The following is a 72,089-nucleotide window of genomic DNA, read 5'->3' as shown; positions in this document are numbered from 1 at the left end:
CGTACGATTGGATACAGGATTTTTCGATATAAGATGATTTTCCGGCTATCGGGTGATATTCCATTTACATAGGATATCTATATATATAGTTAAAAAGACTTCGTAGATTACGGAGAAATTTGCAGGATATGTCAGACAAAGTTTAAAGTAACAGATACGATAAGATATGATTTAGCAGATACGCTAAGATATGAATTTTGTCTATACACTACTCATGCAATTAATGTAGCAAGACGTGTCTAGACTAATAATGATAAGCAGGTAATTTCCTAAGGATGATAAGCAGATGATTTTCGACTAGAAATGATAAGCAAAACCTTTGACATGCAGACACGGTCGAAGTCCAGACTCACTAATGCATCCTAACGACTTATCAGTTAGACACACTAATGCAGACCTGGTTCGCTAAGACCACCGCTCTGATACCAACTGAAAGGACCCATTCATATACATTATAAACGATTCACAATAGTTGATTACATCGTGAGGTATTTGACCTCTATATGATACATTTTACAAACATTGCATTCGTTTTAAAAAGACAAACTTTCTTTACATCGAAAATTGACAGGCATGCATACCTTTTCAAAACATCTACTACCCAACTATAAATTGACTTAATAATAATCTTTGATGAACTCAATGACAATAAAATGCAACGTTCTTCAAAATATGCCATGAAAGACTCCAAGTAATATCTTTAAAATGAGCAAATGCACAGCGGAAGATTTCTTTAATACCTGAGAATAAACATGCTTTAAAGTTGTCAACCAAAAGGTTGGTGAGTTCATTAGTTTATCATAATCATTTATTTCCATTGTTTTAATAGACCACAAGAATTTCATTTCCAGTTATCATAAATATACTTCCAATGCATAGAGACAAAAATATCATTCATATGGTGAACACCTGGTAACTGACATTAACTAGATGCATATAAGAATATCATTCCGGGAAATTCTTCGGATATGATAAAAACAACATCGAAGTACTAAAGCATCCGGTACTTTGGATGGGGTTCGTTAGGCCCAATAGATCTATCTTTAGGATTCGCGTCAATTAGTAGATCGGTTTACTAATTCTTAGGTTACCAAGCAAAAGGGGCATATTCGGCTTCGATCATTCACCCATATAATGTAGTTTCAATTACTTGTGTCTATTTCGTAAAACATTTATAAAAATTGCGCATGTATTCTCAGCCCAAAAATATAAAGGGTAAAAAGGCAAATGAAACTCACCATACTGTATTTCGTAGTAAAAATACATATAACGTCATTGAACAAGTGCAAGGTTGGCCTCAGATTCACGAACCTATATTATTTATATATATTTATATGTTAGTCAATATCTGTACAGCAATTTAGGTCAGGTCATAGTGTACCACAATCCTAATGCTCGAGACTAGCATGCAAAAGTCAACAAAAGTCAATTTGACTCAAAATAATTTCCAAAAATCTATACATGATTAATATATAGTATAAATATCGTCGTTTTATATTTTTAAAATATTTTTAGAAGATTTATTAGAGTAAATAATATAATTCATGTATTAGTAAATAACATTTTATATTAAAATTTATATAATAAAATATACTTTTATATATATTAAGTAATAAAACTTATAGAGTTTATTTAATATCATAAAGATAATATGATAGGTATTATTAAAGTAATTTATTACACGTAGTAAAATATGTTTGCGTTACATATTTATTTGATAAAATAATATCTATAATAATAGAAAGTAAAAGTTGTATTATTTTGTCATAATAATTATTATTATAAAAATATCAATATTTATAATTACTAAGATGACATTATGATAAAACGATGATTCTAATTATGATAACTTTAATATTTACGATACTTTTTAATATTATCTTTAAAATAGCAATTTTATTTAAAATTATAATAATAATGATATTTTATAGTAACAATGATATTTCTATTAAAATGATAATTTTTGTTAAAAATGATAGTTTTAATACTAACGATACGTTTAATAATAATAGTAATAATAAAAATAATAAGAACAATAATTTTATCTAAATCAATATCTTATAATATTTTAATTTCATCATGATACTCTTACTCATTATTTCCTAATCGTTTCGTTTAATAGCTTTTAATCGTCTTTTATATTGTTTTCATAATAATAGTAATTAAAATAATTAGGTGTTACTAATATTAGTTTTAATTAAAATAATACTAATAATGATAATTATTATGAAATTACTAACGATAATACTAATAATTATTTTAATGATAATATAATAATAATGATAACAATAACAATAACCATTTTTAAATAATGATACATATGATAATAATGATAATGATAATAATAATAATAATAATAATAATAATAATAATAATAATAATAATAATAATAATAATAATAATAACAATAATAATAATAATAATAATAATAATAACCAGATAATAATAATAATAATAATAATAATACTAATTATAACTTTAACTATAATAACGATACTAATAATAATAAAAATAACAATTTTTAATGATAAATCCTTTTATTGATAAAGATAATAATAATAATAATAATAATAATAATAATAATAATAATAATAATAATAATAATAATAATAATAATAATAATAATAATAATAATAATAATAATAAGATAAAACTAGAATGATGATAATAACGACGATAATAATAATCATTTTTAATAACAATACAAAAATTCGATTGACCATAACTTCAAATCCGTTCATCGAAACCATTCGATATCTAAAGGGAAAGTTCTTAATTTTTCGCTAGCTTTCCAACGATATGCATATCTTATATCTTATCCCAACCGCACAAATAACTAATTCAGGATTCAACATAACCTAACTAAAGGCAATATCAAAAGTACAAACATGCATAATCCTATATGCTCGAGCACTAGCCATAGGTACACTGATGATATATAAAAATTAAGTTATGAGTGCTCACGTATCAATATTGATATTCAATATTGCAAGAAAAGTACATAGACGCAACGGAGATGATAAACACTAGTTTGACTCACGAGCAAAACTCCCGAACCATACACATAACCTCCATAGCTATACCCTATAATTTCCTTAGCTCTATCCCGCTCGAAAAACAATTTCGAAATCACTCGGACAGCACTCCGTCGTAATATTTTATGTATACTGATAATATCTTGAAATAATACGGAGTAAATATATATATGTAAATCGATTGAGAGAGTTTAGAGAAAAAAAATTTCAAGTTTCTATGAAATAATGAAACCTATTGAATTCTATTTATAATAGACTTTTGAATTATTAAAGTGAATTATTAAAGTATGAATTATTAAAGTGAATTATTAAAATATGAATTATTAAAGTGAATTATTAAAGTATGAATTATTAAAGTGAATTATTAAAGTATGAATTATTAAAGGGAATTGTTAAGTTAAAGTAAAGTAAAAATAAAGTAAAGGTAAAGTTTAAGTATAGTAAAAGTAGAAAACTATGTACGTATAATATGCGTATAAATATATATAATATTAATTTAAATATATATATATATATTTAATAAAATAAAATATAAATATCGTTATCTTTATCATACTGGTTAAGTAATGAGTTGTCAAAAGTGGTTCTAGATATTTATAAAAGTAATATACGTTTTAATAATAAAGTTCTTTTTAAACTGAAAACGTTTTTGTACGTTTGAAACTAAATCAAATAAATATGATAATTTTGTTTTCCAAAACTAAATATATTTAAGAATCATTTTGTTTAAAGGTTAAAATAATGGAAATCGTTATATCATAAAACGGTTTAGAAAAGTAGAATCATATATATTCATAATAGGTTTCAAGTTTTTAAATTACAGTCTATTAGTGAAGCATGCGATAAAGTTCAAAGGTTAAATAAACGTATGAAATCATCTTAATGAAAAATGTCGAGTTACTTAACTTGTCGATATCCAACATCTAAGTTATTTACACTTCACGTTCTTACTTATAAATCACTTTACCATTTTCCGAATGCTGTCAAAAAGAATAGATTTCTTAAATCAAAGTGGACCTCATAACATAGACCAGTAATCATATCACAATGTATCTGATAAATCAATCATTTAATATTATCTTCTAATTCCATCGATAAACATATTGGAAACAAATACATTCATGTAAAGTATTATACGTTTAATACTTTATTAATATTCTCAAGTTATAATATATATATACATATATATACATATTTATTTATATATAACGGTTCGTGAATCGTCGGAATTTGGTCGAGGTTATAATGAATGTATGAACACAATTTAAAACTCTTGAGATTTAACTTAACAAACTTTGCTTATCTTGTCGAAATAATATAAAGATAAAGTTTAAATTTGGTTGGAATTTTCCGGGTTGTCACAAACTTAATCGACACCCTCTTGCACGGATGCAATCTGGGAGCATTAAGTCACCCTTATAATCATATCTCATATTCAAATACAACCATAAGTACACCTTCATAGTTAAACTCAAAAACATAGAATAATTCATAAACATCTTTTTTTTTTTACATAGCATGTGATCATGGATTCCATGATCACCCTTGACTAGCCCATATTACCCCCATATAACTTACCTTGATTTAGAGCATTCCCTTGATTGGTTGAAGTTCCGTTGCTTTGACTAGCACCTATATAAGAGCTAATCTCATTATTTATATAATTGAGCTAACATAAAGCATTCAAACAAATTAACCTTATAAGCATGAACTTTCACTTTCATTCATTTAACACTTGAGGTTTAATCTTGCCTAACCCACTTTTATCACTTCACATGAACATTTACAATATTCAACATTCTTAAATTTCATTAAACTTAGTTTTACATTTCCATTTCAACAAATAGTGCCATACTTACAACTTTTTCAATATACAATTTCTCAAGTTCAATTAAGACGTATTCTCAAATCATCAACCTCCTTCTAAATTTAGAGGTGAACCTTAAACATTGACATTTCTTGAAAACACCTTTTTGACTTTTACTTCTTAGCAACAAACACTAACTAACAATTTCATTATCTCAAAATAATTCTTTTCACGCAATTTCATCAAAATTACATATTTACTTTCATTGAGGCATTTCATCAAACACCTTATGTGCACTAAATAATTTTAACCATTAACAACATTAGACTCGTCATCATTTCCATCACACTTGTTCTTTTAACAAATTCATACATAAACACACACCATAACATTATATACTTTCATTTTATGCTAGCATTTAAGCACAAACTTGATTTAAATCAAAACTCCATTTACTTATCTTTCAAAAATCAACTTTTATAAACCCACTAAACTCAAATCCAAATTTGACTAGGCCATAACACATTTAGACTTCATGAATGGTAGTAAGACATCATCTAAACACAAACATTCACTAATTTCAAACATATAATGCTTACCTCAAAGTTCTTCTTAAGACTTCTAATTGAAGTAGAAGAAAATGATGATAATACTAATTTTTATTGCTTCCACTAAGATTATCACACCTTTAATTTCTTAATTCTAAGCTTGTATGTAGGGAATCACTAGAATTGGAAGTTCTTGATTTTCAATTGCAAAACCCGTTCTTCTTTTTGCTCTCTTGAAATCTCAGACAACTCTAAAATGAGCTTCAAGCTCTCAATCACATACTTACACTATAACTATTAGCAATAGACAACTTAAGTCCCTCCCCACCATTTCATACTTTAGGTAGTCCTTCACACTAACTAACCACCTCATTTCATACTTTGCATGATTAGTCCCTTTCCAATATTTAACTAAAATTCTTGAATTGTCTATATTATTTTGCTAGTTAAATACTTAAACATAACGAATCATTAATAAATTCTCATAAAATATTATCTTAAAATTTTGGGATGTTAATCAACTATGAACTCAAACTGAAATCTTGTGGTCGAATGCTATACTGAACTATTGATTTATGAAAAACCTATGAACTCACTCAACCTCGTGTTGACTTTTTAAGCATGATTATTCTCAGGTACTTAAATATTGCTTCCGCTATGTATTTGCTAATTGAAAGCAACATTTCAACGAGTCATTCATGGATAATTTGAAAGACTTGCATTTGCTAATTCGATGATGATTGCTTGCTATGCTTGGAGTCTTCATTACATATCATATCAATTAAAGACATTTAATGCGTTGTTCATTAAATACAATGTAATCTATTTATCTTTCTCTGTAAAACTCAATAAATGTAATAAAACGCCTCATATAGAGTCGTTCTCATTATACGATTGCTTGAATTGATATATTAGTCACAAATACCTCAGGCCCTATTTGGGGGTGTGACAAAGGGGGACACTTTTTGCTTTTTGGTTAATGGTTGTCTAAAGTTGGTGCTTATGTTATGATCCCATGCAACATTAAAGATAATGCTTAACAAAAATGCTAGTATGTTCCCTCTAATAAATGGGCATTTGTCTTTCATTAATATGGGTCATTAACTTAATTAAATTTGGTTAATTAAATAGTTCACTAGCTAGTGTATGGTGGGCTAAAGTCCAACAAGGTATAAAGTTCAACAAGAATAACTAGTAAGCATAAGTAAATTACTAAGCGTAATTAAGCATCAAAAACACAAGTAATTGTTATTATAAAATAACAATTAGTATTACATAGTCTTAATATTCCGATTATGACCAAAGTTAAACGTGTACCAAGTACATAGCTCGTTTCAAATGTCAAGTGACACCAACGGTCGTAAAAACTTTCGGGGATCAAGTTAAGTGATTACACACTTAATAGCACGTTGTAAGATATTAATGAAAGTAATTAATCATTAAATAAGATCCCAGAGCATAAACTAGCTCAGTACGCACATATACGCAGTTTCGTGAAAGCACAAAGTTCAAAAGCAAGTCAAAAAAGCCGGGTCGTTACAACATGTCATTAATAAGAAGGGTATTTGTGTTGATCCGTCGAAGATTGAAGCAATAATGAGATGGGAACTGCCTATGAATCCCACTGAAGTTAGAAGTTTTCTAGGCTTAGCGGGGTATTATCGATGATTCATACAAGATTTTTCTAGAATTGCCACCCCACTCACAAAGTTAACCCGTAAGAATGTGCAATGGAAATGGGAAGAAAAGCAAGAACAAGCATTTCAACACCTCAAAGAGAAACTTGTTCAAGCTCCTATACAAGTTTTACCGGAAGGAAATGAGAACATGACGGTTTATTGTGATGCTTCTAAGAAAGGTTTGGGATGTGTGCTAATGCAAAAAGGGAAAGTTATAGCTTATGCTTCTCGACAATTGAAAATACATGAAAATCGTTATCCCACCCATGATCTAGAAGGCTTAGTGTATAAAGATAGAAGGAATACTGAATGTTTTATGAGAGTTGATAAGTTCAAGGATACACAGCTAAGCTATCTGATTTCACTTCTTAAGAAGTGTGAATCTGAACAGATTTTACCATTCAAAAGAAAATTGGTGGACTTTTTGTTTAAAAACTTGACTGAGATTGAAATCAATTCAAGTCTGAGGTTCATGATTGATGTTATCAAGGATGAGTATGTAAAACTTCAGAAGAAAAGAGCAACAACTAACTCTTCAAGTCAAAGGAAGGATGGAGGAAAGAAAAGAAAAACTGTATGGTTCTAAGTAATTGAATCTGTAAGTTTGTTTATGTATTCACAGATTAGTTAAACTTATATTTTTGTTTATGTGTTTTGACATCATCAGATAGGGGAAGATTGTTAGGAATTTTGTAAATCTGATGAGTCAAATAAGTCTTAGCTGAAAAGTATCTTGAGTCTGTATTATTTGAGTCTATATATTTAGAGTCTGTAATATTTGAAGTCTGGAAGATTGAAGAACATAGACTCTGCTCAACAAGAAATACAAATTCTATTTCTGCTGAATAGAGATAAAGATCAAATCAAATACGTGTGAAACAATTAAAGATAAGAATGAAGAGATTTCATCTAAATGAGTATCTCTGATTTCTAGGAGAAGATCTTTGAAGAGATACGATATTATCTTGTTTCCTTTTATTTAGCTACGTTTGTTTTAGAATAGAATTGATAAGATTTGAGAAGCGTGTTTCTCAAATCTATAAATAGGGAACATGTAATTCATTCCAATGCGCCAATTTCAATAACAATTATCTTCTCTATTATTTCATTCTTTGTGTCAATTTAATTGATAAAGTTCAATTGATTCCTTACTTTATAACTTATTTGTTATTCTGTTCAATTGATCTTATATAAACGTTCTAGGTTGTTGATTGTGGACCAACATGAGAAATATCATGTGAATTCGCTATTCATGGATCAATAATGCTGTTATCAACAGTTCTACTGACGATGTTGAGTGGTTACATGATATGATGATTGTACGTGTAAGTCTGGATTTTTCAACACCAACACACGGTCTTCATAAGGTGAAATTTGATTTAATATTGTACCAAGAAATTGATTATTATATATCTTCCATGTTCCATATGACATGGAAATCTAACTATATATGCAAGGATGGTGATATTAGATTTTTTAACATTATCTCAAGTTTAAACTATTTCAAACGGATGATTCGTTTCTGTTTTAGGAACTAATTAATGTTGGTGTATAACCACTGATTAGTATAAGTATGACAGTAGGCAATAAATAACATAGAGTTTCAAAAGAAAAAAATTTCACCCAAAACTGGGATACAATTTGTTGAAAGCTAATATTAAAAAAAAAAACACGTACTGCTACCATTTTGCTTGAATAGAAAACAAATAATTGAACTAAAATTATATAGCCGAAGGAGTTATGATCAAGATTTCCTTCATGTTTACTTACAGCCACTACATCTAAAGAAAAGGACTTCTCCAACCTGCAGCTTACTGGGTCAGCAGTCCAAATGGGTCATCAACTAGGTCACCATTGGGTCTGTTTTGTTGGACTTGATTAACCCAATTGCAGTTGACTGTCAACAAATAGTAATATTGTTTAGGATTTTGATATCTGTCATACATGATCAAAACCATTTATGTCTGTGTAAATAACATGGAATTTTTATGAATTTCGCCCACATTTTAGCGTGTTGGACCGCTATCAAAATTCTCCCACCTTTTTTATATGTTATCATATGAAATATCCCGTTCATATTGATTATAAACGTTCCATATTAATTGATTTCATTGCGAGGTTTTGACCTCTATATGAGACGTTTTTCAAAGACTGCATTCATTTTTAAAACAACCATAACCTTTATTTTATCAATAAAGGTTTTAAAAAATATTACGTAGATTATCAAATAATGATAATCTAAAATATACAGTTTACACACGACCATTACATAATAGTTTACAATAGAAATATATTACATCGACATATGTTTCTTGAATGCAGTATTTACACAATATCATACAAACAAGGACTCCAAATCTTGTCCTTATTTTAGTATGCAACAGCGGAAGCTCTTAGTATTCACCTGAGAATAAACATGCTTTAAACGTCAACAAAAATGTTGGTGAGTTATAGGTTTAACCTATATATATCAAATCGTAACAATAGACCACAAGATTTCATATTTCAATACACATCCCATACATAGAGATAAAAATCATTCATATGGTGAACACCTGGTAACCGACATTAACAAGATGCATATATAAGAATATCCCCATCATTCCGAGAAACCCTTCGGGTATGATATAAATTTCGAAGTACTAAAGCATCAGGTACTTTGGATGGGGTTTGTTAGGCCCAATAGATCTATCTTTAGGATTCGCTTAAATTAGGGTGTTTGTTCCCTAATTCTTAGTTTACCAGACTTAATAAAAAGGGGCATATTCGATTTCGATAATTCAACCATAGAATGTAGTTACACGTACTTGTGTCTATTTTGTAAATCATTTATAAAACCTGCATGTATTCTCATCCCAAAAATATTAGATTTTAAAAGTGGGACTATAACTCACTTTCACAGATATTTCCTTCCTTGGAAATAAGACTTGGCCACGGATCGATTCACGAACCTATACAAATATGTACATATATATCAAAGTATGATCAAAATATAATTACAACCATTTTTATTATGTTTTAAAGATTTGAGTGTATTAAGTCAGCTGTCCTCGTTAGTAACCTACAACTAGTTGTCCACAGTTAGATGTACAGAAATAAATCGATATATATTATCTTGAATCAATCCACGACCCAGTGTATACACGTCTTAGGCTAGATCACAACTCAAAGTATATATATTTTTGGAATCAACCTCAACCCTGTATAGCTAACTCCAACATTACTGCATATAGAGTGTCTATGGTTGTTCCAAATAATATATATACATGGGTCGATATGATATGTCAAAACATTTGCATACGTGTCTATGGTATCCAAGATTACATAATATATTAGAATACATGTATAATACAATATAAGTTAGCTAGGATATGATTTGTTAAACATTTCCCGTAGCTAAAAAGATCAAAAATATCCAATCTTGTTTTACCCATAACTTCTTTATTTTAAATCCGTTTTGAGTGAATCAAATTGCTATGGTTTCATATTTAATTCTAATTTAAGAATCCAAACAGAAAAAGTATAGGTTTATAGTCGGAACTTTAAGTTACATGTCAATTACTAAAGAGGTAGTCATTTCCGTCGAAAGAACGACATCTTGATGACCATTTTGAAAAACATACTTTCACTTTGAGTTTAACCAAGATTTTTGGATATAGTTTCATGTTCATATGAAAAATAATTTTCCTAGAAGAACAACTTTTAAATCAAAGTTTATCATAGTTTTTAATTATCCAAACCAAAACAGCCCCCGGTTTCACTATGATAGCGTATATCCGATTTTATGGTGTTCATTGTGTTTCCAGGTTTTAAATCATTAAGTTAGCATATCATATAGATATATAACATGTGTTTAGTTGATTTTAAAAGTCAAGTTAGAAGGATTAACTTTTGTTTGCGAACAAGTTTAGAATTAACTAAACTATGTTCTAGTGATTACAAGTTTAAACCTTCGAATAAGATAGCTTTATATGTATGAATCGAATGATGTTATGAACATCATTACTACCTCAAGTTTTCTGGATAAAACTACTGGAAATGAGAAAAATGGATCTAGCTTCAAAGGATCCTTGGATGGCTTGAAAGTTCTTGAAACAGAATCATGACACGAAAACAGTTCAAGTAAGATTTTCGCTCGAAATAAGATTGGTATAGTTGTAGAAATTGAATAAAAGTTTGAATATGAATATTACCTTGAATTAGAAAGATAACCTACTGTAAATAACAAAGGTTCCTTGATCTTAGATGATTACTTGGAATGGATTAGAAAGCTTGGAAGTAGACTTGCAAACTTGGAAGTATTCTTGATTTTTATGAAACTATACTTATGGAATTTATGAAGAACACTTAGAACATGAAGATGGAACTTGAGAGAGATCAATTAAATGAATAAAATTGAAGAATTAAAGTGTTTGTAGGTGTTTTTGGTCGTTGGTATATGGATTAGATATAAAGGATATGTAATTTTGTTTTCATGTAAATAAGTCATGAATGATTACTAATATTTTTGTAATTTTATGAGATATTTCATGCTAGTTGCCAAATGATGGTTCTCACATGTGTTAGGTGAGTCACATGAGCTGCTAAGAGCTGATCATTGGAGTGTATATACCAATAGTACATACATCTAAAAGCTGTGTATTGTACGAGTACGAATACGGGTGCATACGAGTAGAATTGTTGATGAAACTGAACGAGGATGTAATTGTAAACATTTTTGTTAAGTATAAGTACTTTGGTATGTGTCTTGAAGTCTTTCAAAAGTGTAAGAATACATATCAAAACACAACATGTATATACATTCTAATGGAGTCGTTAAGTCTTCGTTAGTCGTTACATGTAAGTGATTTTTTGAAACCTTTAAGTTAACGATCTCAATTAATGTTGTTAACCCAATGTTTATTATATCAAATGAGATGTTAAATTATTATATTATCATGATATTATGATGTATGAATATCTCTTAATATGATATATACATTAAAATATCGTTATAACGATAATCGTTACATATAAGTCTCGTTTCGTAATTCTTGAGTTAGTAGTCTTGTTTTTACATAATTAGTTCATTGTTAACACACTTAATGATATATTTAAATATCATTTTATCATGTTAAATATAGTGTATCAATATCTTAATATGATACATATGTATTTAGTAGACGTTATCATAACGATAATCGTTATATATCATTTCGAGTTTCTTAACTTAGTAATCTCATTTCTTATGTATATCACACATTGTTAATATACTTAGTAAGATACTTACTCATCATAATCTTATGTCAACCATATATATATGTCTATACATACCACAACATGTAGTTTTTACAATTTTGTAACGTTCGTGAATCGCCGGTCAACTTGGGTGATCAATTGTCTATATGAAACTTATTTCATTTAATCAAGTCTTAACAAGTTTGATTGCTTAACACGTTGGAAACATTTAGTCATGTAAATATCAATCTCAATTAATATATATAAACATGGAAAAGTTCGGGTCACTACAGTACCTACCCGTTAAATAAATTTCGTCCCGAAATTTTAAGCTGTTGAAGGTGTTGACGAATCTTCTGGAAATAGATGCGGGTATTTCTTCTTTATTTGATCTTCATGCTCCCAGGTGAACTCGGGTCCTCTACGAGCATTCCATTGAACCTTAACAATCGGTATCTTGTTTTGCTTAAGTCTCTTAACCTCATGATCCATTATTTCGACGGGTTCTTCAATGAATTGAAGTTTTTCATTGATTTGGATTTCGTCCAACGGAATAGTGAGATCTTCTTTAGCAAAACATTTCTTCAAATTCGAGACGTGGAAAGTGTTATGTACAGTCACGAGTTGTTGAGGTAGCTCTAGTTGGTAAGCTACTGGTCCGACACGATCTATAATCTTGAATGGTCCAATGTACCTTGGATTTAGTTTCCCCCGTTTACCAAATCAAACAACGCATTTCCAAGGTGAAACCTTAAGCATGACCATTTCTCCAATTTCAAACTCTATATCTTTTCTTTTACTGTCCGCGTAGCTCTTTTGTCGACTCTGGGCGGCTTTCAATCGTTGTTGAATTTGGATGATTTTCTTGGTAGTTTCTTGTATTATCTCTGAACCCGTAATCTGTCTATCCCCCACTTCATTCCAACAAATCGGAGACCTGCACTTTCTATCATAAAGTGCCTCAAACGGCGCCATCTCAATACTAGAATGATAACTGTTGTTGTAGGAAAATTCTGCTAACGGTAGGTGTCGATCCCAACTGTTTCCGAAATCAATAACACATGCTCGTAGCATGTCTTCAAGCGTTTGTATCGTCCTTTCGCTCTGCCCATTAGTTTGTGGATGATAGGCAGTACTCATGTCTAGACGAGTCCCCAATACTTGTTGCAACGTCTGCCAGAACCTTGAAACAAATCTACCATCCCTATCAGAGATAATAGATACGGGTATTCCATGTTTGGAGACAACCTCCTTCAAATACAATCGCACTAACTTCTCCATTTTGTCATCTTCTCTCATTGGCAGGAAGTGTGCTGACTTGGTGAGACGATCAACTATTACCCAAATAGTATCATAACCACTTGCAGTCCTTGGCAATTTAGTAATGAAATCCATGGTAATGTTTTCCCATTTCCATTCCGGGATTTCAGGTTGTTGTAGTAGACCTGATGGTTTCTGATGTTCAGCTTTGACCTTAGAACACATCAAACATTCTCCTACATATTTAGTAATATCGGCTTTCATACCCGGCCACCAAAAGTGTTTCTTGAGATCTTTATACATCTTCCCCGCTCCGGGATGTATTGAATATCTGGTTTTATGTGCTTCTTTAAGTACCATTTCTCTCACATCTCCAAACCTTGGTACCCAAATTCTATCAGCCCTATATCGGGTTCCGTCTTCCCGAATATTAAGATGTTTCTCTGATCCTTTGGGTATATCATTCTTCAACTTTCCTTCTTTTACAACCCCCTGTTGCACCTCCTTTATTTGAGTAGTAAGGTTAGTACGAATAATTATATTCATAGCTTTTACCCGTATAGGTTCTCTGTCCTTTCTACTCAAAGTTTCGGCTACCACATTCGCCTTCCCCAGATGGTATCGAATCTCAAAATCATAATCATTCAACAGTTCAATCCATCTGCGTTGTCTCATATTCAGTTGCTTCTGATTAAATATATGTTGAAGACTTTTGTAGTCGGTATATATAATACTTTTGACTCCATATAAATAATGCCTCCAAGTCTTTAATTCAAAAACAACAGCACCCAATTCCAAATCGTGAGTTGTATAATTTTGCTCGTGAATCTTCAATTGTCTAGACGCATAAGCAATCACCTTCATTCGTTGCATTAATACGCAACCGAGACCTTGCTTTGATGCGTCACAATAAATCACAAAATCATCATTCCCTTCAGGCAATGACAATATAGGTGCCGTAGTTAACTTTTTCTTCAATAACTGAAACGCCTTCTCTTATTCATCCTTCCATTCAAATTTCTTCCCTTTATGCGTTAATGCAGTCAAGGGTTTTGCTATTTTGGAGAAATCTTGGATGAATCTTCTGTAGTAACCAGCCAATCCTAAAAATTGACGTATATGCTTCGGAGTTTTTGGGGTTTCCCACTTTTCAACGCTTTCGATCTTTGCCGGGTCCACCTGGATACCTTCTTTGTTCACTATGTGACCGAGGAATTGAACTTCTTCTAACCAAAATGCACACTTTGAAAACTTAGCGTACAGTTTTTCTTTCCACAATACTTCTAGCACTTCTCTCAAATGTTCTTCGTGCTCTTGATCATTCTTTGAGTAAATAAGTATGTCATCGATGAAAACAATGACAAACTTGTCAAGATATGGCCCACACACTAGGTTCTTAAGGTCGATGAACACAGCTGGTGCGTTAGTCAATCCAAACGGCATAGCCATAAACTCGTAATGACCATAACGCATCCTAAAAGCAGTTTTTGGAATATCATCCTCCTTTACTCGCATTTGATGATATCCAGAACGTAAATCGATTTTCGAAAAAACCGACGAGCCTTGTAGTTGATTAAATAAGTCATCAATTCTCGGTAGTGGATAACGGTTTTTGATGGTAAGTTTATTCAACTCTCTGTAGTCAATACACAACCTAAATGTACCATCCTTCTTCTTGACAAACAAAACAGGAGCTCCCCATGGTGATGTGCTTGGTCGAATGAAACCACGTTCTAATAGTTCTTGCAGTTGGCTTTGCAGTTCTTTCATCTCGCTGGGTGCGAGACTGTAAGGAGCACGAGCTATTGGTGCAGCTCCTGGTACAAGATCTATTTGAAATTCAACGGATCGATGTGGGGGTAATCCCGGTAATTCTTTCGGAAATACATCGGGAAATTCTTTTGCGACGGGAACATCATTGATGCTCTTTTCTTCAGTTTGTACTTTCTCGACGTGTGGTAGAACAGCATAGCAATCTTTTCTTATTAGTTTTTGTGCCTTCAAATTACTAATAAGATGTAGCTTCGTGTTGCCCTTTTCTCCGTACACCATTAAGGGTTCTTCTTCTTCTCGTACAATGCGAATTGCAGTTTTGTAACATACGATCTCTGCTTTCATCTCCTTCAGCCAGTCCATGCCAACTATTACATCAAAACTCCCTAACTCTACTGGTATCAAATCAATCTTAAATATTTCGCTACCCATTTTAATTTCTTGATTTCGGCATATATAATCTGCTGAAATTAATTTACTGTTTGCTAATTCGAGTAAAAATTTACTATCCAACGGCGTCAATGGACAACTTAATTTAGCACAAAAATCTCTACTCATATAGCTTCTATCCGCACCCGAATCAAATAAAACGTAAGCAGATTTATTGTCAATAAGAAACGTACCCGTAACAAGCTTCAGGTCTTCCTGTGCCTCTGCCGCATTAATATTGAAAACTCTTCTGCATCCTTGTCCATTCATGTTCTCCTGGTTCGGGAAATTTCTAATAATGTGGCCCGGTTTTCCACATTTATAACAAACTACATTGGCATAACTTGCTCTGACACTACTTGCTCTGCCATTACTCGTTCCGACACCATTTGTTCCTTTCGTTCTGTTAACCCCTGGTCCGTAGACCTCACACTTCGCCGCGCTATGACCATTTCTTTTACACTTGTTGCAAAATTTGGTGCAGAACCCCGAGTGATACTTTTCACACCTTTGGCATAGCTGCTTATGATTGTTGTTATTGTTGCAGTTGTTATTGTTGTTGGGATGATTGTTGTAGTTGTTGTTGTTGTTGTTGTGCCGTTTGTTGTAGTTGCGATTGATGTTGCAATTGTTGGGATAGTTGTTGTTGTTTTGGTGACTCTTATCACCATTTTCCTCCCACTTTCTTTTGACTAACTTCACGTTGGCCTCTTCGGCCGCCTGTTCTTTAATTCTTCCCTCAATCTAGTTCACTAGTTTATGAGTCATTCTACATGCCTTTTGTATGGAGGCAGGCTCGTGTGAACTTATATCTTCTTGGATTCTCTCCGGTAACCCTTTCACAAACGCGTTGATCTTCTCTTCCTCATCTTCGAACGCTCTCGGACACAATAGGCACAATTCTGTGAATCGTCTTTCGTACCAAGTAATATCGAATCCCTGTGTTCGTAACCCTCTAAGTTCTGACTTGAGCTTATTGACCTCGGTTCTGGGACGGTACTTCTCGTTCATCAAGTGCTTGAATGCTGACCACAGTAGCGCGTAAGCAGCATCTTGTCTCACTTGCTCTAGATAGGTATTCCCCCATGTTAACGCAATACATGTGAAGGTATGCGTAGCGTACTTCACTTTGTCTCCTTCAGCACACTTACTTATGGCAAACACCGATTCAACTTTCTCAGTCCACCGTTTTAATCCGATTGGTCCTTCGGTCCCATCAAATTATGAAGGTTTGCAGGCAGTGAATTCCTTGTAGGAGCATCCTACACGATTTCTTGCGTCGTTAGCTGTATTGCTAGATTCAGAGTTATTGTTGGTATGTAGCGCGGCATGTACTGCGGCTATGTTTGAAGCAAGAAAGGCACGAAATTCCTCTTCGCTCATATTCTAGGTGTGTCGAGTAGTTGGTGCCATTTCCTTCAAAATAGTCAAATGAAACAATTTAATCATACAGAATATTAAGAGTAGTCAATAGTATCTCGTAGCATAATATGAACTCATTTATAAAAGCTTTTTCTTCATATTAGCGTTTTATAAGTTTAAATTCGGGTACTACCTACCCATTAAGTTCATACTTAGTAGCTAATATACAATTCAACTACTACAATTAAATATGAAAAACTGATTATAATAATATATCACATACAAATATTCTTCAAACTTACAACTTCGCTATATTACATGAAATATAGTACACCATGATACAGGACAGTTTTGAAGATAAATCTAGTTAATACGCAAGTTGTTCAGCAAAGGAAATAAAGACACGTAATTCATAAGTCCAGAAACAAGTCATGCATTCTGGTTTTACTAAGACGACTTCCCATCCTTGGTCTTGTGGAAAATAACCGTTATGACCATTAGCTAGGCAGCATGTTGTAATGTCGTCAAAAGGACGAGGGTTTCGTAATGTCCAACAGCCCCGTAATAATCTAAAAACCTTGTTTCTCACCCCAACTACTGAATCCGTCACTTGTGGGAAAGTTTTATTTAAAAGCTGCAATTTGATGTTCTTTTTCTCACCTTAGTAAGAAGCGAACATCACTAACCCGTAAGCATAACATGCTTCTTTATGTTGCATGTTAGAAGCTTTTTCTAATTCACGAAATCTTATGTTGGGATATGTTGAGTCAAAATAGGTTCTTAACCCGTAGCGTAAAATTGCATTTGGGTTCAACGCATTTAACGCTTTAAAGAAAACACGGCGTAACTTAAAGTCTCCCCAATGTGATATACCCCACCTATCAAAGGAAAGCCTTTTATAAACTAAGGCATTTCTGGAAAGTCTTTCAAATGTTTGACCAGTTAATTTCGCCATAACTAAATGTGCTGATGAATTCTGACCGACTCTAGACAAGATTTCCTCAATCATATCCTCTGGTAGGTCTTCTAAAATATTCGGTTGTCTACCCTTAACGTTCATTTTGTTTTTATACTGTAAAATAGACAAGGATTAGATTCGTAATAACAAACAATACAAGCAATGTTTACATAGAACATAAAAGTACAAGCACACTATAATACATTTATTACACAACATGCTCACACCCCTCTAATCTGAATCACTGGTTTCTTCTTCTTCGGACTTGGTTCTTTTTCCTAATCTTCTAGGGATATATGATGTTCCTCTAATACGAGTCATATTTTTCCACATTGGTTTAGAAAAACCTGGTGGTTTAGAGGTTCCCGGGTTATTGTCACGATATTGAAAATACGGGTGTTGACGGTACATATAAAGTTCATCGGGGTCGGAATCAGATTTCTCTATTTTGATGCCTTTTCCCTTATTATTTTCTTTTGCCTCATTAAATTGGGTCGGGGTAATTTCTATAACATCGTCGGAATCCTCATCAGGATCCGATTCATCGAAAAATTGGTAATTTTCCCAATATTTTGCTTCCTTAGCGGAAACACCATTGACCATTATTAACTTTGGTCCATTGGTTGAGGATTTTCTTTTATTTGACCGGTTTTATGTGGTTCCTACTATTCCCCCCTCCGGAACCTCTTCTTCTTCTTCCGGTTCCTCTTCTTCTGGTTCCTCTTCTTCCGGTTCCTCTTCTTCCAGTTCCGTTTTCTCTTCTTCCGGTTCTTCGGGAACTTGTGAATCTTGCCAATATATATTCGACTCTTCGTTATTAGTAGGTGAGTCAATGGGATTTGTGCTAGAGGTAGATATCTATCACACAATATCAAACATGTTAAGAGATTAATATATCACATAATATTTACATGTTAATAATATATAGTTTCCAACAAAAATGTTAAGCAATTATTTTTAAAGAAAACACGGTCGAAGTCCAGACTCACTAATGCATCCTAACAAACTCGATAAGACACACTAATGCAAATTTTCTGGTTCTCTAAGACCAACGCTCGGATACCAACTGAAATGTCCCGTTCATATTGATTATAAACGTTCCATGTTAATTGATTTCGTTGCGAGGTTTTGACCTCTATATGAGACGTTTTTCAAAGACTGCATTCATTTTTAAAACAACCATAACCTTTATTTTATCAATAAAGGTTTTAAAAAACATTACGTAGATTATCAAATAATGATAATCTAAAATATACAGTTTACACACGACCATTACATAATGGTTTACAATAGAAATATATTACATCGACATATGTTTCTTGAATGCAGTTTTTACACAATATCATACAAACATGGACTCCAAATCTTGTCCTTATTTAAGTATGCAACAGCGGAAGCTCTTAGTATTCACCTGAGAATAAACATACTTTAAACGTCAACAAAAATGTTGGTGAGTTATAGGTTTAACCTATATATATCAAATCATAACAATAGACCACAAGATTTCATATTTCAATACACATCCCATACATAGAGATAAAAATCATTCATATGGTGAACACCTGGTAACCGACATTAACAAGATGCATATATAAGAATATCCCCATCATTCCGGGACACCCTTCGGGTATGATATAAATTTCGAAGTACTAAAGCATTCGGTACTTTGGATGGGGTTTGTTAGGCCCAATAGATCTATCTTTAGGATTCGCGTCAATTAGGGTGTCTGTTCCCTAATTCTTAGATTACCAGACTTAATAAAAAGGGCCATATTCGATTTTGATAATTCAACCATAGAATGTAGTTTCACGTACTTGTGTCTATTTTGTAAATCATTTTTAAAACCTGCATGTATTCACATCCCAAAAATATTAGATTTTAAAAGTGGGACTATAACTCACTTTCACAGATATTTCCTTCCTCGGAAATAAGACTTGGCCACGGATCGATTCACGAACCTATACAAATATGTACATATATATCAAAGTATGATCAAAATATAATTACAACCATTTTTATTATGTTTTAAAGATTTGAGTGTATTAAGTCAGCTGTCCTCGTTAGTAACCTACAACTAGTTATCCACAGTTAGATGTACAGAAATAAATCGATATATATATTATCTTGAATCAATCCACGACCCCGTGTATACATGTCTCAGGCTAGATCACAACTCAAAGTATATATATTTTTGGAATCAACCTCAACCCTGTATAGCTAACTCCAACCTTACTGCATATAGAGTGTCTATGGTTGTTCCAAATAATATATATACATGGGTCGATATGATATGTCAAAACATTTGCATACGTGTCTATGGTATCCCAAGATTACATAATATATTATAATACATGCATAATACAATATAAGTTAGCTAGGATATGATTTGTATAGATTTGTTAAACATTTCCCGTAGCTAAAAAGATCAAAAATATTCAATCTTGTTTTACCCATAACTTCTTCATTTTAAAACCGTTTTGAGTGAATCAAATTGCTATGGTTTCATATTGAACTCTAATTTAAGAATCCAAATAGAAAAATTATAGGTTTAAAGTCGGAAATTTAATTTACATGTCAATTACTAAAGAGGTAGTCATTTCCGTCGAAAGAACGACATCTTGATGACTATTTTGAAAAACATACTTTCACTTTGAGTTTAATCAAGATTTTTGGATATAGTTTCATGTTCATATGAAAAATCATTTTCCCAGAAGAAAAACTTTTAAATCAAAGTTTATCATAGTTTTTAATTATCCAAACCAAAACAGCCCCCGGTTTCACTACGACGGCGTATATCCGATTTTATGGTGTTCATCGTGTTTCCAGGTTTTAAATCATTAAGTTAGCATATCATATAGATATAGAACATGTGTTTAGTTGATTTTAAAAGTCAAGTTAGAAGGATTAACTTTTGTTTGCGAACAAGTTTAGAATTAACTAAACTATGTTCTAGTGATTACAAGTTTAAACCTTCGAATAAGATAGCTTTATATGTATGAATCGAATGATGTTATGAACATCATTACTACCTCAAGTTTTCTGGATAAAACTACTGAAAATGAGAAAAATGTATCTAGCTTCAAAGGATCCTTGGATGGCTTGAAAGTTCTTGAAACAGAATCATGACACGAAAACAGTTCAAGTAAGATTTTCACTCGAAATAAAATTGTTATAGTTGTAGAAATTGAATAAAAGTTTGAATATTAATATTACCTTGAATTAGAAAGATAAACTACTATAAATAACAAAGGTTCCTTGATCTTAGATGATTACTTGGAATGGATTAGAAAGCTTGGAAGTAGACTTGCAAACTTGGAAGTATTCTTGATTTTTATGAAACTATACTTATGGAATTTATGAAGAACACTTAGAACTTGAAGATGGAACTTGAGAGAGATCAATTAGATGAAGAAAATTGAAGAATAAAATTATTTATAGGTGTTTTTGGTCGTTGGTATATGGATTAGATATAAAGAATATGTAATTTTGTTTTCATGTAAATAAGTCATGAATGATTACTAATATTTTTGTAATTTTATGAGATATTTCATGCTAGTTGCTAAATGATGGTCCCCACATGTGTTAGGTGACTCACATGGGCTGCTAAGAGCTGATCATTGGAGTGTATATATCAATAGTACATACATCTAAAAGTTGTGTATTGTACGAGTACGAATACGGGTGCATACGAGTAGAATTGTCGATGAAACTGAACGAGGATGTAATTGTAAGCATTTTTGTTAAGTATAAGTACTTTGATATGTGTCTTGAAGTCTTTCAAAAGTTTAAGAATACATATCAAAACACAACATGTATATACATTCTAATGGAGTCGTTTAGTCTTCGTTAGTCGTTACATGTAAGTGTTGTTTTGAAACCTTTAAGTTAACGATCTCAATTAATGTTGTTAACCCAATGTTTATTATATCAAATGAGATGTTAAATTATTATATTATCATGATATTATGATGTATGAATATCTCTTAATATGATATATACATTAAAATATCGTTACAACGATAATCGTTACATATAAGTCTCGTTTCGTAATTCTTGAGTTAGTAGTCTTGTTTTTACATATGTAGTTCATTGTTAACACACTTAATGATATATTTAAATATCATTTTATCATGTTAAATATAGTGTATCAATATCTTAATATGATACATATGTATTTAGTAGTTGTTATCATAACGATAATCGTTATATATATCATTTCGAGTTTCTTAACTTAGTAATCTCATTTCTTATGTATATCACACATTGTTAATATACTTAGTGAGATACTTACTCATCATAATCTTATGTCAACCATATATATATATATATATATATATATATATATATATATATATATATATATATATATATATATATATATATATATATATATATATACCACAACATGTAGTTTTTACAATTTTGTAACGTTCGTGAATCGCCGATCAACTTGGGTGATCAATTGTCTATATGAAACTTATTTCATTTAATCAAGTCTTAACAAGTTTGAGTGCTTAACACGTTGGAAACATTTAGTCATGTAAATATCAATCTCAATTAATATATATAAACATGGAAAAGTTCGGGTCACTACATCATATATATTAGCGATGTCTTAAAGAAAATATTGTATTGATTGATGATTCATTTCAACATGTTATCTTAGGTAATACTGTTAGGAAAAGATTTCCTATTGTTAGGAAAATATTTCCTATTTATTAGAATTGATTGGATAAAATCGATAGTTTGTATAAATCCCTTAATTAGTGGGATTTGCATTTATCTAGGGGATTTAGTTTCCTAATTCTTATCCCCAAGACTCTATAAATAAAGAGGTCTTGGGGTGAGGTTAGTTGTCTTTGCCTGCAGCAAGAACCGATCTCATAACTTTGAGATCGTCTATCCTCTGTTTTTCATTGTTTATATTATTCATTTATTCAATAAAATGTTAAACTTTGAGAAACTTCTTTCGTTCTTCGTTTTCGCACTAAGCTAATGTTTAATTCTTTTGCTTGATCGACATTATGGGGTCTATCAATTGGTATCAGAGCAGGATCAACATATCTTGTTGATGATCCGGTCATTTTCGAGCAAAAGATGTCTTATTGAAGATACAAAAGAAAAATCGTTTTCAGATTCGTCATGCTATGCGCATTCTATGTAAAACGATTGTTTTAGATTCGTTGGCCGTTGGATCGTCATGATTTTTGGATATGAGGTTAACGACATATAGATCTATCTCGTGTAAAAATTTTAGCTTGATCTGATAATTATGTTAAAAGATATGTATTTTTAGTTCTGATGTAATTCTGAGTCTGAAAACTCAGATTCAAGACTCTGATTGAGATATGAGTGTGAATTTCGGACTTAACAGTTTGACTCAAATGCAGACTCAGGATCAGACTCAAGCACAGATTATAAAGATCAGATTCAGACTTCAGTTTCGCGTGAACTTATACTTAGTAGAAGTCAGACTTACACGAGGTCAGACTCAAAATACTTCAGACTCTAGAACTCCAGACTCAAATCAGGTCAGACCCATTTGAGTTCATCTCTTTTGAACTCAAATTTTGAAGTGGTTATTCCTCAATAAGAAGACCGGATGTTAGCTCAACATAATCGACATTTATGAAGATGAAGATTCAGCGAATATGTTCAACATTTATACGCAAGTGGTTAAGCGGTGGCGAACGTGGTTTTTCATGCATATTTTCAAATGCAGTTTTGTCATGATTATGTTCATGTTAGTTGATGATTTGTCTTCGGGATACATAAGTGATGTTGAGGCTATGTGTACAACAATGACAAATAAAGAGGAGGAGAATCAAGATTAAAGAAAGATCAGTTTATCAAGAGTTATGAAGATCATACAAGATGGTTAAAGCTTTGAAGACAAAGATTAGATTTATTTTTAGTCTATATTTACATCTTGTAACCGATTGTTTTATCCTAATCAATTAGGGGGATATTGTTAGGAAAAGATTTCCTATTGTTAGGAAAATATTTCCTATTTATTAGAATTGATTGGATAAAATCGGTAGTTTGTATAAATCCCTTAATTAGTGGGATTTGCATTTATCTAGGGGATTTAGTTTCCTAATTCTTATCCCCAAGACTCTATAAATAAAGAGGTCTTGGGGTGAGGTTAGTTGTCTTTGCCTGCACCAAGAACCGATCTCATAACTTTGAGATCGTCTATCATCTGTTTTTCATTGTTTATGTTATTCATTTATTCAATAAAATGTTAAACTTTGAGAAACTTCTTTTGTTCTTCGTTTCCGCACTAAGCTAATGTTTAATTCTTTTGCTTGATCGACGTTATGGGGTCTATCAAATACTGTAGAATTTAGTGTTTTAAACATAACTTTGTATAATCAGTTGGTCATATATACCTGTAAAAACTGACAACCTTTTGTGAAGGCCTAACTTAAAGAATAATGACATGAATCAAGTTGCAAATTTTTAAAGCTTAACTACAGCTTGACAGTTTTGAGAATACGCTAAAGTGAAGGATAAACACCTTAGAAATTTGCAAAACCCATATATATACAGTTATTTGATTTGGTTTACATTCAAAGCAAAAGCACCTGTGAAGATTTTTAGACAATAGATGTATGTTTACATTGTAAATTATGACATATGTAACCACAACTTTTTTCTTCTTTCTTGTTTGTTTGGAGGACAATATTATCATCAAATTTGTTTAAGCACTATATCCTAGTTTCAGCACACTCCACTGCCCAACATCATGCTCACTACAAGCATCTACCGAGGCAGCTTCCATTGCAGCAACAGTGACCTTATTGTTACATATGTTGGCAAATGCTCGCATATGTTTCATTCCGTATTCTGTTAATCCACCACAATGTGTCTCATAAACTCGAACCTAGCACCATCAATTAAATCAACATTATATAATCCATCATCAACTTATTTGGACAAAAAAAAAAATACTCGGTTGAGTTTTAGCAAAGGAAAGGGGTAGATGTAATTTTAATTACCAACGATTTAAGGCATTCCCAGTCATCTACGAGTGGCTTCCCTTGAGTTCGAAGAGAGGTGAGGATCACACGACCATTTTCTGACCCAAATAGTTGTGCCCCAATCGCATCAATGCTACTATCCAGATGTGATCTGTGATTCTTTATGTCCTTAATTTGCTTCAAAATATCAGCTTTTTCTTTTGATCCTTCAATCATTCTCTCGTACTACATAGTATAATATATTATATTATGTTAGTAAATTAATGTTAACTTTAAAATTTCACAGGTTTAGATGAAAAAAATAACAGAACATACAATGGTAGAACAACAAATTAAACAACATATGACCTTTCGTTGGAAAAGCACGAGATCCGCATCTCTTTGATTAATGACACCCATAGGGCTATCAGCAATGAATGTGCCATCGGAGACATTTGATGCCCCGAAACCTTGATAAAGTGAAATGCTCTCAATACTAATGTCCTTACTACCATACTCCATTACATGAGATCCTTCAGAGCTGTTGTTATTGTAAGTCCTCACCTTCACCTAAAAATAGTTTATTATAATCAGTTGATTCCTAGAAAATTGAAGTTACTTAACACTAAACTTTTTAATAATTCATCAATCAGATACTTGTACACGAAATTGAACACCAACCGTCTTATATTGTTGCCTCAGTGTTTCTCCGTCAGTGTCTTGTTTGTCACTGAGAACAGAGTATAATTAACAACTAAGTATTCATTAGTTGAATAACGAATGGAATTTAATTAATTAACACGTATGAACACGCTAGAGGCAAATAACTAAAGACGTATATATGTACGTACGTAACGTTTCTTACCTATCTTCCATCCAAGAGATACTGTACAAATCACCCAAGCAAGTGTCGTACTCAGGTGGCGGAGGAGGTTCCATACCAGGACAATAAGTTCCCCAACTATTTTCTTTTGCGTTGGAGGCAGTTGTCACATAAATATTCATGTTTTCCTTCAACAATCCTTCAAAGATACTCCCACTCTCACAAGATTCAACATATATAACCTATATAGCAAGTATCATCAATTCAATTCAATTTAATTGTTAGTTATTATTATTCTAATTACAATTACAAAGTTCAATTTATAGTATGAAATGAATTGGGGTGATTAAGATGTCACCATTTCTTTGTAAGTCCCAGCAGCATGCTTCTTTACCAAAACCTCAATGAAGTCCTTCGCATAAATATTTGGCATGTTTGGCATGCCTGTAAAGAATTCTGAGTGAATATACTCTAGTGTATTAATTTGGTTATAATGAAATAGTTATTTATATATATATATATATATATATATATATATATATATATATATATATATATATATATATATAGTGGTAGGATCAAGAGGGAAGTAACCAATCGGGGAGAAGCGGGGGAAGCAAAAACTTTTTTTTTCGTTTTTTGAACAAACTTTGTTCACGAACATTATAGATGGGATGAAAATATGAACATTTAATAAAGACACTTTGTGATAAATAATTTTATTTTGGCGAAAAAACGCTCGAAGAAGTAATATATAACAATTATCATGTTTTTCGAGCGTATGTTGAGATTTTAGCTATTAGGGTTTAGATATTAGGGTTTATATATTAGGGTTCATAGGGTTTAGATATTAGGGTTTAGAAATTTAGGGTTTAGGGTTTAGATTTAGGGTTTAGATTTAGGATTTAGATTGAGTTTTTAACACGAACGGTTTAGAGTTTAGGGTTTAGGGTTTGGTGTTTTGGGTTTATGAAATCCGGCTAAATTTTACTTCACAAAACATGAAGGAAAAAAAAACGTTCATATTCTTCACGAACAATATTATCTTGAATGTCATTTTTGTCGATCGTTTTCCCGCCTAAATAATAACATTCATCACGAAGTGTCTTTTCTAAATGTTCATATTTTCGTGTGATCTTGATGCCGGAAAAAAAAATTCCAAAAAAACGAAAAAAAAAAAAAAAATTTTGCTTCTCCCGCTTCCCTCCGATTAGTTACTTCCCCATTGATTCTGCACACATATATATATATATATATATATATATATATATATATATATATATATATATATATATATATATATATATATATATATATATATATATATATATAGAGATAGAGAGAGAGAGAGAGAGAGAATGAGATTCACCAAGTGTTCCTGGGCCTCCATGATCCGAATAAAAAATGAATATCCTATCATTGGGTTTACTGTCAACGACCTTCCCGCTTCCTCCTTTCACCGATTTTTTGTCACCAAGAAGTACAGCATACAGATTAGCCGACGTCACACTATCCCTGTTGTAATCCTTTTTCAATCAAAAGAAATCATAATAAAAAACGCAGGCCGGGTTAAATGACCTAGTTATCTAGTTATAAGCTTCAAGTCACCTGATCAGCGTGGGCCTCAATCTAATAAGTAAGGGCCGATGGGCTGGGGAACGCATGTGTAAAATTGAAAGATTAGAAAAACTATGTTCTCTATTTTTTTCATTGAAAAAGAATGGTATAAAAAAAAAGAGAAGAGTGAAAATTAAAAGATGAAAATGAATATAATATAATTTACCTTCATGTATTCTCGAGTTGAAATGAAAGTAAAGAAAATAAATAGGAGGATGAAGCAACAAATAGATAGCAAAAGAAGGCGCTGATAATGTTTTTTATGTGTGAACTTAATACATAATAATATAGTAGAGATATATTGATCATTAAATAAATAAATAAATAAATATATATATATATATATATATATATATATATATATATATATATATATATATATATATATATATATATATATATATATATATATATATATATATATATATATATATATATATTGCTTTGTTTCTTAATCCTCTCAAATATTAACGCAAAAGATATACAATAAGAATTATTTTTTAATTCGCTCATTTTCATTCCTCTCTTAGCCTTAAAAAATTAGATAATGACTTTTTTTTTATATAATTTTTGCCCGTTACATTCGTTTCCTTTCTATTATGAAAAACTCGAGAATGAAGCTACATAGTTGTGAGACCTCTCTCGACTAGCGATGTAAATTAATCATATGTAAGAGGTAAATAAACTATATCTACATTCATATTCATATACCTTTTCAAATCTAATATCAATATTCAATAAGTCTAGAATCTTTAGTCTGTCACTAAATAAAAATCGATTTATCAGTTAACTCTTACATTTTTTTTTTATTTTCATAATGAATCTATAGTTAATTAATATTAAATCTCTAAAATGATGATGTCATAAATAAACAATTTCTAAGCATAAAAATAATTCAAAATAAAAAAGAAAAATTTTAAAACATCTTTGATGATGTCATTATTTTATATTAAATTTAATTAAAAAAATAATACGAAATCTTTTAAAAGGAAATACTAATGTTCAACAAAACATCAACGTAATTACAAATTTTAAAGCATATAACCTTTATATAATAATTGTATTTTAATTTTCTAAGAAAATTTTCAAAAGGCATTTATTATTACTAATAATTATTATTAAAAATATAAATATTCAAATATGGATTCTTTTTACGAGATTGATTACGTTATATATGTATGCGAAAATACATGTCTCTATATATTTGTAAAAACAACGACAAGTTTCTTAGTCGAACGGGTCACTAAAATAAATGACTTTAGCATTTACATTCAGTTAATACCTAAAACATATCATTAAATTGTTTCTTTTAAACAAACTCGTGATTTCACAGGTTATTTCACTAGTATACTGTAAATATCACCGATCAATAACAAGTTCCTTTTTCCAAATAAATTAATAATTTATTATTTCATAACGAAGTACTTGGAGTGCATCTTAGTACGTGAATGGAATATAGTTTTTTTTTTTTAAAGGCAATGGAATATAGTTAATGTTGCTAAAAGCCGATTATGTGAAAATATATATATATATATATATATATATATATATATATATATATATATATATATATATATATATATATATATATATATATATAAAGACCGGGTTAAATTAACTGCTCAATTTTTACTTTTAAAAATCTTTACTTTTGAAATTTGACATTAAATATTTCTTTGTGTTATATAAAGTTGATTGATAAAGTATACTAATGAAAATGTTAATCAATCATTTTTTATATAAATCTCATTGAGTGTTACTTTTATATAATACAAACAAAATAATTTGATGTTAAAATTATAGAAAAAAAATGTTAAAATTTAAATTGTGACTGTTATTTCGGAAAGAAGACGGTATAAAGGTTAAAAAAAAAAATTTAATCTTCCATACCACATCGATTGGGATTGTATATTCGTCTCCATTCTATACAACCAAGTATACATCACTTACTAATTGTTATATTACTTTTTTAAATTATATATATATATATATATATATATATATATATATATATTTATATATATATATAGTAGATGGATCAATTGAGAATTTTTTTGTGTGAGAACCTTGAGAACTCGAAATTCGAGCAAAAAATTTTGGCGGGGGAACAAAAAAAGAGCTAGTCGAGCAATTTTTTTACATGCATTTTTCGTTTGGTTCTACAATTTTGAATTCGAACAATTTTGGAATAATTCGTGCCAAAAAAAAAGGAACGGCGAGCAAAAATTTGAAAGTTGGGCAAAAAAGTTGACAGGCGAGAAAAAATTGATGAATTCGAACATGTTCTACATTTTTTGTGTTCTATAATTTCAGCATCTAAAATTTTTGCTCGGATTGCTCCATTTCTGTTCGCCCGCCATTTTTTTGCTCGAATTCCTTGTTTTTTGTTCGAATTCCTTGTTTTTTCTTGAATTCCTTGTTTTTTGCTTGTCCGCCACTTTTTTGCTCGAATTTCAGTGTATTTGGAGTTCCTAGAGTTCTCACACTAAAAAATTTCTCACTGGATCCTCCCTCTCCTATATATATATATATATATATATATATATATATATATATATATATATATATATATATATATATAATCAAGAGGGAAACACTTTTTAGGGGGAATGTGGGGGAAGTAATTTTTTTCATTTTTCGAATTTTTTTTTTCTAGCATTAAGATCACATGAAAATATGAACATTTAAAAAATATACTTTGTGATGAATGTTATTATTTCGGTGGTAAAATGCTCGAAGAAAAAATTGAAACCATTCAATGCATTGTATGTTTTGATTCTGAGTTTTTTTTTAAGGGGTTAGAAATTAGGGTTTAAAATTAGGGGGTTAAAAATTAGGGTTTAAATATTGGGGTTTAGAAATTAGGGTTTACGGTTTAGAAATTAGGGTTTAGATTGAATATTTTAACACGAAAGATTTAGAGTTTAGGGTGGGGTTTAGGGTTTAATGTTTTGGGTTTAGTCTAAACCTAAACTCTAAATCGGGCTAAATTTTGAAAAAAAAACACTTCACATAAGATGAAAACAAAACGATGAAAATAAACTCAGAATCAGAACATTCAATGCATTGAATGTTTTCATTTTTTCTAGGAGCGTTCTACCGCCAAAATAATAATATTCGTCAAAAAAGTCTCTTTTTTAAATGTTCATATTTATATATTAGAGGGATCAAATGAGAACTTTTTTTGTGTGATAACCTTGAGAACTCGAAATTCGAGCAAAAATTTTTGCCGGGGGAACAAAAAAAGAACTAGTCGAGCAATTTTTTTACATGCATTTTTCGCTTGGTTCTACATTTTTGGTTCTACAATTTTGAATTCGAACAATTTTGGAGTAATTCGAGAAAAAAAAGGAACGGCGAGCAAAAATTTGAAAGTCGAGCAAAAAAGTTGACGGGCGAGCAAAAATGATGAATTCGAACATGTTCTACATTTTTGTGTTCTACATTTTTGTGTTCTACATTTTCAGCATCTAAAATTTTGCTCGAATTGCTCCATTTCTGTTCGCCCGCCATTTTTTTGCTCGAATTCCTTGTTTTTTGTTCGAATTCCTTGTTTTTTTCTCGAATTCCTTGTTTTTTGCTCGTCCGTCACTTTTTTTGCTCGAATTTCAGTGTATTTGGAGTTCCTAGAGTTCTCACACTAAAAAATTTCTCACTAGATCCTCTCCCTATATATATATATATATATATATATATATATATATATATATATATATATATATATATATATATATATATATATATATATAATCAAGATGGAAACACTAGGGGGGGAGTAATTTTTTTCATTTTTTCGAAATTGTTTTTTCTAGCAATAAGATCACATTAAAATATGAACATTTAAAAAATATACTTTGTGATGAATGTTATTATTTTGGTTGTAAAACGCTCGAAGAAAAAAAAATGAAAACATTCAATGCATTGTATGTTTTGATTCTGAATTTTTTTTAAGGGGGTTAGAAATTAGGGTTTAGAAATTAGGGGGTTAAAAATTAGGGTTTAGCTATTGAGGTTTAGAAATTAGGGTTTAGATTGAATATTTTAACACGAAAGATTTAGAGTTTAGGGTGGAGTTTAGGGTTTAGTGTTTTGGGTTTAGTCCCTAAACCCAAAACATTAAACCCTAAACCTAAACTCTAAATAGGGCTAAATTTCGAAAAAAAAACACTTCACACAAGATGAAAACAAAACGACGCAAATAAACTCAGAATCAAAACATTCAATGCATTGAATGTTTTCATTTTTTTCTAGGAGCATTTTACCGCCAAAATAATAATATTCATCACAAAGTGTCTTTTTTAAATGTTTATATTTTTACCTAATTTTGATGTCTGAAAAAAAAGTTCGAAAAAAACTAAAATTTAAAAAAAAAAATTACTTCCTCCCAAAAAAGTGCTTCTCTCTTGATTATGACCATATATATATATATATATATATATATATATATATATATATATATATATATATATATATATATATATATACACGATCTAAAGAGAATTTTTGATAGGACATAACCCATAAAACTAAAAGGAAATGCAAAAACATGGTGAAACAACGATCAGGTATGTTCGACGCTCAAGCACTTTCAGATCATACTTCCTTCATGAAATTTGTTTATGATGCTAATACACAGCTTCCTATAACATTTTATGAACCTGAAAACGCATTAATCTCTCCAATTAAAAGTTGTTGATGTGGCATTTTTCAACTAAAGGCGGTTGCGATTTCTTTACTGCTGCGTTTTTTCAACTAAACGGAAAATGTAAAACCTTCAATTCGTTAGTTGTAATTGTTCTCTTTAAAGCCATGTGGCACTAATCTCTTTTACTTTCTAGCTAAAGGTTAATTAAGGGTTGAAAGCAAGTGGGTTTTGAGATAATTGAATATTATTTTGAACTAGAGCTATGTACTATGGTTAAATTGTTGAATGAGAATCCAATGTGGTTGTCGTCTGTAACGTCCTCCCAATAGGGTCTGGAAGAAACGTTACTAATATCAAATAAACCAACATATTATAATACGAGAACAATACTAAATGAGAAAATTTAACTTTATTGAGTACGCAGCGGAAAATGAAATGTCGTTACAATAATGGAAATAACGATAAAGTAATTGTTCATTGATAGTGCTCCAAATGAACATATATTTAGTAGCAATATCGTTCCAATATGTAAAGTTTTTAAATGTAATTTCCTTATTTTTAGTTGTAATAGTTAAATAAATAAGTGCGAAGACGAAAGACGCAAATCGCTCGAAAATGAAGATTTAAAGACAAAAACGAAGATTTGAAAGACCAAAACGTCCAAAAAGCTCAAATGTACAAGATACAATTCAAAAGGTTCAATTTATTGATGAAGAACGTCTAAAAATGACAAGAGTACAAGTTACAAAACGCAAAGTACAAGATATAAAATTGTACGAAAGGACGTTCGAAAATCCGGAACCGAGGCATGAACCAACTTTCAGCGCTCGACGCAACGGTGTAAAAATTACGAGTCAACTATGCACAAGAATAAAATATAATATTTAAATAATTCATAATAAGAATAATATTAAATAATAAAAAGTTGTTAATTGAGCATAGTTCAGGGGTCGTAAATGAAAATTTCAAATTCTAATTTCGCTATAAAACGATGATTTACGATGAATTGAGAAATGAGATTTTTTTTTCCCGATCTTTTTTTTTCTTCTACCTTTTTCGGTTCGATCTTTTTTTCTTCGATCAATTATCAATATCAATTATCAATATCTATATTCTATATCTCTATCATAATGTTAATGTAATAAGATATAACAATAATCTTAATTTTAAGTTTAAATTATGATAATAATAAGATTTATGATAGAGATCATTTGAGTGTGTAAGTCGAAATTCTGTCCGTGTAACGCTACGCTATTTTTAATCATTGTAAGTTATGTTCAACCTTTTTACATTAATGTCTCGTAGCTAAGTCGTTATTATGCTTATTTAAAATGAAGTAATCATGATGTTGGGCTAATTACTAAAATTGGGTAATTGGGCTTTGTACCATAATTGGGGTTTGAACAAAAGAACGACACTTGTGGAAATTGAACTATGGGCTATTAATAGATGGGGGGTATTGTCTAATTGAGTGACAACTCATTGGAGTCTGTCGAACCTATCTTCAAATTAATTAACCTAATAATTAATAATGATTATGGTTGTCCTATTTAGTGATGTTCATATGGAATCTGTTATAATCATTTAATTAATCAATTGGGTTGGGTAATTGATTATTCATTCTGATCAAGTGGATGAATTAATATTCATAAACTAATTAAAACAGGGGTGGATTACATACAGTGATAACTGGTGTAATTGTTGACAGAAGTGATAACTGCGTCACAGTTTAAATCCTTAATCAGTTGGAATATTTGACTTCGGGTATAAGGGTAATTTGACGAGGATACTCGCACTTTATATTTATGACCGATGGACTATTATGGACAAAAACCAGATAGACGTATCAAATAAACCAGGACAAAGGACAATTAACCCATGGTAATAAATTAAAATCAACACGTCAAACATCATGATTACGGAAGTTTAAATAAGCATAATTCTTTTATTATATTTCTCATCGTATCTTTATTTACTGTCATTTTATTACTCGCAATTTTATTTACTGTCATTTTATTTATTGTCATTATTTTACGCACTTTAATTATCGTCATTTATCTTTACGCTTAAAATATAGAATCGACAAACCGGTCATTAAACGGTAAAACCCCCCTTTTATAATAATATTACTACTTATTTATATATATATTTTTACAAATAAACTTAATAATATAGCGTTAACTTCACCAGCTCCCTGTGGAACGAACCGGACTTACTAAAAACTACACTACTCTACGATTAGGTACACTGCCTATAGTGTTGTAGCAAGGTTTAGGTATATCCCATCCGTAAATTAATAAAACTTGTGTCATATTTTGTAGTATTTTGTATTAAAAATAATACTATTTCGTACCCCCCACGCTACCACATCAAGTTTTTGGCGCCGCTGCCGGGGAGCGCTAAAACGCTATATTTTTAATTATAATAATATTGAAATAAAATATAATAATATAATAATATTGAAATAGAATATAATAATATAATAATATTGAAATAGAATATAATAATATAAAAATATTTAAGAATAAAAGTTTACGTAAAATTAAAAAAAAAAAAGTCGTATTTATTAAATACTTCAGGGGTATATTATGTAACTTATAATTAATAATTGCTATCATGTCGCTTTCATGTGAATAGTAAATTAATTAATTTATTTTCATTTACTATTCATGAATAGTAAATGAATTAAAAAAAAAAATCGTTTAAAAAAAAAAAAAAAAATAAAAAAAATAAAAAATAAAAAATTGTTTTAAAAAAAAAAAAAAAAAAAAAAATTTGTGTAAAAAAAAAAAAAATCGTTTTTTTTAAAAAGAAAAAAAAAATCGTTTTAAAAAAAAAAAAAAAAAAAAAAAAAAAAAATAAAAAAAAATAAAATCGTTTTTTTAAAAAAAAAAAAAAAAAAAAAATTATTAAAAAAAAAAAATATATATATTTTTAAAATTTTGTCTATAAAAAAAAATTTTTTTTTTAGTTTTATTACCTTTAGATTTTTAGACTATAGTCGCAACTTTTAGTATTAAGTTTAGTTTTGCCATAGTTATTTTTACTTCTAGAATTTTTAGGCTTTGCCGTAAAATCCCTTAAGTGCTTATTCCTTAGACTAAGTTTTAGGTGCTTTAGAATTTTACGACGCCGTATTTCGCACTACTTTCTTATTTTTATTTTTCGACGCCTATTTTTCGACTTTTTATTTTTCGACACTTTTCGACGCGCAATCTTTTTCTCTCTTATTTCTCGCCATTCTAGTTTTTAGGACTTAGAATTTTATTCTACTTCTTCTCTAAATTTCTTAAAATTACGAAAATTTATTTTAAGTGGTTAAATTGATAGACATCAAAATTTTCTGGTTCGTAGTAATAGTTGGATTTGTACGTGGACCGGGTTATTGGAGCCAAACAGTCCTCAATTATATTGAGACCAAACGAATCCTGCCCCTCTGCTGCATCTTTTGGCTATTCGAAACGTGGGCAAAATCAGAAAAGTCTATTAATTGGATAACTTATTATAATTTTTCTTTCCTTTTTAAAACTAATAGGATATTCAGTGAATGCACCGAGCAAGACGTTCACCACCTTTTGTACGTTCACCACCTGTAACTCGATCAAGACATCGTTTAACGAATATCGCCGCCGTTGATTTTTCTTTAGAATCGTCATCAAGTCGACCAAATCCTCAAACTCAAATTTCCGATAATCCAGTTTTTGAAACAAACCTCACAATTGAGAATCCGGAGAATATTCAGGAACGGTTTGTAGATCCCGAACCATTAAACTTTCCTCCGGAACCACCAATCATTCAAACAGAGATTGTTGAGGAAAGAAACCATTAAATCAGAATCCTCTAGTGATTCGGATACAACAAATCCAATCATGGAAAATCTGGAACCTCTAAGTATGGAAGATCGAATGAGAGCCACACGCACGGGCCAAGGTCACGCCATTATTAAGCCAGAAGTTAATGCTCCAGATTATGAAATTAAAGGACAAATCCTACACATGGTAACTAATCAGTGCCAATATAGTGGTACGCCGAATGAAGATCCTAACGAACACCTTCGTACGTTTAAAAGAATTTGTACACTATTCAAAATCCGAGAAGTGGAAGACGAACAAATCTATCTCATGTTATTTCCCTGGACTTTAAAGGGAGAAGCCAAAGATTGGTTAGAATCGTTACCTGAAGGGGCGATTGACACATGGGATGTTTTAGTTGAAAAATTTCTTAAACGATTCTTTCCGGCATCCAAAGCCGTGAGACTTCAAGGAGAAATTGTTACGTTCGCGCAAAATCCAAATGAAACATTATATGAGGCGTGGACAAGATTCGGAAGGATGTTGAGAGGATGTCCTCAACACGGATTAGATACTTTTCAAATAGTACAAATCTTCTATAAAGGAGTAGACATCGCCACACGAAAAGACATCGACATAACCGCTGGTGGATCCATTATGAAGAAAACCGCAACTGAAGCTTACAAAATTATTGATAACACAGCCTCCCACTCACATGAGTGGCACCAAGAAAAAGATATCTTTCGATCATCTAAAGCGGCTAGAGCCGATTCTAGCCATGACTTTGATTCCGTTTCCGCAAAAATAGATGCTTTCGAAAGACGAATGGAAAAGATGAATAAAGATATTCACGCAATACGAATCAGTTGTGAGCAATGCGGTGGACCACACTTAATGAAAGACTGTCACATTGAACAAACGATGGAACAACGTGAGAATGTTGTCTACATGAACCAAAGGCTGGAAAATAGTTATCAGAATAATTATCAACCGCCAAGGCCAAACTTCAATCGAAATCAAAACATTCTTTACAATCCAAAAGGACCCGAAAGTAACTGGTATAACCAACAAGGTCCGAATAACCAACCAACTCAAAACAACACTTTCAATCAACAAAGACCTAGCTTGTATAAACCACCACAACAACCCGAAGAGAAAAAGCCAAATCTAGAAGAAATGATGGCAAAGCTGATTGAATCTCAAACACAATTCATTACATCTCAAACCCAAACGAACGAGAGGTTTGATCAGTCATTAAGAACTCAACAAGCTTCCATTTTGAATCTAGAAAAACACGTAGGTACTCTTGCTAGCATGATGAGTGAGAGGGAACAAGGAAAGCTACCGAGTAATACTGAAGTAAATCCTCGGAATGAGAATGTTAATATGGTTTCAACGAATTCTGAAAAACCAGCACCAGAAGATGGGAAGGTTTTAGATGAGAGTAACAATGAAGAAGTTACACCACCACCACCCGAGTATGTAAAGCCAGTGGTGGCACCATACAAACCACCCATCCCGTTTCCAAGAAAAGGAGTTGAGTATGAGCAAGTGATAGGTAATAAAGATTGTGATACCTCTGGAAAGAAGAAGAAGAAAAAGAATAAGAAAGTGCAAGAAACAAAAGCCGTAAATATAAACCCGGTAAAGACAGTTCCACCAAAACCTCCACCTAGGGTAGGTGATCCGGGTGAATTTATTGTTCCTTGTCTACTTAGTGATTGTGTCATGTATGATGCACTAGCAGATTTAGGTGCGAGTGTAAGTGTTATGCCTCTTTCCTTATATAAGAGATTAGGTGTAGGTAAGTTAAGTCCAACGGATATGAGTGTTCGACTCTTTGATCAAACCATTAAGCACCCAGTTGGAATTGCTGACAACCTACCCGTTCAAGTAGGCAATTTAACCTTTCTAGTCGAATTTATTGTCATTGACATAGAAGAGGACCCAAACATTCCTCTAATTTTAGGTCGGCCATTCTTAGCGTCCACCGGGGCGTTATTTGATGTAGGAAATGGAAGAATGACACTTAAAAGTGGTAACAAATCTATCACCTTTATGATTCGAAAGTCTAAATCTCCACCAACTAAAACCGTTGAACCAGTAAAAACGATTGGTAATAACCATGTTGTTTTACCAACTCCAACGGTAGTGCTTAGCAATAATAAAACGCCTAAGTGTGGGGAAAATGAAGTAAAATCTAATGATGACTTGATAATAAAGAACCCCGTTGTTGATACGAAATTAAATGACCCCGTTATTAACAGTTCAATGAAGAAACTTTTTAAACGGGCTATCGATGCTAGAAGTAAGGGGAACTTTAAGTTATGTAACCGGTTAGTATCCAATCTGTCGCCTAAAGAAAAGGCGAAACTAGTTGAATTTTGGGATATTACGGAAGAAGCCGGGCACTGGCTTAAAGAAAAAGTCACAGATAGGCAAGTTGATTATGGACCAAAAGAAATTGACGATGAAGTTAATCACAATTTCGACACCACAGCTACCTAAGTGTGGGGAGATTCAAATGTTCTAAGAAAATGTTATCTAGAGTTAGTTGTTCTGTTCTCGTGTAGTTCCGAGAATGGAATCCGATTGGTCTTTTCCGCTAGCAGACACTAAAGAACTAGTTTTCTCCCCCCATTCTGAATTTTTGTTTTTTTTTAGGTTTTATATGAAATTAATATGCTTTTAAGTTTTGTGTGATATTTAAAAACAAAATTTACTTTATTTCATTAAGTTGAAAAAAAAAAAAAATGATTTCTAAAATTCGTCGTGAGTTGAAGACTAGGTCATAGAGCCGAAATTGCTTTACCCGAGGGCGGGACGACAAATTTTGTTATCATTATTTTTAATTTTATTGATCTAAAGGATGAAAAAAATATTATATATTATAAATTTTTGAACGTGGGGTTATGTACCAAACTTCAAAAATATGTATATATATGTTTGTATTTTATGTTATGTACACAACAGGGTAAAACAGCGCACTTTCAAAGACTGTCATGAAGTTCAGCAAAAGCTACTGATTTTGACAAGACGCAAAAAATCAAATGTGAAATAACAATATGTTTGCAAACTCGGTATTTTTAATCACTTTTCTACGCTAATCACCCTCATGAATTTATAATTATAGTCTGATTTCATGCAAATGAGGGCATTGCATGATCTCAAGTGTGGGGAAGGGTTATAAATTCTCTCAGGTTTATACTTGGTTTATTTGCCAAATTTTGTGAAAATTTGAAAAATTTTCAACTAAATGAACTCAAAATCATGTTTATACATATTTATGAACGATGAAAACTAGGTGTTAATACCGAAATTATCGTTACCTCGAAAAGGACATAAATTGAGAAACGACTTAAAACGCTTGAATTCATTTAAAATGAAATAAAAGAAAATAAAAAGGCAAAGAAAGAAACTAAGTGTGGGAAGAATGTACCAAGTTATTCAATTTAAAACATATATCACATATTTTTGTACAAACAATTGAAAATACTTTTGTTTTGAACGATAATCAACTGTTTTATCCGATGAAAGAAAAGAAGAGATGGATCTACACGATGAATCAATTCCATCATTTGAAGGAAGTAAAGTCTTCCGAAAAAGACACGCGCTTCTTGATTTAGGTCATGAAGTTGTCGTCCAGACCAGCTGTAGGTTGACGAAAAACCTAGAAAAGTCATCACTAAAATCAGCAGGAAATCCACGGACCTCAGCATCAAACAGGGTCGCCAAGTGGTCAGACTTATCCTAACCATGAGAGGGTCTGTCTTGTAAAATGGGGAGGGCACCGTGCAAATTAGCTTGATAAGACTAATGAATCAGATCCCCAGAAAGGATAATCTCCTTAAAGATTAAAAATCAGCTTTTAAGACTGATATTACTCAATCCTAGAGATTGACCTTAAAGATTGAGAATTCAAACTCATGGAATTCAATGATATCTAAACTCGAGCTTGAACGAGAAAATATTTTGATCAAAAATACAAACCGATTTGTTTTCTGAAAACCCATTTTCAATGCGTTCATTACCATTGAACGTAAAATCCTGAGAATTCATCAGAATTCATTAGGTCACCTGAACCAAATCGGGTGTCAACCGTAAGAACGGTGGTTGCATAGCATGGTCAGAGACAGGACCTTGTGCCAGACCGAAAAATCATAGGATGATCTTTACTATCGCTCCTACCAAGGATAGTTCTAGCATCCGACACGTTAAAAGACCATAATCATCTGCATGTCACGGGACATTGCCTTAACAGTTTCTTGTTCATCGCTTTCCTTTACAACCGGACGGTAGTTTACCGAAAGGTAATATACGGAACAAGTAAACTGGATGTGTGCTTTCCGATACCGGGATAGCAGTGGATTACACGAACCTAAATGTTTTTAGCCAAAATATTGATCCACAAATATATTTTGCAACACCAATGGTGGATCAAATCAGAAAACTTATCTAGGGTAAAAGCTAGATTGAATTTTCAAAAGATCAAATGTTTTCATAAAGATCCTATTTTCTAAAGGATCTAAATTTTTATAGTCATGTGGGACTGTAAACCGCCTTTCAAATGTGCACTTTACTTTGGAAACCGAAAGTAAATCGGCTATTTGATTGCAAGTGTCGTTGACCTAAACCCAAGGCAACTGTGGATGACACACCCACCTTTAACCATCATTACTGTCATTGTTTATACCGCTATATCAAAATCACTGATGTACAAAATGTGATGAATAAAAAAGTGATTCATGTATGTTTTTATTTCAAGTTCTGTATTGCTTGAGGACAAGCAACGCTCAAGTGTGGGGATATTTGATAGTGCTCCAAATGAACATATATTTAGTAGCAATATCGTTCCAATATGTAAAGTTTTTAAATGTAATTTCCTTATTTTTAGTTGTAATAGTTAAATAAATAAGTGCGAAGACGAAAGACGCAAATCGCTCGAAAATGAAGATTTAAAGACAAAAACGAAGATTTGAAAGACCAAAACGTCCAAAAAGCTCAAATGTACAAGATACAATTCAAAAGGTTCAATTTATTGATGAAGAACGTCTAAAAATGACAAGAGTACAAGTTACAAAACGCAAAGTACAAGATATAAAATTGTACGAAAGGACGTTCGAAAATCCGGAACCGAGGCATGAACCAACTTTCAGCGCTCGACGCAACGGTGTAAAAATTACGAGTCAACTATGCACAAGAATAAAATATAATATTTAAATAATTCATAATAAGAATAATATTAAATAATAAAAAGTTGTTAATTGAGCATAGTTCAGGGGTCGTAAATGAAAATTTCAAATTCTAATTTCGCTATAAAACGATGATTTACGATGAATTGAGAAATGAGATTTTTTTTTCCCGATCTTTTTTTTTCTTCTACCTTTTTCGGTTCGATCTTTTTTTCTTCGATCAATTATCAATATCAATTATCAATATCTATATTCTATATCTCTATCATAATGTTAATGTAATAAGATATAACAATAATCTTAATTTTAAGTTTAAATTATGATAATAATAAGATTTATGATAGAGATCATTTGAGTGTGTAAGTCGAAATTCTGTCCGTGTAACGCTACGCTATTTTTAATCATTGTAAGTTATGTTCAACCTTTTTACATTAATGTCTCGTAGCTAAGTCGTTATTATGCTTATTTAAAATGAAGTAATCATGATGTTGGGCTAATTACTAAAATTGGGTAATTGGGCTTTGTACCATAATTGGGGTTTGAACAAAAGAACGACACTTGTGGAAATTGAACTATGGGCTATTAATAGATGGGGGGTATTGTCTAATTGAGTGACAACTCATTGGAGTCTGTCGAACCTATCTTCAAATTAATTAACCTAATAATTAATAATGATTATGGTTGTCCTATTTAGTGATGTTCATATGGAATCTGTTATAATCATTTAATTAATCAATTGGGTTGGGTAATTGATTATTCATTCTGATCAAGTGGATGAATTAATATTCATAAACTAATTAAAACAGGGGTGGATTACATACAGTGATAACTGGTGTAATTGTTGACAGAAGTGATAACTGCGTCACAGTTTAAATCCTTAATCAGTTGGAATATTTGACTTCGGGTATAAGGGTAATTTGACGAGGATACTCGCACTTTATATTTATGACCGATGGACTATTATGGACAAAAACCAGATAGACGTATCAAATAAACCAGGACAAAGGACAATTAACCCATGGTAATAAATTAAAATCAACACGTCAAACATCATGATTACGGAAGTTTAAATAAGCATAATTCTTTTATTATATTTCTCATCGTATCTTTATTTACTGTCATTTTATTACTCGCAATTTTATTTACTGTCATTTTATTTATTGTCATTATTTTACGCACTTTAATTATCGTCATTTATCTTTACGCTTAAAATATAGAATCGACAAACCGGTCATTAAACGGTAAAACCCCCCTTTTATAATAATATTACTACTTATTTATATATATATTTTTACAAATAAACTTAATAATATAGCGTTAACTTCACCAGCTCCCTGTGGAACGAACCGGACTTACTAAAAACTACACTACTCTACGATTAGGTACACTGCCTATAGTGTTGTAGCAAGGTTTAGGTATATCCCATCCGTAAATTAATAAAACTTGTGTCATATTTTGTAGTATTTTGTATTAAAAATAATACTATTTCGTACCCCCCACGCTACCACATCATTCATATGCAGAGGTAATAAATGCGATATCTCTTGATCCTAAGTCCAAGTAGCATCACATAAATAGTAGATAAGAAAGCTTGAATCAAACAGCACCTGAGACAAACATGCTAAAGTGTCAACCAAAAAGGTTGAGTGAAATTCATAGGTTTAACAAAAGTAGTTATCATTGTTTTAGACCACAAGATTTAGTTTGTAACGTTGATCTCCCGCAGGATCAAAAAGTTATGCCAGTGCGTGATATTTAGACTAAACGTTCGTTTTGTTGCCCCGATGATAAGTTGGCATTACCTTATCACCATGTTTAAATCATTAAGTAATACAAAGACATCGCGGTCAAATGTATCGGGGACGTTACTCCCGATAGGCCTACCCCCAATAAATAAGCATGCCGCAGCACTTAAAAATATCACTGTAAGGACTTAGTCAGACATAGCCGGGTATAGCATAGTTTTAGCAGTTGGTACTTGTGTCTAAATTGTAAATAGTAAAAGCAGCATGTGTCTCACCCCAAATAAATTAAATAAGTTTGCTAGCAATAAAGAGTGGGGCTATGAATTCACCTTAGTAAGTAGAGAGAGAGTTATTCCTCGGAATAAAGAGTTGAACGAGTGAGCAGGAAAGTCAACCTATTGACATTTAAGAGTAGTTAAGTGTTTTGCCCATGTTTAAGTTTAAGTATGTGTTTAAGTATAGTTTGTTTTACTAAGTTTCTATTCCTAGTAAGTTACTATTTTTATAAAGTTTCTATTTTTAGAAAGTTTCTTATTTTACTAAGTTTCTATGACTAGAGAGTTTCTACTTTTATCAGTGTTTTCCATTTTAGGATACTTGCCCTATTAGATAAGCTTCCAATCACCCCTTTCCCTTCGAATGGCTAATTTAGATCTAGGGGCTTGAGCCATAGGACCCTTTAAATCGGAAATCCAAACTCTCTGCCTAGAATCTCATAGAAACCATTCGTCAAGAAAGTTCGAAGATCTATACATCTCTAATACATATCCCAAAATGTTTTTGTGCTACAATATAAGTAGTAGGTTATAGGTGCTAGTAATAGCAATAGTGTATACATGTTAAGTACTAGTATAAGTAGTATTAGGGTTTCATTAATTAGGGTTAGTTAATTAAAGTAGTAATTAATAACTAGGGTTTAGTAATTAATGTCCTAGGGTTTCATAAATGTTTAGAGTTTAATTAATTAGGGTTTAAGAATTATAGTTTAGGTGTAATTAGGGTTTAAGGTTTTAATATGTATATGTATATATAATTCGTATATATATGTATATATATATATATATATATAATATATTTTTTTACATGTATATATGTATATATAAATCTAGGTGTGTTTATGTATATACTTATGAATAACAAGTTTATAATATGAATATGAATTAACAAAGATCAAAGTTTATGTAAATAGTTTAGGGTTTATGTTATACCTTTGAAGATTCAAGATAATTAACAAAGAAAAGATGAACACGATGAAGATGGAAGATCAAAGCCTTGAAAATCTTGAAGAACTCCTTGAAGATTCTTGAAGAACACGAAGAACAAGCTTGAAGATTCGAATACCACAAGAGAGGGAAAGGGAGAGATTGTTTTTGAGAGAGGATTTTGGTGTGATTTGTGAATGAGAAACTAGGAGTCTAAGAGTGTTTATATAGTGCAAGTATTAGAGTGTTAGTCAACATAAGGATGTTCTAATTAATGATTTTATTTTGTTTTATAATTTTTAGTCAACAATAGGTGGTACTAGTTTATAATTAGTCAACATAAGGATGTACTAGTTTATACTTTATTTTTAGTCAACATAAGGATGTAATATTTTTTTAGTCTCATTATTATTACTATTATTATTATTATTATTTTTACATTTACTACATGATAAGTATTATTTTCTTTTTACTAATTCATGACTTGTATATATTTAGTTCCCAATTATTTTATTATTTATATAAATGTCACTTTTTATTTATTACTTATAGGTTATTAGTTATAATATTACATAAATGCATAAATTTTAATTAGCAGTGAGTGTCGACTAACAGTTTATTATTTTCATCTTTTATTAACTTGTCAATTTTTGTACAAAGTTAATTAATATGTTTTCTAACTCTTAACACTTAACAATTGTTGATTAAAGTTTAATCATTAAGTTTTAATTATATTGTTTGGGCTTTTAATATTGGAAAAATATAGAATGGAAAAATGAGGGTCGTTATAGTACCTCCCCGTTATTGAAAACTTCGTCCCGAAGTTTTTAGGTAGTTTCCTCGTTTGCATCAGCAGTTGAGAAGAGATGGGGATATTTCCGTTTCATATGGTCTTTGCGTTCCCAGGTATATTCGAGGCCCCTACACGAATTCCAACGGACTTTAACGATAGGTATATTGCTTTTACGCGTTTGTTTGACCTCTCCTTCCATGATTTCTATAGGTTATTCAACGAAGTGCATTTTATCATTAATGCGAAGATCATTCAAAATGATGATGTTATACAAGTCATTTCAGTAAATTGGATACATGAAATGTGTTATGAATAGTATTGAGCTCATTTAAAACCTTGAGCATTTTATGCCACAATATTAGGGCAGACAAACAAAGAGGAGTTCGTGAAAATCACAGTCATGAAATTTGATAGAGATCTTCATTGTTTACAACAAGAATATTTTAATGATGAATATAAGTTGAAAAATAAAGTTTTATCACTATTGAATAATATGGATAAAACGATTCGTTTATAGGAAGAGTATAAATGAAGCTATCATAAAAGAGTGAAATGAGAAAATTAAATGTTCGCCTTAACTTTTGACGTAGTCACGATTGATTTCCGGAATTCAAGGAATTAAAGGAAATCTTCGTAATCTATAAGATTTGATTCTCCGGTATTTACGAAATTTTGAGATTTGTTTGATTAAATGCGGTGATTTGCCTCGATTGATGTGTTTGGAATTTTGCTATAAATTAGCTTCTTTCGTTTCATTATCTTCACCACTTCTATACTTTCTTTCTCAATTCAAACTTCCAAAAGATTAAGAAAATGCTTAATCCAGTTCTGATCCTGGTTATTATATTGACCATCTATGCAGTCATTCTTCTTTTTCTTTTACCGCCAGAGGAATCTGTTTACTTCTACTATGCTCTTGGGGTTATAGTGTTTTTAATTATCCCGTGTCTTTATATTGCTATACCCATTGATATACACGGTTTGTAATTTCGGAGTCGTTATCGGGCTTTATATTTTCCCTTATATGTCGGAACTTTATGCTTTTGTTTCTTCTTCCCGACTTCAAGTCAAGCGAGTAATGGTCCAGAATTCATAGGTATGAAGTTTCGAATGATCATAATATATAAAGTAGAAAGGAAAGGTAATAGCACGATTTGATTTGTCATATTACCAGAATATCCGGAAAAGACCGAATCATCAATAAAAATATTTTCTTGATATGTTTAGAGGTTAAATAGAATGTAAGAGTCGTGTAACATGGAAAATGATGATTATAAAATCTATGAATCATCATCTTCCATTAAAAACTTAGCATGACTTACTGTAATATAATCACGTTGGCCTGACGTCATTATATTATACTAACTCATGCTTCAATTCCCAACACTTCTTCAAAGCATTTATAATTTAAACTCGAATTTTACAGAATATAGAAACTAAAACAGTTTCCTTTATAAAGATATCGCAAAGAGATACTTAATTGCGGACATGAATCGTTATGAAGATATCTTCCGAAATATAGAGGATATTTATGATGATATTTTGGAATTTCTAAGTTCGAAAGTTGATGAAGAAAAATTTTCCGCAAGCTTTTAACATGACTTCGGAGCAAGATATTCTCTAAAGATTTCACCGGATCCAAAATTACCTGGAGTCTTTGAATATAGGGTTTGGCCCTTGTGTTTGTCCTTGGTCTCCTCCATGGTTAGCTCAATCCGTTTTTCAGTTTCAAATTTTCTTTTGAGCTTTTCCAACGTACCATTCTTTATTATCAAACTGTTGGCCCTTAAGACCATCTACAATTTTTCTGTTTCCTATGCATTTAATGCAGCCATATTTGAATCATCGGTTATCAATCCGAAATGGTTTCAAGAAATTTCATTTTTAGATGATTAAACGCTGATTGCGATCGTCAAGATTCAAAGGATGTTTTCAAGAATTTTGAATTTGAAGTTTTTAAGCGTAAGATGCATCCATCAACGGATCTAACGGTTGACGAAGAAATGTTGTGATTTTCAAAAGTAAGGAATGGTAAGTTCGGTGGTTTGATTTGATAATTCATCATAGAATACGAATGAATATAATTCATGAATGTAGTGATTTTTAGGAAGATAACACTTGCTAAAGCTTAACTTAAGTTCCGATATGTCAAAATCAGAGTATGTAACTGAATTTGTATGAAAATGGTTTTTCTTTGGTGAACATATACATATATCATGTAAGTAGTATAGTTAACAACTGCTGAATCAGAATGGAAGAATGTACAATGTAACATATTTATATGAGATATGAATATCTCTCGGGTTTTACCTACCCGTTAAAATATTTTTTTACAATTAACAGTTTGTACAAAAGAGAAGATATACGTTCATATATGTATTCTTCAGATGTAATCATGGTTTTAATGAGCTAATATAATATTAAACTCATTTGATTTGCTGTTGAAACGAGAATAAATAATCTCCAAAACCTTAGAGATTTCATAATTGTCGTGAAATATTTCGCTAATGAAGTTATGAATTAATACTTCATCGTTCATTGTTATTGATATACTTCGGTATATGATGTTGGTGCTCTTGGAATTCTTGTGAAATTCATAAGGCACTAATGATATTTTCTAGAAAGTTTCGAGTACATCGAAAATTAAAGTATACAATCAATCATGTATTTGAGTAATACACTTGGTTTATTACGAAATGGAGTTTATTGTATTGAAGCAATGATTAACGATTGTTAAGTTATTAACAAAAGATGTACATCATAGCATATTGTGATATGAATTAACCATGTAGTACATACTAGTTAAGATTCACACGTAATAGCTTAGTACGAAAAGATTTATTATTGTTCCAATCCATATATATAAAGTATACATATGTAATTCTTCAGGAAGAATGAGTCAATACATCTTAACTCATTATTACTAATATTCCTTGGTATCTATGGGGCGTATGATGTTGATGTTTGAGGTACTGAGTGTGATGTTGAGGCGTGGAATGCGGATGTTGTCGTTGGTGAAGCTGATGATGTTGGTGGTGATGTTGGTGGTGATGCCGATGGTACTGGTGGTACTGGTTATGCTGCTGGTGCTGCTGCTGGTGTTCGTAGGTTTCACACCATATTCTCCAGAGCCACTACTCGAGCGCGAAGCTCGTTGACTTCTTCTATTATTCCGGGATGATTGGTGGTTCGGACAAGTGGATGAATAAGATCTAAAATTTTAGATATTATATATTCGTGACTGGATATCCTGGAAATGAGGGTGAAAATAGTGTTCCGAACGGGTTCGCCAGTAAGTGCTTCAGGTTCTTCACCAAGAGGTGAATTCGGTTGGTGGAAGGGATCACCTTCTTCTTTTCTCCATTGATTAAGTTTACTACGAACCCATCCCCAATTCATCCAAAATAGATGATGGCTGATTGGTTGGTTCATTCCGGTTACGCTGCCATTGGAGCTCGAAGAGTTCGAGGAATCCATATTATGTGTTTGGAATTAGGGTTTTTGATATGAGATTAGTGTTGAATACTGGATGATATATTCGTCTCCTCGAATACGTGTATATAGCAAAAAGATTTCCGTAATTTACGGAGGGAATTTAGGAAAAGTGTTAGACAAAATCTATTGGGATAGATACGATAAGATATAATAAGATATGATGTGTCTATACTTTAATAATGGCAGTATGACGTGTCGAGATCATAAAGTGATAAGTATGTAATCTAATAATCTTTTGATTAAAGACTTTCAATTCGTATACTGTGATAACCCAATGACATTTTTCGATTCACAAACCGATGCATAAAGGCATAAGGCATATAGGTACGTGATATAACAGGGAGTTATATACGTTTGTGTGTGAGTAGTAACAATTATAAGAGTTTCAAAATCATGGATAATATTTCATGTAATACATATGTAATACACATAACCATGATAGATGACTTATGAATGTCAAGAATTTCTGAAATCATTGTGTCGCATTTAGATGTGGTGGTGTAATTGGATAGTACTCAGGAAAGTGAGCAGAGTTCTTAGATTAGCTCGGCATTCTAAGATAAGTAAAGTTTCTAAAGTATAGTGTAACATTTAACAGTTAAAGGCAACAATTAAAGGCACTATGGTCAAGAAAAGTTGTAGTCCTACATTAGGAAAGAGACTTTGATTAGAATCTTTAAGTCAAGTTTGGTAAAGCATGATTGTTAAGATTATAAGGCAATCCTAAGTGCTTTAAGTGTAAGGCAGGAAAGGTTATAGTTTCCTAGATTGCTAAGGCACCCTAGCTAGCAAGTAAGGCACACATAAAAATGCAATCCTGGTTCTCTATAACAGCCTGGTTATGCTCTGATACCAATCTGTAACGTCCTCCCAATAGGGTCTGGAAGAAACGTTACTAATATCAAATAAACCAACATATTATAATACGAGAACAATACTAAATGAGAAAATTTAACTTTATTGAGTACGCAGCGGAAAATGAAATGTCGTTACAATAATGGAAATAACGATAAAGTAATTGTTCATATGCAGAGGTAATAAATGCGATATCTCTTGATCCTAAGTCCAAGTAGCATCACATAAGTAGTAGATAAGAAAGCTTGAATCAAACAGCACCTGAGACAAAACATGCTAAAGTGTCAACCAAAAAGGTTGAGTGAAATTCATAGGTTTAACAAAAGTAGTTATCATTGTTTTAGACCACAAGATTTAGTTTGTAACGTTGATCTCCCGCAGGATCAAAAAGTTATGCCAGTGCGTGATATTTAGACTAAACGTTCGTTTTGTTGCCCCGATGATAAGTTGGCAGTACCTTATCACCATGTTTAAATCATTATTAAGTAATACAAAGACATCGCGGCCAAATGTATCGGGGACGTTACTCCCGATAGGCCTACCCCCAATAAATAAGCATGCCGCAGCACTTAAAAATATCACTGTAGGGACTTAGTCGGACATAGCCGGGTATAGCATAGTTTTAGCAGTTGGTACTTGTGTCTAAATTGTAAATAGTAAAAGCAGCATGTGTCTCACCCCCAATAAATTAAATAAGTTTGCTAGCAATAAAGAGTGGGGCTATGAATTCACCTTAGTAAGTAGAGAGAGAGTTATTCCTCGGAATAAAGAGTTGAACGAGTGAGCAGGAAAGTCAACCTATTGACATTTAAGAGTAGTTAAGTGTTTTGCCCATGTTTAAGTTTAAGTATGTGTTTAAGTATAGTTTGTTTTACTAAGTTTCTATTCCTAGTAAGTTACTATTTTTATAAAGTTTCTATTTTTAGAAAGTTTCTTATTTTACTAAGTTTCTATGACTAGAGAGTTTCTACTTTTATCAGTGTTTTCCATTTTAGGATACTTGCCGTATTAGATAAGCTTCCAATCACCCCTTTCCCTTCGAATGGCTAATTTAGATCTAGGGGCTTAAGCCATAGGACCCTTTAAATCGGAAATCCAAACTCTCTGCCTAGAATCTCATAGAAACCATTTGTCAAGAAAGTTCGAAGATCTATACATCTCTAATACATATCCCAAAATGTTTTTGTGCTACAATATAAGTAGTAGGTTATAGGTGCTAGTAATAGTAATAGTGTATACATGTTAAGTACTAGTATAAGTAGTATTAGGGTTTCATTAATTAGGGTTAGTTAATTAAAGTAGTAATTAATAACTAGGGTTTAGTAATTAATGTCCTAGGGTTTCATAAATGTTTAGAGTTTAATTAATTAGGGTTTAAGAATTATAGTTTAGGTGTAATTAGGGTTTAAGGTTTTAATATGTATATGTATATATAATTCGTATATATATGTGTATATATATATATAAAATATATTTTTTTACATGTATATATGTATATATAAATCTAGGTGTGTTTATGTATGTACTTATGAATAACAAGTTTATAATATGAATATGAATTAACAAAGATCAAAGTTTATGTAAATAGTTTAGGGTTTATGTTATACCTTTGAAGATTCAAGATAATTAACAAAGAAAAGATGAACACGATGAAGATGGAAGATCAAAGCCTTGAAAATCTTGAAGAACTCCTTGAAGATTCTTGAAGAACACGAAGAACAAGCTTGAAGATTCGAATACCACAAGAGAGGGAAAGGGAGAGATTGTTTTTGAGAGAGGATTTTGGTGTGATTTGTGAATGAGAAACTAGGAGTCTAAGAGTGTTTATATAGTGCAAGTATTAGAGTGTTAGTCAACATAAGGATGTTCTAATTAATGATTTTATTTTGTTTTATAATTTTTAGTCAACAATAGGTAGTACTAGTTTATAATTAGTCAACATAAGGATGTACTAGTTTATACTTTATTTTTAGTCAACATAAGGATGTAATATTTTTTTAGTCTCATTATTATTACTATTATTATTATTATTATTTTTACATTTACTACATGATAAGTATTATTTTTTTTTTTACTAATTCATGACTTGTATATATTTAGTTCCCAATTGTTTTATTATTTATATAAATGTCACTTTTTATTTATTACTTATAGGTTATTAGTTATAATATTACATAAATGCATAAATTTTAATTAGCAGTGAGTGTCGACTAACAGTTTATTATTTTCATCTTTTATTAACTTGTCAATTTTTGTACAAATTTAATTAATATGTTTTCTAACTCTTAACACTTAACAATTGTTGATTAAAGTTTAATCATTAAGTTTTAATTATATTGTTTGGGCTTTTAATATTGGAAAAATATAGAATGGAAAAATGAGGGTCGTTATATCGTCGAATGTTCCTATGATGTTATTGAAGTAAATCCGATCTGATTGAAGATGTTTCGGACTTGAATTTGAGATAAGCATCTACCATATGCATCCAAAATATAAGTCTGTATACAACATGAGTTCAGCTTGTGGTAGACTGAGCTCAGTCTGTACACAGACTGAGGTCACGGCTGCTAGCGCTCTCGAGTTCTATAAGTTATCTCCTATCATGAGTTCTCTATAGATCCTCAGATCCAGAGAGAACTTTTGATAGGAGAGAACTCATAGAACCAAAGAAAAAAACAAAAGCGCGACGAAGTGACGGTCATGTATGTTCGATGCTCATGCACTTTCAGATGATACTTCTTTCATGAAGTTTGTTCATGATGCTAATACACAACTTTTTATAACAATTTATGAACCTAATAAAGTATTAATCTCTCAAATTGATGGTTTTTGATGTTGCTTTTTCAACTAAATGATGCTGCGATTTCTCTTTCAACTAAAGGGCACATCTAAAACCTTCATTTCGTTAATTGTAACTTCTCTCTCTAAAACCCATGTGTGGCAAATCTGAATTACTTTGTAGCTAAAGGTTAATTTAGGGTTGAAAGCAAGTGAGTTTTGAGATAATTGAATCTTATTTTGAACCAAAACTATGTACTATGTTGAAATTGTTGAATGTCAATCCGATTTGATTGTTGTCGATTGTTCCCGTGATGTTATTGAAGTAAATTCGATCTGATTGAAGATGTTTTATGCATGAATTTGATAGATGCATCTACCATATGCATTCAAAATATAAGTCTGTATAGAGCATGAGTTTAGTGTGTGACAAACTGAGCTTAGTATATAGAAGACTGAGTTCAGTCTGTACACAGACTGAGGTCACAACTGCTAGCACTCTTAGGTTCTATGAGTTCTCTAAGGATCTTCTCAAAAAAAAAAAAAAAATATATATATATATATATATATATATATATATATATATATATATATATATATATATATATATGTATGTATACACACACACACACTCTAGTGAAATGATCCGTGGAACCACAAGTTTGTTTAAACGAAACAGTTTAATGATATGTTTTAGGTATTAAGTGAACGTAAATGCTAAAGTTATTTAGTTTAATAACCCGTGGAACTACAGAGTCCGACTAAGAAACTCGTCAGCTGAACATTTCATCAAACACCTAAGATGCATATTAAACAATCCACATCCAATCATAAGAGAAAATATTGGTTGTTATTTTATTTTAAAAGTGTAAATTAAAATATAAATTTAGAATTGATTTCCTTCTACCTAGCTTTTATACATTCTCGTATTCAATTCAAAATAATTAACTAAAATAATTCAAAATTATTTAATTTTAATTCAAAATTATTTAGATTAATGACATCACCCACCATGCTTATATTTTTTTCTTTTTGATTTTTTCTTAACAAATGAATTAACCTAATAATGACATTATCATTATAAAATTTTAATATTAACTATATATATATATATATATATATGTGTGTGTGTGTGTGTGTGTGTGTGTGTGTTCAAATGAGAACATTCTCATTTTAAAGTATAGTCAGAACACTTCTAAACCACATATTTAATTTAAATAATTAGAAATAATATATAATTGAAAAAGAAATAAAAAGGGTGTGTCGTAATTATTGTATTAATAACCCATCAGACGGTTTTAAATTTTTGATATGGTAACTGCTTCCTAAAATATAGTCCCATTATCTTTTATTTCGATTTCAATAAAAAACATCTTTATACATCCATTTGAATTCATGTATCGAAGTATCAATAATCATGAAATTTGTTATTGAAATAAACCGGTAAATTAATTGCATAACATGTTGTTTCTAATTCAACGCATTCTATTTTATTTGATGCACCAAATCATATTCGACATATTTTATTTTATATTGATGCTCCAACTCATATTCATATTCAACACATCCTAACTAATATTTATCGTCCATTGTTAGTATTATGGATGCATGAATTCATTTTGTTGCATTTCATCATCAATTTATACCTAATACATTGATGCATGTAAATAAAACTACTATAAAATTGGGATGAATCATTTCCATTTTAGACGCATCCAAAATTATTTAAATGCAGTAACTTGAATTCAATGTCTATGGTTTTTTTTTTTTTTTTTTTTTTTGAACATCGATTGAGATCACCCGAGAAGGACTAAATCACCCGTTGCGATCATCTCCTGTTTTGACTATACCGATGCAGCGATAATAACCCCGCCCCCATTACTGCCAGTGAGAAAACCTTGAAACCGATCCAAGGGCACGCCCAAGGTTGGAGAACTCGGATCTCGGGGAGATCTCGTTTGGACATTTTTGGGGAGATCTCGGCATCTCGGAAAGATCTCGGGGAGATCTCGGACGTTGACTTACGTTCACTTTATAGTTTTTTTAATATAAATATACATAAATGTATTTATATACATTTTTACGAGATTTTACAACAAAATACGAGAAATGTGGGAGAAAATCTGAGATATTACGAGATTTTAAAAGAAAATCTGAGAAATGAACAAGAAAATTTGAAAAAACGTGGCTTTGACCAAGTTTGACCCCGTTGACCGAGAAATCTCGGGAGATGGTAATCTCGTCTCGATCGCCTTCCAAAAAAGAGATCTCGGGCAGAAATAAGGAGATTTACAACACTGGGCACGGCCAAGTAAAACCCCCCTCCCCTCCCCCCCCAAAACGATATGAGAAAGGTGCCATGGGTGGATACTTCATGGCAGAGATGAAATTGTGTTTTTTAATATGTAGCCAACGGGGGTCGAACTCCTGACCTCCCCTAAAGGAGGCAGGCCACCAACCGCTGAACCACATCACAACTTCCAATGTCTAGGGGTATTGATGTTTGCATCCCAAATATTGAAGAATGTTAGCGCCATTAAAAAAATTTATTGAAGTATGTTAGCAAAATTTGTACGTACTAAAGAGGATAATAGATTGGATTGAACTCAGTATTTATCATCCCTTTTCTGGAAAATAAGAAAAAGATAAAGTACGTGAGATTAAAGGGTAGAAGGAAAAATCCCTATTGTACCCTTTATTTTGAGTTTCTGTAAATGTGAGAGTAAATAAATATGTGGGTAACAAGTGTTCTCACTATTTCTTAAAATAAGAACATTTTTATGGGAACACTACCCTATATATATATATATATATATATATATATATATATATATATATATATATATATATATACTTATATAAAAAAAGTGTGTTAAAGCATAGTTGTCAACATAGAGTAATTATAGGGAATGATGACAAGTGAATTTTACACATGTCAATTCCTCAAATTTTCTAATTACAATTAATCCATAATTAATAAATAAATAAATAAAAAAACATTAACTGAAAAGAGGATTAATAAAATAAAACGAATAAAATAAATAAATATAAATATTGAATATATAGATTAAAAAAGGAACGTGTATACCGAAGAGTTTGTCAAACAAAAACTTATCTCACTTTTACCATAACTATGTAAGTTAGTTTTTACCTCACTTTTTCTTAGTGTTTGTTTTTGTTATCAATATGTAGTTATCGAAAACAACAGGTCGATATAAAACCGTTTTTTGAGCAGCCGTGCATCGCACGGGCTCAAAACCTAGTATAATATGTAATATATAATATATATACTATATAATATATATATATATACTATATATAATATATAATATTATATATTATTTAATATAATTATTATATAATATTATGTAATATATAAGAATTAAAAATATATAATAATTACGTGTTGGTCCCACGCCACACTATATTCGAATCTCCCACTAATATAAGTTTGGAATAATTTTTGTTTTCTACTACAAAATTAATGGCTCTTAAATAGGAAGATAACACAATGGGTTCCACCAGCTATTCATTTATAATTTATAAATATTTCTAAACACTTGTAATTTTGTGAGGAACACACACACCCCGTATAAGATAACACTTATATGAGATCGTTCTCATTTTAATTTTGGTGAGAATAATTTCAGTCAATCAAATAATCACAAAAAGCGATTAAAGAGAAAAATGGTGAGAAATATTTGGAATTTTTAAATAATGAGTGGTCCATAATTGTTGGGCTAATGTTGTCATATATGAATATTAACTCTATATCAATACCTTAGGCACCCCGGCGTAGACGTCATGACCTTTAGGTTTATTGATTATTACTCCGGGCTTTGGGTTATCCTCATGATTTGCAATATCGTCGTACATGAACACTATGATGTTCTCATCTTTCAATCCACCTCTTTTTAGGATTTGATACGCGTGACAAACATCAGCCTGACATATTTATATAATAAAATGATATACTATTTTAAGATATTAAGTACGGTATGTTTACATATATTATGTTTACATATATTATGTTGACATATACATCTGAAAATATAATTATAACTAGATGTATATATGTACTACTATTACATAGTTAACCTGGTGCCTATAATTGTAGTATTCTTTTGAACCAGCAACAAGGACCGCCCACGTTGTGCTCCTCTCTAGTGATTCGTCAAGTGACCGACTACCTTCCAATAAGGATGGTGTAGTCAAGATTAGCACCACACAACTAAGCTTCAGAACCAAATACCAAGACAACAACATTTTGAGAAAATTTAATTTAATGATTTGATGATCAAAGATGGACTAAAGAAGGGAAACATACACAAAGTGCTTTATATATAGTCACAAAATTTGTTAAAACCACAACTTCACTTAATTATTAATTCAAGTGATGGAGATTTGTTTAAGATACTTTTATAAACTAGTAGGATAATAATATTACGTAAGAAAAATATAATATATAAAGGATGAAGTTGGGAATACCTTTGGATTTCGTTGTCAAGAAAATTGGTAATGGCAAGGCAACAAAAGAAAATGGGCATTAAGGTTGGTTCCAAATGATACAAGAGTCATCAATGATGTAGAAGGTGATTGCTCCACAATGCTTACCAAATTGTTATGATTGCATGCTCCACTATTATTTTACTTTTGAGACCATCTTCTAATATCTACCTAGTGGGTTTACCGATATGATAAGTTTCTCTTTAACTAATTTGTAAAAATGTTTGGTATGATTTTTGTCAATTTAAAGTTCTATTTCTTGTATATTTAAGATTAAAGATTTAAATTTTGAAATTCTTAAATCAACCTATATTTATCCCTTAGAGTCTTAGAGATAGCTTATTGATGAAAGTTGAGAAAATCTACAAAATACAAAATAGTCTCCCGTCCAAATTTAGTACATACATAGATGAAAAACATAGTTTAAAAATGGTACAAAAGAAATTCACCATATTGTTTAAAATGAACTATTAAATCGAGATAGCTAAAAAACGTGAACTATTATATTGAGATGGAAAGAGTATCATGCCTCTCAAAATATATTAAAAGTTAAAATATTTACTCATATAGATTGCTAATAAAGGATGAGAGTGGTTGATAATGAAAAGGATGAAGATGATAATGGGAATGAAGATGACAGAGGACGTTAGGTGCAATTTTTTAACAAACTTTAGGGACTAACCGTGTATTTTTAACCAACTATCGTTAATGAATTTGACAATCTTACCCTTAATTTCACACCTTTTCAAATCACGGGTCTTTTCCGTGCTAAATTAAATATGTAATCCTTTTCGGGCATATGAAAAAGCCATATTACCTTTATTGTCAAATTTGATATTATAAGTTACCTTTTCGGGTCATTTGCTCTTTATTTTTATTTTATTAGAACCCTGTTAAGGGACCATAAAATTAGTTTCATAAACTTATGACCTTACTGGGCGTCTTAAAGAGACATCGAGTTATATAAAAGTTCAATTCAGGTATTTCATATAGATGGTCAGAGTTTGGACCTTGCACGTAATTTAAATGAACCTTAAAAATTTGACCCATCACCTAATCTAATACAGTACATAGCAAACAACCTAGAACCAACTTTCTGTGCTACAACTTGCAAGGTATATTCACGTAGGATGTTTATTTTCAAGAGACATGTAAAATCGTAGAAGTTTTAAACACTGCCAAGCACGATGATGTTGTAAATAAAGCCTACATAAGAACAGCCACAAAGATATTAAGATCAAACGCTATAAGTCCCAAAGCTAACATATTGTCCCATGTTCTTCCCGCTACACGTAGCAATGAACACTTGCTCAATTGTGTCTTTCTCAACCAAATTATTGCAAATGTTTGCAAAAGCTCGCATGTGTTTCATGCCATACTGAGTCAGCAATCCACAATGCTTTTCAAATAAACGGGCCTTAAACAAAACCAATATTAATTAATTGCGAGTATACCATTAAATAGCAAAATGTTATGTGTGACATAATGTATGAAATGTACATTTTGTATACAAGTAGTGGAATATACCGTGGATTTGAGACAGTCCCAGTCATCAACCAGAGGCAGGCCACGACCTCTTGACGCATTGAGGATATATCGGCCGTTTTGTGGTCCAAAAAGAAGCACCCCAATCGTGTCAATGCTACGATCCAAATGCCCCCTGTGTCTCAATGTCTCTGTTATCTCTTTAAGAACTTTGGGTCTTTCTGATGACGACTTCTTGTACTAAACAAATAAGTTTGAAATATATATGTATAGTTAACTAATTTATGCTAATACAAGTACTTTTAATAATATACCAAAAGGAAACATTACGTATCTAATAAGCAACAAAGACAAAATTGATAATGATTACTTACTCTTTGCCACAAGAATACAAGATCGGCATCTCGTTGATTTACAGTACCGTACATGTTTTCAAAGTGAATCTGGTTGGCGGGGAGGTTTATCGTTTCAGGATTAAACCCTTGATACAAATAGACCTTCTCGGGTTTGATGTCTTTGGTTCCATATTCCATCACATGTGAACCTGAGTTGTAAGTAAAAGAATTAGATGTCCTCTTTTTCACCTGCATACAAAATTAAACCAACTTTGAATCGTCACAAGCACATATGTATTTGATAAAACAAATGCCACATTATTTGACCTTAGCCAAACCTTGTCGAATTGTTGTTCAAGTGATTCTTTCTTCAGGTTATGAGTCTCACTGATGCCAACCATGCACAAAAAAGTTCAATTAGGATCTATACACATTCATTCATATAACATAAAACGGAACCAAGTTGTGGACATTAAAGATGGATATAGAGAATTAATTAACATTAGCTTAAAACAGGGAGTTGAAACAAAAGATACCTGTCTTCCATCCAAGAAACACTATATAGATCTCCCAAACATGTTATATACTCGGCTGGGGGAGCAGGATTCATCCCGGGACAATATGTTCCAAAACTATTTTCTTCAGCACCCGATGCTGTAGTTGCGTATATGTTAAGATCCTCGGGTAGTATGCCTTCAAAAATGCTTCCACTTTCACACGCTTCTAAGTATATAACCTACCATTTATATAAAGTTCTTGATTAACTATTTTCTTCACCAGAAACTTCAGGTCTCTCAAGATTCTTTTACAAAATAGCTTTTCACTCCACTGAGAACGAGCATTTCAAAAGTTTTTTTTCTTTCTTTTTGTTTTTTTGCACAAAAAGCTCTCGAAAAACCTTTTATTGAAATGCTTTTATCATATAACTTGTTGGATGTGCAAAGAAGATCAAAACAGAGAAACAGGTACCAGGTCGCGTTCGGGCATGGTTTGTCGCGAAACGCGACGGTTTGGAACGCGACATGTGGAGCTGGAACGCGACATATCAATCAGTAATCAGGGCTTGATGACTATCGCGTTTTGATCAAGGTTGTCGCGTTGTGGATGCAGTTCATCGCGTAACGCGATGGGGTGTCGCGAAACGCGACATTGTTCGTGGCCAGCAAGTTATTTGATTTGTTTCCTAATTTTGATTAGCACTATTTCTGTAACCCGATGTACGAAAATCAATAAAAAAAAAGCTCTCTAGTTGCCCGTGGACTAAAGCAATCATACCGATTGCATATAACCACGTAAATTCTTGTGTCTTTTACTTTTCTTGCATTTATTTTGTCCGTTTGTCGTTTGTGGGATCACAATCTATTAATTGGTGATCGTTGTTGGGTCCATAAATTCCTAACATAACTTATGTTTGGATATATCAAGCGATATTTACCAACGAATTACCATTTCTTTGTATGTACCCATGTCATGCTTCTTCTTCAAGATATCAACCAAGTCTTTGGCTACTAGATAAGGCATGTTTGGCATCCCTACAACGTAACATACCAATTAAATTCAAGTTGTATAGACTTCGTATATGATTGTATCTATAAATAAAATAAAATAAAATAAAATTATGAGCACGTACGTACTTACCAAGCACCCCAGGACCTCCGTGATCGGAATAGAAAAGAAAGATCCGATCATCCGGTTTGCTATCAACAACCTTTCCGCTTCCACCTTTCACTGCACTTTTGTCACCCAAAAGAACGGCATACAGATTATCCACCGTAACATTCTCGCCGGTGTAGTCCTATAATATATAGTATTTCATTGATAAATTTTGATCACTTTAGCAAGAGATTTTAAGTCACAAAAATCATTTTTTGTTATGTAGTGATGTCAATGTACCTTAGGAACCCCAGCATATACATCCGCCCCTTCTGGATGATTGATAATGACCCCACGTCTCGGATTCATATCACTTGTTGCAATATCGTCATACATGAACACAACTATATTTTCATCTTTTAAACCTCCTTTTTTAAGTACTTGATACGCATGGCAAACATCCGACTGTCATATAAAAAAAAAAAAAAAAAAAAAAAAAAAAAAAAAAACACTGCATCCTCAGTAACAGTACAGAACACAAAGCAACGTATTCCAAAATATCACCGGACCATGATAAACCAAGCCTGCCCCTATTTTTTCCTCTAACCACAAGAAAATTACAAACATTTGAATTTATTTCGATTTTGTTGGTAATTTAGTGTAACTGAGGGAATTGGTGCTCTCTTGGATATAGGTTAGGAGGTACGGAGTGTACACTCATTAAGTGATAGACTACTCCCGGACTCAAAAGTGGTTTTCCATTCCTTAACTTTTATAGGTCAACTCAAAATTTCGATGTATGACCAAGTGTTTTTCGTGCTATGTCTTCTAAACAGCTTAGTGCTATGTCTTCTTAGTCAGCAAAAGTTTTGTGTTTGGTACCGAGTGTTTTTCTTGCTATGAGTTTCTTGATAGCTTAGTATTATGTCTTCTTTTGGTGAGCACAAGTTTTGTGCTGGGTACTAAGCGTATCTTGTGCTCGCTCTCTTTTTAGTCAGCACAAGTTTTTGTTGTGCAGGGTCTTCTTAGTCGGCACAAGGTTGTAAAAGACGTGAGACGGAGTCGAGACAGTTGGTACCTTGGAACACAAAGCAACGTATTCCAAAATATCACCGGACCATGATAAACCAAGCCTGCCCCTATTTTTTCCTCTAACCACAAGAAAATTACACACATTTGAATTTATTTCGATTTTGTTGGTAATTTAGTGTAACTGAGGGAATTGGTGCTCTCTTGGATATAGGTTAGGAGGTACGGAGTGTACACTCATTAAGTGATAGACTACTCCCGGACCCAAAAGTGGTTTTCCATTCCTTAACTTTTATAGGTCAACTCAAAATTTCGATGTATGACCAAGTGTTTTTCGTGCTATGTCTTCTAAACAGCTTAGTGCTATGTCTTCTTAGTCAGCAAAAGTTTTGTGTTTGGTACCGAGTGTTTTTCTTGCTATGAGTTTCTTGATAGCTTAGTATTATGTCTTCTTTTGGTGAGCACAAGTTTTGTGCTGGGTACTAAGCGTATCTTGTGCTCGCTCTCTTTTTAGTCAGCACAAGTTTTTGTTGTGCAGGGTCTTCTTAGTCGGCACAAGGTTGTAAAAGACGTGAGACGGAGTCGAGACAGTTGGTACCTTGGAACACAAAGCAACGTATTCCAAAATATCACCGGACCATGATAAACCAAGCCTGCCCCTATTTTTTCCTCTAACCACAAGAAAATTACACACATTTGAATTTATTTCGATTTTGTTGGTAATTTAGTGTAACTGAGGGAATTGGTGCTCTCTTGGATATAGGTTAGGAGGTACGGAGTGTACACTCATTAAGTGATAGACTACTCCCGGACCCAAAAGTGGTTTTCCATTCCTTAACTTTTATAGGTCAACTCAAAATTTCGATGTATGACCAAGTGTTTTTCGTGCTATGTCTTCTAAACAGCTTAGTGCTATGTCTTCTTAGTCAGCAAAAGTTTTGTGTTTGGTACCGAGTGTTTTTCTTGCTATGAGTTTCTTGATAGCTTAGTATTATGTCTTCTTTTGGTGAGCACAAGTTTTGTGCTGGGTACTAAGCGTATCTTGTGCTCGCTCTCTTTTTAGTCAGCACAAGTTTTTGTTGTGCAGGGTCTTCTTAGTCGGCACAAGGTTGTAAAAGACGTGAGACGGAGTCGAGACAGTTGGTACCTTGGAGCGTCGCAACGATTAAAACGGAGTCGAAACGGATGTTGACCAACGTTGACTTTTTATATGTTTCAAACATAAATACAGTATGTAATAATTAAGGAAAATATCTATGTTTAATTTGAAATATTTGACTTTGATTTGAAATGACGCTTATGTTTAAAAAATATATAAAAAGTCAACGTGGCCCGAGAATCGCGGCCCCGTCTCAACACTGTCTCGACTGTTTTATTTATGTTTTTGATCGTTTTTTACCGCCATTAACCATTTTTTTTACCGTTGTTGACCGTTGTTTAATCGTTAACCATTTTTTACCCGTTTTTAAATTCGTTGCAACGGTACACATTTAAATCCGTTTTAACAGCTGTCTCAGCCTTTTTTACAATACTAGTTGGCACAAGTTTTTGTTGGGTACACATTGAAAAGACTTGTCAAATTTTGACAGTTAGCACTGATGGATACTTACCACAAGTACGAATATGAATTGTCATTTTTTTCAGTTGGGAAAAAGCTAAAGAATAATTCCTGTAACCGTTTTTACTATAATTATGGAAAAGATAGATTCATGTAACCATTCTGACTATTATGGGATAATTTTATGGAGAGTTAATCAGCCAATTAAATCGAGTATATCTTCCATATACAGAATACGGAATATTGTATTATTCATGAGAAGAAATCAATACGAAACTTAAATACTCTTTATGCGAAAGGGTTCTTGTTTTCTGCCAAAAGCCAAAAATAAGAACGCCATATCTATATTATCCCAAAGTGATATTCGTGTAACCCAGACAATAAGGGTCGAATAATTACTTTCGAAAAATGGTACTACATTACCACAATTCAGTGATATATCCGACTTATCAATTATTAAACAAACCCTCCAACAGTTTACCATATAAAATTCTAAATCAATCAAACTAGCACAAAGAGAGCATCCCCAACCATTTCCTAAACAATATTTGATGTTTCTAAATCCAAGATCTCAAGAGTAAATATAATGATAGTCCTGGTGGTTAACATGAAATTACTAATCGTTCTTATCTTTTGAAATCACTTAGATAGTACTAATCGTCCTTATCTTTGGAAATCACTTTGATAGTCCACCAAGTTCTCATGAAATTACACCGATCATCGATGTCTTTTAAAAATTGCACTAGATGGTCCTTGTGTTGATCGTCCCTCATATTATCGGCCATTTAAGTAAGCCAAAGACATCAACACACACTTTTAATATAAGCCGGGGACTATCCGATCCGGTGCTATTTTTAAAAGATAAGTACGATCGGCGACCACCGTGCACTACTAATCAATCAGAACAATTGGTGTAATTTGCAAAACATAAGGATCCTCATATAATCAAATGTAAAATACAAGGACTATATATCAGTGATATAATATCACTATAAGTTAAATTCAATTAGTAAATAAATAAACTGTATTATTATCTTACTCACCTGATGCCGATAATTCCCGAAGCCGTTGGAGCCAGCCACGAGTACCGCCCATCTTGTGCCGTTTGACAGTTGGTCATCCACCTCTTGTTCAAGATCCACGGGTGACCGGATCAACGGGTCCCAACCCAACCGCCACCGGTGATCAGAACCTCCTTTTGTTGAAGCTCCGGCAGGTAGAGTCACAACCGTCACCAATACAAATAACAAGACTATTACACGAGAGTCTGCCATTGAAGACTTAATTAATTTAGATAAGGAAAAGTGTTAGAGATATTGATTTAAAAATTTGAAATGTTCTTTTCATTTCATTCAAAAAATTGAAGTGTATAAAAGATCGAGGACGTACGGCATGCAAATCAAGAAGATAACATCTGTCAACATGTGGCCCCAGAAGTACAGGTGTAAACCAAGCGGGATTATGAATTTATGAACCCGTGATAGCAAAGGAGACCAAGGTGTAGCAGACGGCGGTTGGGCACTCACAGTAAAAAAGGTTTGACAGGAATTAAATTAAAAAAATTAAAATGAATATATGATGCTGCCTAAATTGATTATACAGTATTTGGAAGGTGATTAAGATTTATGTTTGGCAAAACTAACTAGTAAATTTTAGCTGGTAGCTGAAAACTGGTAGCTGATAGTTAGAAACTGGTAGCTGAAGTTTTTTAAATATATTTAAGTGTTTAGCAAATTAGCTGAAGCGGTTAGAAAAAATATAAAATGATAAAAATGGACACGAGGAAAAAACCCTTAATATTAAATACCTTCATTTAAATTTAATGAAACATAGTCATTATTAATAAATACTTGAGCTCGATAGTTAAAAGTGGTGAGCATATAGTAGGTTGGTTGTTTTAGTCGAGCTCGGTCGTTTTGGTTGTAATATCTAATATTATTTAATATTTTTACTAAATCATTATACTTAAGATTTAATATTATTATTATTATTAGTGACGTTAGAAAAATGAAGTTAACAGTGTTGTAATATTTAATACTATTTGATATTTTACTAAATCATTATACTTAATTTTTAATATTAATATTATTATTAATTTAATTAATATTAATTAATAATTAATAATATTTAATTTAATACGTATATATAACATGAAAAAAGAACCCAATTATTTCTATCTTGTATTGGATAACCAAAAATCTATCGGATAACCATCACTTTATAGACATTCATGAATCATGATATATAAATATGAGTATTTAAGTAATATCAACTCCAAAAAACTTCTCTTGATTCTAAACGCTACTTACATAAGCGTTTCATATAAGAGCTTTCTAATTTTATTAAAAGCTTTAAGCTCTTGTTTACCAAACAAAGCTTTTTTATTAGATATGAACTTTTTTCTAAAAATTAAAAACCAAAATCTCCAAAAAGCTTCACAAAGCTTCAAAAAACTACTCGTCAAACATACCCTAAATGATTTGTTCAGTGTATTGTATAGTCAAAATAAATTAAAATAATTTAAATGTATTCTCGAGTTTGTGTATTATCGGGTTTGAATGAAGATATAAAAATAATACATCCTCACTCTCTAATTAATTGTCCAGTATTTTACTTTAGTATATTCAAAATTAATAGTCTTTCAAAAATAGAAAAAAAAAGAAGATAAATTTCTATAATGCAATTAATGTATAGATATGATTAAAAGAGAAAGAAAAAGTAAGAGTAAAACTAGAAAGTACAGTACTTTTATAACATTTTTCTTAAACGGTGTGTTTTTTGTCTAAATAGAATTAATATGAAACGCAGGGAGTACTATTTTATGTATTGTTTGTCTCAAAAATTAGTATATATATAAGCTACTCCATTAAAAAGATGTTTCAAGTCTTTAATATGTACATGAAGTTCAATAATGTGAAATAATAAGTTCATGAAGTTAAATAATGTGAAATAATAAGTTTAATATAATCATATCGATTGTTATATATATATATATATATATATATATATATATATATATATATATATATATATATATATATATATATATATATATATATATATATATATATTATTTTCTAATACGTACAGATATAAAAGGAAAAGATTTATATAGAGAACTACATAGTACTTCCTAAAACCCTCCTTTCCATTACTTTTCAACGTGAAGAAAAACACTAAAAGATGTTTTTTTTTTTTTTTTAACAGCAATACGGGATCATCCGGAGAGACTTAACCACTCACGCGTTCATTTTTCTGCAGTTGCATAACTCGCCCCCAACTGTTGCACAAAAAGAAACCCGGCCCAATCCGAAAGCATGGGCGGTAAAACCCCACTGCCCTCGCAATGCGATGTGAAGAAGGCACCCTCGGGTGAAATTCAAGGATAAATGACAACCCATTTTTAGATTATTTACTTCACCAGTTTTTTTTTCCTTTACACTCAAAATTCGAGAATGCAGGTTGAATTCAAGGGGAAGGGGACAACTCTTTTTTAAATTATTTACTTCACCAGTTTTTTTTCCCTTCCACTCAAAAACTCGAGAATGCAGAGGATTCGTAAGTTGTGATGGCAAATTCCTAAACCTAAGAATACTTAGAAGACAAAGGTGAAAAAGGTTCATGGTGCCCGAACTCAAGAATTTTGTTTTATTTATAAAGTACAAAATTTTATCGTTGATCCCTAATCTTTATACTAAACAGCGTAGGTGATCTTACACTTTTGTTTCTTGACTTTGTTGACCTAGGATATCTCATGAATGATATGAACTTGACCAGGGTTTGTTTTTTTATTTCATTTTAATTTAGTATGTAAATTGACAAAAATATCCTCATGTGTTTATCATGTGATCTCACTTAACGGGATAAACTTAAGGTCGTTAAGTCCAGGGTCATCCATAATTTAAATTGATGATGTCATTATTTTATATTAATTTAATTTAAAAATAATACGAAATCTTTTATAAAATGAAATACTAATCTCTCTTAAATTGTACAATCTTTTACAGAACACCTAATGAATACATTTTCAAATTTTAAAGCACATTGTACAACATTTATATAAAAACTGTATTTTAATTTTCTAAAAAAATTTCAAAAGACATTTATTATTACAAATAATTATTATTAGAAATATAAATACGCAACTTTGAGTAAACTAATTTATTATTCTTTATTTTGATTATAATAATAATTATTATATTATTAATATTTAAATATGGATTCTCTTTACGAGATTAATTACCTTACATATGTATGTGAAAATACATGTCTCTATATATTTGTAAAAAAATGACAAGTTTCTTAGTCAAACGAATCATTAAAATAAATGACTTTATCATTTACATTCACTTAATACCTAAAACATGTTATTAAATAATTTTTTAGACAAACCCGTAATTTTACGAGTCATTTCACTAATATCTTTCCTATATATTTTCGGGATTATCACCAAAAGCCCATTTTTTTGACCTTTCTTGCGTGAGAGCCTAAAAAATTAAAAAATTGCCAATTTGCCCTCGCAAGGAGCAAGGTGCCTTGCTCCCTTGCGCCTTGCGTCCTTGCGACCTTGGTTTCACATGGGAGCAAGGAGCAAGGTGCCTCTTGCTCTCTTGCTTCCACCTGGGAGCAAGGACGCAAGGTGCCTCTTGCTCCCTTGCTTCCACCTGGGAGCAAGGTGCATCTTGCTCCCTTGCTTCCACCTGGGAGCAAGGACGCAAGGTGCATTTTGCTCCCTTGCTTCCACTTGGGAGCAAGAGGCACCTTGCGTCCCTGCTCCCAGGTGGAAGCAAGGGAGCAAGAGGCACATTGCGTCCTTGCTCCCAGGTGGAAGCAAGGGAGCAAGATGCACCTTGTGTCCTCGCTTCTGTAGTGACCCGAACTTTTCCATGTTTATATATATTAATTGAGATTGATATTTACATGATTAAATGTTTCCAACATGTTAAGCAATCAAACTTGTTAAGACTTGATTAATTGAAATATGTTTCATATAGACAATTGACCACCCAAGTTGATCGGTGATTCACGAACGTTAAAACTTGTAAAAACTATATGATGACATATATATGGATATATATATATAAAGTTAACATGATACTATGATAAGAAAACATATCATAAAGTATATTAACAATGAACTACATATGTAAAAATGTAAGACCCGAATATTTATCTTGCTTGTTTGTGTATTAAGACGTTCGAGATTGGGTTTCGCGGATTATTTATATAAAGTTTAAAATGCAAAAGAATCTGTTTCAGTTAGGTCGCGCGCCGCGCGGGGATTCGGCGCGCCGCGCCGTTTGCTGCTGACAGAATCCCTTGTTTTTTTTTATTGGTTTAAATGAAGGGCAAATGGGTAATTTCACTTGAGGCCGGATTTGTGAGGCTTATGAGCTAGTTTGGATCAGTTTTGGATCCCATTCACATCCACTCATCATCTTCATCCATTTTTAGAGAGAGAGTAAGAGTTTAGAGAGAGATTGGAGGTTTTGGTGAGGAAGAAGCTCGAATCGTTCAAAGTCTCGGGTTTTAAAGTTGTTCCTTTCGTTCTCGGCTACGCGGTGATAGTATTGGTAAGCTCAAACTCCGAATTTCATTTATTTAATTTGATATTCGAGTTAGGGTTTTGAGTTAATTAGTTGTAAAACCCTTTTATGTGATGAAATGGGTTTAGTGAAGCTAGTAATCGGGTTTGTTGTTAATTGTTGGTGGATTTTGGGTTTGGTGAACTAATTGGCCATGTTTAGAACTTTAATTTGAGTTTAATCACTTAAGTTAGTGATTATGGAAGTGTTGAAACCCATTTAGGGTATTTGGTTGACTAATAGTGACTTTGGGTCAAATTAGGGTTTGGTGGTGATTATGACCCATTTGGTGACTTAATGAGGTTTATGAACTTAAAATGGATTAAGTTGGAATATTAAACCGTGTTAAAAGTGTTTTGGTGTCAAAATTGGTAGAGAATGAGATTTTGACCTTTATGGGTCAAAATTAGGGTTTAAGTGTCAAAATGGGTATGACACGTGTTTAACACTTGAGTTCGGGTTTAATGGGCGTATTAAGACCATTCTCACTTGTGTTAGTGATTATTGATTAGTTTTGGGCACGGTTTGTGCTTGGAAGTGCATTTGGGTCGAAATTGCACTAAATGACGAATTGGGTTGATTTGTAAATCCACTCTAAGTGTATTGTTGTAATTGTGATAATGGAATAGGTACTTTCCATTGGCGAGTTGCGGATTACTTGGAAGCTTTCTTCAAGACTTCAAGGTGAGTGATATTATCCTATGTACATATGTATGTGTAGGATGGGTGCGGGTCGGGTGAAGTGAATCTCGGCTATAGAGCTCACTTCACGTGTAGGTGGACTTGATGGACTTTTGTATAAGTCCAATTGGCACGGTTGTGCGTTTTGGTTGACCATCTTTGGCGAAGTACACGTTCGTGTGTACATTATCACACGTGATTGTGATTTGGATGTTGTGGCCCCGATGTGGTGGATTATATAATCCCGTGACCGTGGGTTTGAGTTGGAGAAGTGAATCGCGTGTGGTTTCGGATTCACGATGACGCGTGTAGTTTCGGTCATCTCATCGAATGAATCTCGTGTAGTTCGGATTCATGGTGACTCGTGTAGTTCGGTCATCTTATTGAGGTAGTAATCTCGTGTGGTTTCGGATTACTAAGGCTCGTGTAGTTCGGCCAACCTCGATGTTGTGAAGATAGTAATCTCGTGTGGTTTCGGATTACTAAGGCTCGTGTAGTTCGGCCAATCTTCATTGTGGTACTTGGTTCTCGGTATTGGGTTAAGGTGTTAACCTTGTTCGTTTATATTATTATATATTAATGTATTGTTGTGTTGTAGCTAACCCTCCGGGTGTAGCTATTTGGCGTTGTTCACATCGTCGTTGGTGAACTTATATTGTTATTGTATCTTTAGCTCGTTGCTTAGAGATCGTACGGTATGCTTAGTGTAGTGCCTTATATGGATGCCTCGGTATGCGGTATTTGTTATTTTGTGGCGTGTCCATTCTATACATATATATGTATGTAGTATATTATCATTCACTAAGCATTAGCTTACCCTCTCGTTGTTGACTCTTTTTATAGATTGCATGCGGATGGTGGCTCGGGTAAGCGCGAGGATTAGAGGACTTGCATAGTTTGCGTAGAAGGCTTGCTTTTGGATTTATTAGGATTGGGTAGCGTGTCCCCAATCGCCATGCTCGGCTTTGTTTTGTATTAAAAGTCTTATGGTCGAAAATTGTATTTTGGTACATAAGGGGTAATTTGGGTCAATGTGGGCCCCGCTTCGTAAACTCAATTTTATTAATTAAACGTGCTAGTTTTTCATATATGAAGTCATGGTTAAAAGCGTTTTAGCTAAATGTGTCGGGAACTAGTCAAACATTTTCATTAAATTGACTTCCGGGGACAGCGGGCTGTCCAGGTGGTTTGGCGCGCCGCGCGGCCACCTGGCGCGCCGCGCAAATGAACTGCACCAGAAATTTTTTTTTTGTTGTAAAATTTAACGGGAATTGTCGTGGTTTGGTTTGGGTTGTTACAAGTGGTATCAGAGCATGGTCTAAGGGATTTAGGTGACTTGAGATAGGTGCCTAGACTTAGACTTTTGTGTGTGCTTAATTTGTTGCGGGACTTGTAGGATTACGGGTCGGAATGGGTTTAGTTAGTGCCTTGTTTATAGGTTGACTAACGTTTATATTAGTAATGCGGATATTATTAATATGCTCTTGTGTTGTGATAGTAATTCTCGCGTGTGTTTGTACCGCGTAGAATTTTGGTTGTGTTTGTTTATATCATCGAGCGAGGCGGTCGTTGTACTAACAAGTCGATGCGGCGTGTATGCGTAATAAGAACTTGCAGACCTTATTACGGGTGCAAATCGTGTCTAACGAGTGATGTACGACGAGTGCTTAGCAAGATGGGTCGGGGTTGTGCGTGTTTACTTATACGTTCGTGATCTAATCGTTTTGCATTCCTTAGAATGGCGACGGGAAGTGGGATCGATACGAACGACGCGGAGTTTAACGCTAGAATTGCGGCCGCCGTTGCGGAGCAAATGCGTGGGTTGGAAGAAAGAATGGAAAGGAAGTATTCCGAACTTCAAAGTAGTAGTGAAATGGAGCGTTATCTTAAAAGCTTCATGAGGACTAAACCCCCGATGTACGACGGAAAACCGGATCCTTTGGTGAGCACAACATGGATTTCGGATGTCGAAGGGTGTTTTCGTACTATTGATTGCCCTCCCGAGAGGAAGACGAGACTCGCTACGAGTTTGTTGCGGGGTAGGGCAAGGGATTGGTTGGATGGTAAGATTGATCTTGTCGGTGGTGAGACGTTTATGGCCTTATCATGGGACGAGTTTAAGGAAGAATTCTTTGAGGAGTTCCGGACTTCGGCCGATTTGTGGGAATTGCGTAATGAGTTGCGAAATTTGCGACAAGGATCTATGGATTTGAGTACTCTTAAGACGACCTTTATGGCGAAGGCTCGTTTTTGTCCGGAGTATTTGGGGAATGATCGTTTGTTGATGGGGGATTTCTATCGGACCTTGAATGATGACTTGAAAAGTAGGATTAGTCGGGGTCAAGCGAAATCGTTTTCGGAATTATTCGACTTGGCTAGAGGTTTCGAGTCGTATTCACGATCGAAGAGGGGTGAATCTTCAAGTGAGAAAAGAGTTGTTTCTTATGGTGCTCCGAGTAAGAGGACTAAGGGTCCGAGTGTGAGCACGGGTGGTACGCGAACGGGTATATCGGATTCTAGTACGGCTAGATGTTACAATTGTGGCGTAAGGGGTCACAAGTCTTGGGAATGTTCGGTACCAAAGGGTGGTAGTATGGTGTGCTTCAATTGCCAAAAGGAAGGACATCGTAAGTCGGAATGTCCCAAGTTAGCGGGGACGGGTGCGGCGAGGAGACGTTAAGGTACGTTTAATTTTGATAAATATGTCTTTTGATTATTTATTAAATGCCGTTTGAGTTTGAGTTGCATGCCTTTGTTGTGTATGTTATACTATGGGTGACGTTCCTAATGGAAGTACCCTAAGGTGATGTTTGATTGTCGGGCGAAGGGCGTAAGACTTGGTGCAACCAAGCGTTCCTTAGTATTTGGGGTATGTTTCTACCAAGCCACGGAAATGGTTTTGGTGTTCGATTGTTAAGCGCGTGTTCGCTTGCGTGTCGAAGTTGACGAATCATGAGGTTCGTCGGTTGGTTGGAACCCTTGAGATCGAGTGTTTTAAATCTCGATGGGCGTTGGTAATGGAGTCTTTATGACGCGACGTTAGGTGCCTCTTTTATACCTACTAGCGTGGTGTCGACTCCGATTGTGTTGTAGTTACATTGTACTTAGGGTACTGGGAGGAACCCTTAAGTATACGAGTGACTCGGTGAAATTGACAACTATAGTAATTGGATGATTGCGAGGGTGTAGTTTGTGTAATGCGTGGTACACTTTTCGTTCGAAATGTTTAAGGATTGTTTGAAATCCTTCGTATGCTCAAGGTTGGAGCAAGGTGTAGTGATGGGTCGTGTGTACCCAATCGTTGGTAAAGTCTACCTTTGGTAGCATTGTACGGTTGTACGAGTGTGATAT

General features: G+C 32.3%; 2 protein-coding genes across 3 annotated transcripts; both read right to left on the bottom strand.

Annotated features, from left to right (window-relative positions):
- Window positions 1-24,575: 24,575 nt before the first annotated feature.
- LOC139850701 (vacuolar-processing enzyme-like) lies at window positions 24,576-56,382 on the bottom strand. Of its 2 annotated transcripts, none has more exons than XM_071840258.1 (9): window positions 56,056-56,382; window positions 55,747-55,911; window positions 27,223-27,379; window positions 26,212-26,297; window positions 25,896-26,095; window positions 25,712-25,760; window positions 25,400-25,600; window positions 25,070-25,276; window positions 24,576-24,954 (listed from the first exon to the last, which is right to left on the bottom strand). In XM_071840258.1, exons 1-9 carry the CDS (start codon window positions 56,230-56,232, stop codon window positions 24,772-24,774), a joined length of 1,425 nt encoding a protein of 474 aa, XP_071696359.1. In that variant the 5' UTR covers window positions 56,233-56,382; the 3' UTR covers window positions 24,576-24,771. The 2 variants fall into 2 exon arrangements, with proteins under 2 accessions (XP_071696359.1, XP_071696360.1); XM_071840259.1 differs by having other exon boundaries at window positions 24,577-24,954; window positions 56,065-56,382.
- A 1,082-nt stretch (window positions 56,383-57,464) lies between these two features.
- LOC139850700 (legumain-like) lies at window positions 57,465-64,003 on the bottom strand. The gene is made up of 10 exons (XM_071840257.1): window positions 63,862-64,003; window positions 63,516-63,752; window positions 60,186-60,350; window positions 59,931-60,087; window positions 59,739-59,824; window positions 58,829-59,028; window positions 58,631-58,679; window positions 58,332-58,541; window positions 58,000-58,197; window positions 57,465-57,889 (listed from the first exon to the last, which is right to left on the bottom strand). Exons 2-10 carry the CDS (start codon window positions 63,744-63,746, stop codon window positions 57,710-57,712), a joined length of 1,476 nt encoding a protein of 491 aa, XP_071696358.1. The 5' UTR covers window positions 63,747-63,752; window positions 63,862-64,003; the 3' UTR covers window positions 57,465-57,709.
- Between the last annotated feature and the right edge of the window lie 8,086 nt (window positions 64,004-72,089).

This window comes from Rutidosis leptorrhynchoides, chromosome 5 (assembly GCF_046630445.1).
Source record: "Rutidosis leptorrhynchoides isolate AG116_Rl617_1_P2 chromosome 5, CSIRO_AGI_Rlap_v1, whole genome shotgun sequence".
Lineage (NCBI taxonomy): Eukaryota > Viridiplantae > Streptophyta > Magnoliopsida > Asterales > Asteraceae > Rutidosis > Rutidosis leptorrhynchoides.
The sequence above is the reverse complement of the archived record's forward strand: the minus strand, read 5'-3'. Positions and strand labels throughout refer to the sequence as shown.

What these genes read in the sequence shown, in the direction of transcription:
- LOC139850700 (XM_071840257.1), bottom strand. Translation starts at nt 63,746, where the DNA reads ATGGCAGACTCTCGTGTAATAGTCTTGTTATTTGTATTGGTGACGGTT. An exon ending in TATATGCTGGGGTTCCTAAG is followed by an intron (nt 60,088 to 60,185) that starts GTACATTGACAT and finishes TATATATTATAG; the next exon opens with GACTACACCGGCGAGAATGT. An exon ending in TGGGTACATACAAAGAAATG is followed by an intron (nt 59,029 to 59,738) that starts GTAATTCGTTGG and finishes TATAAATGGTAG; the next exon opens with GTTATATACTTAGAAGCGTG.
- LOC139850701 (XM_071840258.1), bottom strand. Translation starts at nt 56,232, where the DNA reads ATGTTGTTGTCTTGGTATTTGGTTCTGAAGCTTAGTTGTGTGGTGCTA. An exon ending in ATAGGCACCAGGTTAACTAT is followed by an intron (nt 55,912 to 56,055) that starts GTAATAGTAGTA and finishes TAAATATGTCAG; the next exon opens with GCTGATGTTTGTCACGCGTA. An exon ending in TGAGGCAACAATATAAGACG is followed by an intron (nt 25,601 to 25,711) that starts GTTGGTGTTCAA and finishes AACTATTTTTAG; the next exon opens with GTGAAGGTGAGGACTTACAA.